At 41.2% G+C, this 61,516-nt stretch overlaps 1 protein-coding gene across 3 annotated transcripts; it reads right to left on the reverse strand.

Moving 5' to 3' along the window:
• Positions 1–7,155: 7,155 nt before the first annotated feature.
• fam110b (family with sequence similarity 110 member B) lies at positions 7,156–46,494 on the reverse strand. Of its 3 annotated transcripts, XM_019277224.2 has the most exons (6): positions 46,352–46,494; positions 17,331–17,444; positions 10,357–10,674; positions 9,998–10,239; positions 9,493–9,899; positions 7,156–8,261 (listed from the first exon to the last, which is right to left on the reverse strand). In XM_019277224.2, the coding sequence occupies exons 4-6, from the start codon at positions 10,118–10,120 to the stop codon at positions 7,358–7,360; spliced, it is 1,434 nt and encodes a 477-aa protein (XP_019132769.1). In that variant the 5' UTR covers positions 10,121–10,239; positions 10,357–10,674; positions 17,331–17,444; positions 46,352–46,494; the 3' UTR covers positions 7,156–7,357. The 3 variants fall into 3 exon arrangements, with proteins under 3 accessions (XP_019132769.1, XP_019132767.1, XP_019132768.1); XM_019277222.2 differs by having other exon boundaries at positions 9,998–10,674; XM_019277223.2 differs by lacking the exon at positions 17,331–17,444 and having other exon boundaries at positions 9,998–10,674.
• Positions 46,495–61,516: the final 15,022 nt, after the last annotated feature.

The following is a 61,516-nucleotide window of genomic DNA, read 5'->3' on the forward strand; positions in this document are numbered from 1 at the left end:
TGGTAAGGAATCTGTGTGTTTTTTTCTGGCAGCAGCCAGGCCACAAGGCTTCTGTGTGTCCCATACAGAAAGCAAAGATCACAGGCACCTACTATGCACCCTGTTCAGAGGAGGGGCCCATTGAGAATAAGAAAGTGTGACTCCAATGTCATAGAACTGTCATGTAAATGTTCAGCAGGTTACTGCTCTCTTCGACACCAACAGTTTGGTGCCAGTAGGCTGTGTGGACTATGGCAGGCAGACATTATGTGTTCATGAGGATAAGCATCCATATTCCAAAGATGACCTGACAGTTAGCATTGATTTCATCCTTGGAGGGGACTTGCATGAACTTTTGCATTGCATGAAAAAAAGCACCAGAGAAAACAGACTTTAGGGAGGAAAAATTTTCATGTCCTGTGATCACACGAGCCCAAGTGAAAACTACCAACCAACAACCACTCCCATTCTTGGACAGTAGGCTGTGTGAAGGTGGCACTAATGGGCCATGGAAACCCTGTTGCCAACAGCACTTTGAGAAGCAGCTAAGGCAAACAGAACCTTATCTTAAAAGTGTGTTGTCTAATGGAATGTGAGAAGTGCTGCATATATTTCTGTGCTGCAGAGGGAAGATGAAACATTGAAACAATTGTTTGGTAAGGTGAGGGAAGGAGCAAATGGAAGTTGTGTGCAAAGGGAAAGGTCCATTGTTGATAATGATGTGTTGTACACGACTGATGATGAACACATACATCTTGTAATCCCTGCTAGCTGTAGACCACTGATCATGCACCTAGCACCCATAGGCCGGACACCTTGACTGCAACAAGACGTATGCACATCAGTTCATGTTTCTATTGGTCCTCCATGTACACAGACATCCAAAAATATTGCACTACATGCCCCACATGTCAGAAAATATGCTCTATTGAACTGTTATATTTCTGGGAGATACAGGGACCACTGGACCAGTTCTGAAAGGGCTGAGATTGTCCTTCCACCATTTAAAGTGACAGAGGGGTGGTGCAGTTTGTGCTGGAGAGATACCAGTAAGGAGGCCAAGGTCAACCTGCAGGAGGCCCAACACACCTGACACCATGAACTCCAGCCTGGCCAAAAAGTTCCTGTTGCTGCTCCCTTCCTACAACTGCAAGCTTTTGTCAAAATGGCAAGAGCCATCCCTCATCATCCCTAGATGGGTCCAGTAACTCAGAAGGTACATCACTCTGGCAAAACAAAACAGACCTATCATGTCAAAAAGAGTGGAAGGAGCTTGCTATCCAGGCTCCAGAAAACAGCGAGCTGCACAGCTCATTCAGATCTTCCAGGAGGTTCCTTCCCTCTCTTTGACAGTCGTATCAACAGTCGTTCATCTTCTTACCTTCTGGTGATGTACGCTGCTATTTGATTTTTCTTTAGTCCTGAATGATGTTAAGTTTAGTTACGCAATAAAGAACATGGTCACAATCATACGCACACAAACACAAATGAATAAATGTGCATATTAATAGGCTACATACATGAGCTGCCATATTATGTGCTAGAAATGGAATATAATATGTTTAATTGTTTTTATTAGTGTTTAATCATCTGAAAATAATAATGATATGATTGTGGTACCCAAGAATGAGTCTTTTATTACTGCAGTCTGATAGCGCCTTTCATGACCACCGTAGTTTCTACTAAATCCTACACACTGGCTTTTTTAGGCAATACAAGTGAAAGTAGTTTCTTATCTTTTTTTTTTTTTTTTTTTTTTTAAACTGATTCCAAGATATGGCAGATGCCATACTCTTTGGAAATAAAGCTAAATTAAATGTGCCATCATTCTGTGACTCTCACCTAAAGAAATGAAAACACATCTTTGGCAAGAGATGGCAAAAGAAGCCATTTATTGAAATAATCAAAAAAAAAAAAAAAACTAAACATGAACATGTTTTTCTTTTCAATCAAGCAAAATATAACAGTTTCCACGTCGAAAAACAGTCAACACTAAGTCTCTGAAACAATCCTGCCCGTTTTGATCAGGCAGTTCTGTACCGAGGGCAGAGAACGAAACAGCAGTTTTTTGTTCAGAATCTTTTGTAACACATAAACCTGCAGACAGAGAGAAACTGAAATCCAACACATTGCTTTTTTTTTTAAATCAAATATAGGCCTATACATTTTTCTTACAGCATTTACACATAGAAGAAATAAAAGAAAACAAAGCAATTACCACAGAAGAACTCTATCTGTCAATTCAAAGATTAAAACAAACAGAAAAAAAACACACCATGTAGACAGAAGTGAAACTGAAGCATGATGATGCTGCCTGAACAGTACAATATTGTCTTTGTTAATGCTGACAGTAAGAAGCAATGGGGTTTCCTGGGTTCCAAAGGGGAGATCACTGGGAAGACAACATGGGAATGATGGATCAGGGATTGGACAGGAACATGCTAAGCACAGCCCTGAGCACAGAGCAAGGAGATGGGCAAGGGTGTTTCTCCCAACTGGGTTCACTTCACTTCCACTAGTCAAATTTAGAAAGAAGGAAAGCATCAAAACATGAAATCATGCACGTTTGCTCTCATTTAAGCTAGCCAGCTTCATGAGCAGGTCAGTGATCACTGTGTTTTTATTACATGTCAAGGCCCGATGGAAACCATCCTGAGACTTTTTCAAAAGTGGAATAATGACTGAATGTGAATCTCATGAATGTTCCAATAGGAAATGATTTTAAAGGAGATCTTTGGATGCCTTCACATCCATCTTGATACAGTTATCACTTATTATTCCTCCTGTCAGTACTGGCAATGAGATGATAAAAATGACACTGAACAAAATACAATCCACAATCCTCTCTTAGTTAAAAGGAAACTTTGGTGATCTGGTGGTCAGAGCAGGTAACACAATCTGATTGGTCATGAAATATGGTATAACACCAGCTCAAGAAACTCAGATCAAACCATCGACCCAGGTGTCTAAACATTACCAATATAAATGTGAAGAAAATCCATATTTGAGCTGCATTCCCTGCAGTGCATAAAAATGATGGTAAATGTTGTTGTGCCTTTCCAATGACGTGCACCTGAAATGTTATGGTTTGTAAAACATAGTGGAAAACGAGGTAGAGCCTGGAACCTAGAACTGACAGGTTCTTAAAGGTTCATGTCATGCGAAGCTCCGGGTTACAGGTCAGTAACTTCCCATAGTGGAAAAGAAAAAGGCCTGATGGGATAACGGTGCACACTTTCAGACAGTCTCTCCTCAAAGGCATTCATTGGTTGTGCAGATAAAAAGTCATCATGTGATGAATGAAACTAGTTTAAAGAGAAGTTCTAAGCCTTCCTGCTTTCAGAAGTCCAAACAACTGACCAATCACTGTGGCTTGACAGTTGGATTGTCTGTTATGGGGGAGTTAAAAAAGAAAAACTGTTCAACTGTTTGAATTGGTGGCAGACACTGCTAGAGGACTTTGTTTGAAGCATACTGAGGTCTTAACTAACCTATCCTCTAATCTCTTTTTAAAGAGGTCTAGTATTGCAGGCCCACAATGACATTTCAAAGAGTTTGATCACTTTTGGTTTCGTGGTGAGTTTTGACTTGCATCAAACTAATACAGTTTCCGGCTAAATGGAAACAATAAGCCTATATCTACAGACTCTGGCAAGATTTGGCTCATCAATCTGTCCTAATTAAAGAAACTACAGTTGCCTCACACATTGATGCTTCCATACCAATATCACCAAAGTTGCATTTTGTCTGATTCAGCATATTGTGTGAGGAAATGAAGCAAGTCCAGAAGGGCTGTTGCTGTTGTTGGACATGCTGAAGCAGACCTGCAGCACAAATTTAAAGTCGAGGTGAAGGGAAGGGTTGCAGGGCAGACAGACACACTGACAGTTGGTTGACACTGACTGAGGCGCTGCATTCACACCGATATGGCTTCAGGCCTTGAGACATGTCAGCAGTGTGCAGACATGTAGACAGATGACAAGGATAAGGGTGGAGGTGAGCTCGGTAATGAATCCCCCTTCATTATCAGATAACACACGAGGGTAAAGCAACAGCTTCCTCCCTGTGCCTGGTTTCGAGGACAGACAGGGCAGTGGAGAGAGAAAGCAGAGATGAGGGCATTAACAAGGTGTTCATCATTTACACAGCCTAAATCTTCTGTGTGTGGTTGTAGGGTGCGATCTGCAGTACAAGCAACTCCAAACACCCTAAATCTTAAGTGGCATTTGGAGAGAACACTGACACACAATGACCACGATCTCCCTCCTGTATTCCTATATACTGTTCTTCTATATGTGCTGTGATAGTGAAGATAGCTTCATTAGTATTGCTTTTAGTGTAGGTTTATAGTGCCTGGTGGTCTATATGATCACAGAATTTTAATCAATTGATTTTAAAGAAGAGTTTTGGTGTCCTGTAATGTTTCCGCTGGAAGATTCTTGAGGCGTTGTACATTTGAATCCCAGATTTCCAGAGATCGAAGCCCACTTTTATGCTTGTCAAACTCGCGACTCGTGACGTACTCAGGGATTTTCTGGCTCTTTAACCTTTGAAGTGTTGCACAGATTTGTATGTGGATGAGGATTTCACTGAGTAACAAGTGAAGAAGTGATGGTAATGTGTGTATTTGTTTGTAGTTTAGGTTCCTTCGTTGCAAAAGATGTAGTTTAGGTAATTTGGTTCACATGAAATCATGTTGACTGATTGTTGCTGTTTTTCTGATTTTATCATCATCAGCATGGACCGAGGAAAATAAAATTTCAATTGACATCAGATCATGCTGCATTTACTGAACATGGTGCATGTATTTATTTCATAATATGCACCATTAGTTGAGGCTGCAACTGAACCTTAATATTATGATATTCCTGTTTTGAACAGGAAGAGACACATATCCACAAATATTTATATATATTCCAATAATTTGAATTATTTGTCTGGTAAAAAATTATGTCCGATTCACTTTTTCATCTGCAGCCACCTTGGCCCACATTCCATACCTTTTTCAGTATGATAGCTTCTATTGTGTCTGAGCAAAAGCCATCGGCTCACAGAAGCGCCCTCCTTCCTGTGTTTAATGGGATCATATCTCCAGTCACCACTTCTGATATGAGCCGGCTGATATTCTCTGCTCTGGTAGCATCACAACAACATTTGCCAACAATGCTAATGTTGCAAACGAGGTGATGAGAGTTTACCATTTTCTACTTGTGCTTAATGTCAATTACTAAACTGGTTCTACAGTTTAATGTTTCATAGGATGCCATTCTGTAATGTTGTGAAGCCCTTAAATGATACAGATGGCTGTACATGCAGAGCCAGATATGAGTATTTGATACATTAAATGAAATACTAATGCCCTAATGAATACTTGAGTAAGAAAATAGACTTTAAGTTGAGAGTTTTGCAAAGTTTCAGTTCACGAGCTTAAAAAAAGACTGGATTGAACAGTTCAACTGAACTCTAAAGGTGTAAAGGCATCCTAAGACACTGTTGTTGAATATTTAGTGCATTACTAATATTATTAGTACATTAGGTTACATTTAACCTCTAAATCTCTGACCAAAAAATCCCCTGAATTACAAGCAGTCAAGATTTGAATATTAAATGTTGGTTGTCGTCAGCGTGGAACAGCCTGTCAATCATCATATCACATTACAGGACACTAAAACTTTCCAGTGAAATGTTTTGCTGGCTAACATGAAAAGGTTGATGACAAATTTGTTAATCAGCATAATGATATGATAGCGTAGCTTTAAAAGATATCATATTTTATATCATATGTGTAACTGTCCATGTCACTGTGTCAATGTCCTGTTCCCTTCATCATTTCAGGCCTTTACAATATCTAGCTTAACAAGTTCCTCAACATTTCGCAATGTCATAGTTAACACCTTGATGCAATAATAACCTCATCTTTGCGACCCATAAAGTTAGTGCGGCAATTGATCTTCTATCCTTCGGCGGTCAACTATAACAAATATCAAAAAGCTTCACTGAGCTGACCTTGATGTGGTCGCACAGCGTTAGCATCACTGACTCTCCAAAGTGATTTCTAATATTTGACAGACAGAGTTCAGTATCTGTTTTGCAAAGATGTCAGGACCTTGTTCAAAGTTTGTTTTAAACTCAAACATCAACACTGTGACAAAGGCCTTTTTCAAAGTTCTACATTTTGACTTGCCGTTGCTGGAACCAACAATGGTTCAATGGTGCCTTTTAGCCAACATGAACTGCGGCAAAAGCCTGGAGCTAGCACACCTAAACACTGTATGACTGATAATTACACTCAAGTGAACACTTTGGGGACGAGAATGGAGGATTACTTTGTTTTGTTTAGCCCTGACAGATCAGCGAGTTTCAGTTTACAGAAATGGTATCAGTCACTGTGAGGAGTTAATATTATCAGTTGGGGAAGTCATTTTTTATTTGAAATTCAAAGTACTGCTCAATCATGGGAATCAATCATTTGATCTGTAATCAATTGAAAATGTACAAAGTGCAACAGGCTGTGTCTTATAGTCCAGCAGGCAAATTTGTTCATTACACCCTGATCTGTCAGTAAACTTGTTGCTCTCTTTGCCAACACAAGCAACCTGCTGACAGGACAGCTGCTTCTGAGGACAGAGATAGCAGAGCAGAGGTTGGTGACTGTGTGAAGTGAACACAAGTAATATTGAAGTGTTCTGTTTGTTCACATCTCACTTTCATTGAAGATTCCTAGTCAGTTATTATTTCTCTAAGTAATATGCAAATATTTGTACAGATGTAGCGAGGTAGCTAGCAAGCTATACAGGAACACTGCAGAAACACCTGTGAATGAGCGTATTGGGGGTGATGATTCAGAGGTCTGCACCTAAATGGAATGTGAGTCAAACCTGTTGGACAAGTCAAAATGTTCTCTGTGAGAAAGGCCTATAAACCTTTGTAATGAGGTGGTCACTTTATGGGTCCTTGGACAATCGTAGTGCATTTCGCTCTTGTTGCTCAAGCAGACTGACAGACTGTGTCGGTCAGAAGAATACAGTGTCCATAGAGAAACATTTAATTAATGAGTTCATGTCCCATGTTTGTTTGTTTGTCTCCGTTTTGTTCAGACGACCGTCCAGCTTTTATTCCTTTATGTTCTCAGTGTTCATGTTGAACTAAACCAGAATCCTTTTTCTCATTTCTTCATTATTAAACATTTCTGCTGTTTTCTTACCTAGTTTGTGTTACACTTATCAGAATTTCTCTTCCATCCATTCATTCATCCATTTCTACATTTTAACAAACTTTAAGTTCAGCCCCAACATCACAGTATCTAAACCCGGGAGCCAATTCTCGAACATGGGGCAGTTTGTAGATAGATTACAGCATTACATCCAATCCACTTGTCCTAAACATGTGAGACTTTCTGTGTCTCTCTCGCCTGTTTGATGCTGTACAGCCACTTAATGACTCTTGCATTTCGTTCCACAGCTGAGATGCCATATGGAACCCGCTCCCCGGCCTCCTCTTCCTCGTCCTCATCTGCGTCTGACAGTCCATCATTGGAGGACCGCCGTGACCGGTCGCAGTCGGAGGAGATCATAGAAGCTGATCGGAAGTTGAGGCTGACGATGTCCGAGTTGGCCCGTGCAAAGTTTTCTGGACCAACTGCCTCCAGCTCTTCAGGGTCAAGGCCGCAGTAGTTAAAAAAGCGTTCAACATCAGCTCCAGCCCGGGCATACCGGTCTGACAGGTCTGATTTAGATCTATGTAGGGAGGAGCGACGTGCCACGGATGAACCAAGCTCAAGCTCCAGGTTGGGGTCGGCTGAAGTATTGGAAGAGTCCCCGAAATCACAAGGTAGTGACTGAGGGGTGGTGTTGTTGCAGGGCGACGGGGATGGAGTTGGACGAGGGGGAGGCAGTGACAAGGAAAGTGCGGGAGGAGGGAGGGAGGCTGGGTTGGGTTTTGGAGGAAGGGGTGGAGCTGAGGAGCTGCTGGATCGGGCTGCACGGAGTGGCTTGCCATTACACAGTCGCAGGAGGTCGGACGAGGAGTGGGATGTGAGCAGAGGCGGTAGCGGGGAGCGAGATCGTTCCATAACTAATCCTTCACCTCCTCTCTCATCCAGGACTCGTCTGCTGAGATTGAGGTTTCCTCCCTGTTGAGGACTGCGGCGTCCCCCGCTGTTGATTGGAGGGACCTTCAGGGAATGGGAGAAGGATCGGAGGGAGTGTGAGGTGCTAGGACTGGGAGCCGAGTCTGCTGGTTGCTCATTGAGTGTCATTGTAGATCGGTAGGTTAACGGCATCCTGAGTGCAAAAAACAGAAAGAAAGCATAAAACAATCCTTCATTGTTCCCCTAGAGGAGATATTCAGGTGTTACAGCAGCACAAGCACAGAATAAGTACAGATAAATAATGAAACTTAAAGAGAATAAATAATTAAATGGGTTTAAAATAGGAAAACAATTAAATAGTAACTATAGAAGAACATTTAGTGCATCACTGCAATGCAGTAAAATATGGCAGGTAGACACAATGATCAAAGTGTGTGGTGATGATGATGATCCAGAGAATGTGGACAAAAAGCCAGCTGAATTTGCATACTTGTGGACACGAAGAGGACCTACACTCCCATCTGGGCTTTCGTGACTACCCCACAACCACTGCTACCGCCCTCATAGCTCTGCTGGACTGTGTGTTGGACAATGTTTAAATAGCTTGGTAACACACATCCAGGGTCATTCGAAACCTTTGAGTGTCCACCGATGGTCCAGATGGTGGTTCAGAGACATACTTTAAACAACCACTACCTTACCCTGAAACCCCACGGGGCACATCACGCCGCGGCTGCGACGCTGTTTTGGTTCATCCTGCACGCAACTTCAAACCCACCGGGAGTGTTTAGTCGGCCAGACTCTGTTTACTTGCTCAGATTTGGTAATTTTCCTGGTTTATGTGCTTCTAAATATGCTTCTACATGTGTAAATATGCTATGCAGTTAATTAGTTTGTCTTTTGTCTGTTTTTACGACTGGCAGTTTGCATGGGGTATTTTATTTTGAAAATCCACTGGGTTCTCTATGCTGTTTCTGTGTCTGGCTTCCTGTCAGCTCGAGATACTCTGCGTAAATTGACGCAGGCGTCTGTCAAAAATAGATCAGCTGCGTATTTCACACGGAGCCAAGCGGAGGCCTGCTTCTGGGATGCTTCTCAACCGGACTGCGGCGGGGTTTGATACATTGACTACAGTACAACGGCTGTACATAAAACTCATAAATGTGGATATGTATTAAATTGCTATATTACATCACACGGCCCAAATCTACAATTCATCACATCTTGATGTGATGTCATAACCATTTTTAGGTTATGACTAGAAATCCAATTCTATTGTGATAATGTGTTAATTATCTTAAAGGCTCACCTGTAAATTACCCTGTAACTATATAGTTAGTGATTAACTAGCATGAATGATACATAACAAGCAAATCATGTTCAAACTGCATAACCCCTGTATCAGAGGAGATGTATTCATTTACCCCGATGGTGTCCAACTTCTGGGCATTCCTCCTGATGACCTCATCAGCACAGCACTCTTAGCTCCACCTCCCAGTCCTTCTGCCCCTGGAGAGGACGATGAGTTCAGCAGATTTTTTAGGATCTCCAGGTTTAAGTTCTCTCGTTTGCTGCCACCGCTGCTCGTCGCACACGTGTCTGACTTGGCATTGTTATTGGATGCTTTGAAAGGCATCCCTCCTCCATTTCCTCCTCCGCCGACCCCGGAGCCTCTCTTAGACAGGAGGGCGTGGCCGACGGGGGGCTTAGCCAGCACGGGTGGTTTGATTGGCTCTTGTTTGGCGTTGATAACTTCCTGACTCTTGACATACTTGGCCTTGTCCGCTTCTAGTCTCTCGACAGCACTGAGACGCTTCGGGTTAGGTTCCACCTGAGACACAGAGGAATGAAAACAATGCAAGTTAATGATCTAGTCTTACTTAAACCTGCAAGTCTTTGGACAATGGACATTGAATCATGTAACAGTACCTGTCTCCTGAAGTAGTCAGGGCCCTTGTTGAGGATGCGGAGGGGCACGGTAGAACTGAAGGGTGTCGCGGGTCCGGCGGCCTTGCTATCTGGCAGGGCAGGAGCCAGTGTCTCTGTCGGCATGGCAACAAGGCGACTGGGGTGGCCGGCCGTGGTGGCAGCGGGTGCGGGGGGGTTGACAGAGGGCGGGGGCACCACAGGACCCCCAAAACATGAAGACACAAGGTGGAAGGAGAGAAAGTCTAGAAAGAGAGAAACCCACGGGCCCTCATCATTGCCTGTGGGAGCCTGTGGGACTGAGCCAGATGACGTGCTGACGTGCTGCTGAAGGGCTCTATTCAAACACACTGCTGCATCACCTGAGCCGGACGAGCTCTGTGGGCAACTCCACAGCCAAAACTGATTTCACTGTTTCTTTACTGCGAGGTCTGCACTGGTTTGTGGCGTCTAGGTTCCACTGACCTATTCATCAAGCAAGATGGACAGATAGATGGATAGAAAGAGAGAGAATGAGTGCAGTGCCAGAATGGAAAGAGGGTGATGAGTGTATTTCAGTGCAGTGGTGTGGATGAGTGCTTCCACAGGGCCCAAGGAAAAGCAAACGATGTTGGGAAAGGAAAGCCCCAGCGCCTCTCCTCCACTCTCACTTCAGCTCTCCCTTCAGCCTGCGACACGATCTGAAACAGGCAAAAAAAGAGACAGAGAGAGAGAGAGAAACAGCCAATGCAGTCAGAGATGAGCTGTGACATCACGCACCTAGCAACAATAGCAAGAATAGCTAGGACATCCAAATACAGAGATCACAGTGTGTATGCAGGCAAGGGCACACATAAACACACATTACACACTCACACACACAAAGTGTACACTGTACAGCCCATATCATTCATGACGTGTGTCTGTGTAAAGAAAGCTGTACTGGACACAAAGTACCTGATAATTAAAAAAATGAAAGAATAATTCCTGATGAAATAAACTTTTCATTGACATGTTTGCATGCAGGAGAAATCACAGAACACTGCACTGTGTTCCAGAATCAGCCCACATTCCCACTGGGAGCTTCCCACTTAACCACTCTGTGGTCACTGAGCAGTCCACTGGAGCAGACGGGGCTTCAGTGCTTTGCTCAAGGGCACCTTAGTGTAGTTATTTATTGAGGACAGCAGACTGGACATGAACCAGTACGGAGCAGTTATCTTATATTAGTTAGCTTAAATTAGCTAACGTGACAAGCTGTGCAACCCTGTGTCTTGTATCAAATATGATAACTTTATATGTCAGAGTTTGTGTATTTTTTAACCCCCCTCTGCCTTTATTAAAAACTGAACACACACAAACTTCCTGGAAGAATGGGATTGGGAGTCAGTGATTCCAGTTGAGAAGCCAGATATTATGATGGAGCGCAAAATGGTGACGGAGCTGGACCGAGGTACCAGTCAGAGTGCGGGTCTAACAAAGGTAACATTTTAGTTCTCAGTCAGCCCTACAAAGGTCCTGTGTCTTTTAGTACATGGTCCCTTAACGCCCACTGACAACCAGGTATTTCACAAAGCACCAACAGGCAACAGGTAGAACCAAACACACCAAGTCCAAACCATTTGTGCTACTTCCATTGTCAGTTTCTATAATGTCCTGATGGTGTAAAATGGTTATATGCCAACTATAAAAAAAACAATACAACAATCTAAGCTCAGAGGTCCATTGATTTGCTTTTAGTTGATTGGAGGGTCTTCTATTCATTGAGGGTGGGTCTTGTATTCAGGATGTGCCACAGGTGCTGACTGTGTGTGACTTAGGGTTAGATGTTGACTCCTCGCTGAGTCTGCAGTCTGTCAATATTTTTGTCTATCGTTTCGACTCTGAAGCCTTCATGGTCTTTTGTTCTGACTCTAGCTTCTTACTTTGTGTGAGGAAATTCAGATGTGTCCTTTTGTCCTCTGAGAGTTTGATCAGTATTAATAAATGTTGTGCACAGCATTATTCAACGTTATTAAACCAGATAAGCTCACAGCAGTTCCCCTACACACACACACACACACACACACACACACACACACACACACACACACACACACACAGTGTGGATTATGTAGTTTTTTCTAATCTGCGAATATAAAGCTGTCAATATTGGATTGAGAAACCTGTATGGAATATTAATTATGAATATGTAAACGGCTGGTGATTTGTGTAGGTATGTGTGTGTTTTCTTCTAAAACAATGTGCGTGTGTGTGTTGGACTGATTAGGATCTTCTAATCTGCCATCCAAAACCATCCCTTCTGGAGACAGACCGCACACACACACACACACACACACACACACACACACACGAGGCAGTATTTCATTATCAACAGCTGTGTGTATTACTGAAGGGATCATTACATACTGTCCATAATGGAGGTGCATGAGGTTTTGTTTTAGATACATATATAGATACATATAGTGGGCTTATGGAGACTGACTCTTTTTGGAGCCAGCCTCAACTGGTCGTTTGAGGAACTGCAGTTTTTGGCACTCCTGTGTTGGCTTCATTTCACAGTCACAGCACTGTACAGGCCAAAGGCACTGAAATGAAACAGACTGTGGAGTTATTTTCCTTACCTGACCAGAGCTGACTGAAGGTTTACAAAGAGTGTGTGTTGGTGTGGTGTTGAGTTCTGTGCTTAGTCACAGTGATGGCGTGCACAGATTTCACAAATTATTTCACCTTCTATTGCAAAGCTGATTATTAAACATACTACAAGTTCTGAGTAACGAAACAGTGTCAATTTAACATTTAATGTAATTTAAGATTCTTACTACAAAATCAGATTGAAAGTTGGTGTGTCACTAAACAATGACAGTAGCTGCTTGAGGTTTTGTCTGTACTGAAGATTGTGCACTGTGTGCATGCTGGTTTGGTGCTGCACTGTGCTCTCCCTTAGCTCTGCCTTTTTTGTTTCTTCTAACATCATTACAAAAATTAATATTTGCCATTTGTGAACTAATTCAGGATGATAGAAGATGAGAAATAGGAATTTTTTTTACCCTCTTCTCTGCTGTAAGCACACTTTGTTGTTTTTTAGGCCTGAAGCATGTGGTGTGCAGCATTGGAGAACATTTTAAGGATCTGTGAGAGTAATGTATTATGTGATTACTCTGTGGTTCCAGTACTGAACAGGGCCATATGTTTCTGTTTTACCATGAACACACACAAACACACACACACACACACAGACTAAGGACTGAAGCACTGATTTCATTTGGATTAGGAACATGTGTCCTGCTCATTTCCTGCAGAACACAGTATCAGACAAAGAAAAGAGAGAAAGGCGGAGAGAATGTGGACAAACAAAATATCCTGCAGACATTTTCTATCTCTTCTTCCTTCTCTGTACTCTGTAACCTGGACTTTCACAAACTGAGCTGAACCCACTTTGAGTGTGCCGTGCCCAAGCAGACACGAAAAAAACACTGCCCAGGATTAGTCTGCGTTTCTCCTGCTTTAAAAATCAAAGCAAGAAATCAGCTGACACACACACACACACACACACACACACACACACACACATAAACACATGATAGTCATGAGAAAGAGAGACAGTGGGTTCCAGTGCAAGATGCCTGCAGGCCTATTCTCTCCCAGAGAACACTTGGCTCTTGTTCATTTCTGGCTTTATGAATTGTTATGTCTTATTATTCTGTTTACCAGAAATCAGATGTGGGCTGCAGGAGAGCTGAGACGGGGTCACAAAGTACACACACTGGGGGTATTTGGATTGTTTTAATCCTTAAAGCCTCCTTGTGTCCTCTAGGTGTTTCTGTGTGTGTAGAACTCAGAGAAAATTGAAAGAATCTGGGTTGTATGTGTTGTTTGTTTGTGATCCGTTCACTGAGTGTTGTCAGGTCAGATCCTGGGAGGGTAGTGCATGGATCTAGCCACCATGGGGGTTGTGGAGATTTCCTGCAGGCCATGGCGGTTCTTTCCATGCATCTCTCATGCATATTTACTGGTTGTCTTCCTCGACCACTTCTCGCCTTCGAGTGGCGGTCAGTGAAACTCAACTGACCGCATCGTGTAGTGTTTCACCGTTTACAGACGTCTGTAACACACTGTGTGTTGAATCAAATCTCAGTGTATCAAAATAACACAATTTTTCCAGAGTCAGCATCTAGAAATTGTGTACGATGTCATTTCAGTGTCCCTTCCTCCTTGTTTTAGGTCTCTCTCCTATGTATCACCTCTAGGCAGAAAGCCAAGACACAAGAAAACACACACACACACACACACACACACACACACACACACACACACTAACCCTCTAGCTCTTTCTATTTCCTGTATTGGCAGCATGTTGAGCGGAGCCAGCAGAGTACTGCTAGGAAACCAACCACACACTGAGCAGCAGGAGCCAGTGCACCGGCATTCACTCAGTGTTCCTTTTAAAGGTTTGCATTGATAATGACCTGAGCAAGAGCTAATACTGATTTACACCAGTCTGAACCAGATGCTGTTATATTAGACAGTTGCACTGATACAGACATCAGTGTTGTAGTTCTTGGAATTGACTGCACTTTTGACCTTGTCTTGGTCTCAGACATAGAGAGTTCCATTTCCTGTCAACACCCCAACTGTAATATTACTAAATTGTCTATGAATTGTGTGATTTATTTAACATCATTACTGTTATTGGATCTGAAACTTCAAATGCAACAAATGACTTCTATTTTGAAATCTTTGTTACATCTAACGGCTGTCACCCCCTCACACTCCAAATAAGCCTTTGTGGGAGACAGAAGAAGCAGCTGTGGCTTTCTGGGAGATGTCAGACAAATCATTTGTACTGAAAAATGTCTTCCTACACGGCAGCATGAAAATCCTGCTGAGACGGCTGGGACCACGTTATACTTCTGCACTTAGAGAGGAAGCACAAAGACAAACAGGCTAACGCTGTGTCTCAGTTCAGATACTTCAATGTCTGTGACATATACTGTGCATACAGTGAGGGCAGGGCAGGCTGTGGCTAAGGAGATAGAGCGGGTCAGTAGGTTGTTCACTAATCAGATGATCAGTAGTTCGATTCCCGGCTCCTCCTCCAGTCTGCACGTCCAAGTGTCCTTAGGCACCATCTAAGGGTAGGGTTGCAAAGGGTTGCAAAGGGTCTTCGTCAGTGGCAACACCAATTTTACTTAAAAAACAAACGTCGTTGTTTCAAACTAACTTGTACAAATACATTGCAGTTTATAAAAATAATAATAAAAAAAAAGGCCGCAGTATTGCGATAATACCCGGAACCGCGATACTTTGTCTGGTACAGTATCGTGGTTACTCATTTTAGTATCGTGACAACTCTAATTGTATATAGATATATATAGATATATATGTTACATAAGTACAGTCCATTTACCATTTACAGAGTTGTCTCGATTCAAATCCAGCTGTGCACTTATTAAAAACATTGTAACGGTGTCACTGGGCTGCGTCATGTGGTCTCTTCACGTTAACAGTACTGGTCGAAGCCTTCTTCACAGCAGACGTTTTGCGTGTAAAGCACACATGTTACTAATAACATTAACGAGACTCTGTTCCATTTAAGTGTACCAGGAGACTGGAACTGGCTCACCTAAACAGAATGCAACCATTAGTGATGTTATTAGTGACACCTGTTGTTTTTGTGCTGTGAAGAAGGTCTCAGGATAAATATTTCAGCTTCAGCTGATGAAACAGAGTTTCCATTACACTGTTGATCCACTGCCAAGTTGAATTGTCTATATATTGATCACAAGTCAGACTGATGATAATCTGATCTGTTTTAAGTGTTGTATCAGGAAGGAAAAGTTCATATACTGTAAACGGTGCCACCTCCCCATCACACATCAGTTCATGCCTGGAGACACTGAACAGTTCATGACAGACTGCAGCAATCTGAACCAGAATTCATTTTTCTGCTAAAACCTTTGAATAAGATGTTATCATTAATAAAATGCACATTAATGCAAATTTTTTTATTTTTAATTTTTTTTAAATTATGAATGCAAGGAAACAAAGCCAGTCATTTGAGGGAGAAAATGACTCATTATAGATGATCAGATGCTGCACCACATACAAGTCAAATAGTTTAAAAACTGAAAGGTCAAAAACAGGCTGCATCTGTTGTGCAGCAGTCGTTCACACAGTAGGGAAGCACAGTTTTCATCAATATCAATATTAACAAAAATTTAATTTTCAAATTTTGAATGCTTGTTTGTTAACATTAGAATGTTCAGGCAGATATTGATTTGGGAGAATGTCTGACGTCGACAGTTATTTTAACTGTTTTTAAATTACCTATATTTCTTGTTATCCTGTTAAATTTTAGATTTTATATGTTATATGTTGCTTTTTATTTTCTCTTACTGTAACAAAATAATTCTGAATCTTAATCTGATCCTGGATGAGTTGGGCTCTCACACACCTATAACTGAACAAAGTCCATCACCTCAAAGGACCCACAAACAGGATTGTGTTAATACAATATATAAGTTTTGAATACACATAACAAAAATAACAATAAAGTCCACAGAGGGAGCACTGTTGTCTGGTGTTACAGTGAACCTTGACTTCAGACGATGCATGTTCATCATCTCTTGCTTCAAACTCTACAGAGGTCAGTCTCACTGGGTCAGTGGGTATTTACATGAAAACAATGAAACTAGAGGCAGCCACCAAGAACGGTGATTGGTCAGCTCTGCCTGCTTTTTCTTCTGTGGGTGTGAGCGGATGTCACTGACAGTAAAGACGACATGAAAGGTGTTGAAGAATCAGTAATCCGCAGACTGCAGACCTTCTGCTCAGTGCCATCAGTGAACTAAACAGGTGAACACAAGATGAAGCCTCTCTCTGCCACGTCAAACCCTTGAGTGGGGAGGGTGAGCTTTGGAGAGATCTAGACATCTAGACTTCATGTGGTTTTCTGTTGGAACAGTCATTCAAACAGCACAGTCACTCCAAAGACCAGCCTGCACCTGGAACATGCTAATTTTGTTCTCCTATTTACCGACTGTCACAGGTCTTTACTGTAGGTGTGGTGATGTGCTGACAGTATCTGATTCAGTTTATGGAAATGGATGAAATTAAAAACAGACATATTTAGATTGGCACTATATGTAACAGTTACATTCATCCTACCCTATTAATTACTAGAGGACTCACTGAGGTTACAAATCGAAAAGTCAAAAGAAATATTTAATCTTCCTCTTATTCCACTAATTTTATGTAACACTGTAATCTTAATCGGTATTTTAATGGATTTCAGTCTGTTAATACACCGAAACAGGGGAAGCATCTCCACTTTTGTAATTTAAAAAAGTTTTACCAGTTTGGAGTGCTCCTATTGGCCGCTCCTGTGCTTCAAGCTACTGGCCGTTGAAACTGGGCACCTCCCCCTTCTCCTCCAGGTGCTGCAGGTTATCGCTGGGTCTCACAGTTGCTGAGAAACACAAAACACCAAGACAAGACATGAAGAATGAATCATCCGAAGCAAGTGCCAGAATGTCTGTGTAATAATTAGTCAAATTATTGACAGCGTGGAGGCGGCAGCACTTCCTGCACATCAGTGCATCACTGGTGCTGCCTTGAATAAAGAAATGAGAGACAAAGTTTCCAAAGTAGAGAAAATGTTTACGTCTCATCCATGCTGTCTGATATTTAACTATATATTTAACTGACTTCTTTATTTTTGTGTCCAGTGCTGAATCCCTGACATCAGGACTACTGTCAGAGTTGGCGTATAAACCATCTTTTCCCCGGTCTGTGATTAGTGTGCATAACTACACGTGTTCACTGACAGAAACTGATTTCCAGTTTGCAGCTTGCAGGATAAATAATACGAATAATGTACAGGCAGGTGGAGCCACATGAAAGTGGACCACAGCTCAATTGGATTGGCTGATCTCAGGTGAGATTTTATGGTCCAGGTCAACACAAAGAATTCAAATAAAAAAGACTAAAGTGTGTGTGAAGTTGCAAACCTTCCTTCAGCCCTTCACCTGCTCACTCACTACTCTTACTGACTTATTTAATGTCTAGATTTCCTGTTTACCGTGAAGCTTCTCCTGCTTCTAATCCTCATCAAATCCGCTTCTTTCACTTGCTGACATCATCACTTAGCCCTACACTGATTGGTTTTACAGTAATGACTCACTGTACTCACTGTAGTGCATGTGTATGCGAGAGCTCAGTGGTCCAGATGGTCACTCAGTGGGAGCTGGAGTCCTACCAAATGACCTGATACTACAGCCACACACACACACACACACACACACACACACACACACACAGAGCAGTACTTCTGCTTACTGTACATTTGTACAGGAGAGAAAATAAACTACGCACTTTTAACGTCAGCAGCACTGCTTCACATTCTTCTTCCAAAAATATCTATTGATTGTGCAGTTGGTCGCACACACACACAGTAGTTTGGTTTTCCCACTGTTCAAATGTTGACTGCTGTTCCCATGATGTGTGATGATGTCATAAAGCGTGGAGTTTAAGAAAGGTGAGAGAAAACAAAAGAGAGGCGTGTACATCATGGATATACCATTACATATGACTGCTGTGCTTTACCACACACTACTTCACAGACCTGCAACACGTGACATCACTGGAACTAAGCTGTATTCTCCTATAACACGATGACGTTGCTGAAAGTGGGTAAACAAACAGGAGCAGACATATTGGAAACAAGCCAACAGTTGATTGATGATTTAAACCATTTTCTGTTTGGAGGTCAGACAAACAGAAACTGTGACGCATGTTCCAAAGAACTTTACATTCACTTTTATTTTCTCTTCCACCGAGGCTTTTTCCCAACCCGTCTGTCTGCTCATGTTTGTTGACCCATCGGACTTATTTTTAGCCCGGTCGTGTTTCAAGATCTCAAGAATGAGCTTGGTGAGTACATCTGGTGATTATTACTGATTGAAAAAAAAAACAAAAAAAAAAACAGGATGTATCCTTTTAAAGTAAACCACATTCAGCACAGTCACTGTTAGAAAATGTGCCGTGGGAGACAAATTATTCTCCAGCTTTCATACAGACTCAACATGACTGATGTTTTGGACATAAAGATCTGCACTACAATCATAAGGTTTAAAAATTCACTATTATTATTATTATCAGCAGCCACTATCCGGCACTATTCCTGATTAGCTAAAGGTTTGAAAAATTCTTGTCTTGATCAGATGAAAAGGAGCGAGGAGCAGCTACTCTGACATCAGGGTCCTGCACAGTAAAATGTGAAGGATGAAGGGAAGATGAGGAGGCCCAATACACTCCAATGAGCAATTGGGGTTGCAAAATCCCGGGAAGCTGGAAACTTTCCATGGGAATTAACAGGAATTTATGGGAATTAACAGGAGTAAACCAGGAATTTATAAAGTTTAAGGTTGGCTCTTAACAGGGAACTTAAATATAGTTTGGGAAAATATATTTTATCATAATCTTGACTAAAACAACCAGATTCCATGCAGGTCCACTTGAATATCTGCTGTTCCTCAATCACATGCACACAGCACACTGCTTACTGCAGGGCTACTGAGGCCACGCCCCCTACCTGCACAGGTGATTTCTGTACCTGGACCACACTTTAGAGCCCAGAGCACACAGAGCCTGTTAAAGACTCACATGTGAGCTGGTGGACTACATAATATTGTTCAAAAAAATAATTTAAACTTGATAAAGTTCTACTTACAAATAAATCTGTTGAAATGTTAATAATTGTTTGAATTGTTTTATTTTGCATGGCTGCTTATGACAAAACAAAATGTTTAGATTTATGTTTGGATATGATACAGTTTGTTTAAATTACCCACTTATAGTTAATTCACATAATGTGTATAATTCCCATGGAGTTTCTGATTTTTATATTTCCAGCTTAACTTCCTATGGAAAGTTTCCAGAAATGTTCTGCCCCTTTGCAACCCTTTGAGCAACCCTATGAGTTTCACACATTTGTCATTGGTCCAAATCACAGAACAAAGTCAAAACCATTGTGTTGTGCTCCTTATTTGAAACGCTTTGCTTCGATTTGCTGCTGAATTTAAACTTGAAGTCAAATGAACTGTTGAAGAAGGTCAGCAGGATGATCCCTGTTCACTCCTTCTGTGTGCATGTATTAATAGAGAGACTGATCTGAGTCCACAGTGACTGTTTTACAAGCTGTCACCAAAACATGAGAGAAAAGCAGCTGTGTGCGTGAGTGTGTGTGTGATGGGGCTTTTCCACCTCACTGAGTAATGGAGGTCTAGCTCCTCCAGCCTGACTCAGCAGTATTAAACACACGTCATATCACTCCTATAGAACACAGTGTTCTGTTCTGTTATTCAACTTCCTGGACTTCTTTTGTTTTTCAGCTTCATGTTCATTGGCCGAGTCGTGTGCAGAGGACACAAGTGGACCGAGCACAGATAATGTGCCGTCTGCTGATCACCACAGGCTTCACAAAGCACATGTGCAATAGCTTATAAGTCCTTTATGGTCTATAGAGACGAAACAGCAAGGTTGTCATTGCCTCCCCTCTCTCCCTCCGTCCTTCCTCCCTCTCTCCATCATTTCTTACCCTCCCCATCAACTCACCTGAGTCTGTTTTCACTGCGAATCTGTCCCTCCTCTCCTTCTCCTCCCACACATTCTCAGCAGGCACTGAAACAGACAGTCTGTTGCAGAGCAGGGGTTCGACCCATGTGACACGCCAAATACTGAGACTTCTGCCAGATTCTTCTGATGGAGCTGAACGTGCAGTTCATCATGAGGTACCTGACTGTGCTACAGGTTTCAACACACAGCACATGCTACCATGTTCTTGTCCATTCAATCACACTGAACACGAGCCACAGTGGTCCAACTTTACTCCTGCTTTAAAAATATACACAGCCCTCATGGGGCTGGAAGGGTGAGTATGTGTGTGATGCCATGGCCACCTAGTGTAGCAGAGTGAAGGTTGGAGCTACTAATTATAAACTCACAGATGCCAACGAAAAGGCAGAGGAGATTTATGTTTGCAGCCATTTACAGATTCTACTCTGTCTGTCCTCTAAAACACCACTGTAGCTTTTCCTCCATGAACTAACAGATTTCAAACCATGTTGATGCTTCACTGACTCAGAATCAGGTGACTGTTGTCTTTGTCATTTGTACGTCTGTTCTTACACTATGTCATTTTGTGAAGAAGAATTACACAACAGTAATACTTTATGCTCACACACAGGAACTATTTTGGTGAAACTGGATCATATTTTATGGAGAAAATGTTTTCTGTTTTTTCCCTCTGATGTCCTCCCCTAACCCTGAATTGCTGCCAGATATAGCTGCTGTTATCTCAGTCTGTTAGCCAAACACCAGGGAAGAGAAGGTTTTTCCGTGGAATGCTGAGGGGGGTGGAGCAGAGCCAGTGTTGCGCTAGAACCGGAGCTGGACAAGCAATGTACCTGGGCTCAGCAAGATCAATGAGAATGTTATGGAGGAAGCTATGAAGAGAAAAGAAGAGAGTGACTTGCATGAACAACATGTCTGCTCAGGCAGCTGACAGCTGTGTAATTAAACAGGTGGCTGTTTGTATTAAAATGTACATAAAGATGGTCCAAAGCTGGATTAGTGAGTATCTATTCTGACTCCATCAGCCTATGTCCCACTCATCATTATTTTGGTTGGTTATTCTCTGAATGTACTCCTGTGCAGCTCCTGAGTTAGAATCAGATGTCTAATGATCACACATTGAGAGAGGCATACACTCACATACTGAAACACTATAATACTGAGCCACTCAGTACTAGGGATGGGCATTCGAATAAATTTCTTTGATCGATCATCGGGAAAATTAACGATCAATTATCGATTAATCATTATTTTTTTTATATTAAAAGTGCAATAAAAATACAAATACATGTTTTTTCCTCAATTAAATCTTTATTACAAGAAGAACAGTCAACTCTTATGGCAGTTAAGCCCGACGTTCAATGGTTAAACTTAATATGCGGTGCGGCGATCATATTAAACAATAACTTAAACATAATAATACTTTGGTCAAAATGTACTTAAGTTAAAACCGAGTCGAGAAAGACTGGGGAAAGTAAGGGAGAGATTACGTAACAATTAATTACTTAACAAAGCATATAAAAACTAACTAGTAACTCTACATTGGTGATGGACGCCTAACAGTAACTTCAATACAAGCCTACTGATTTTTGTTGATAAAGATAAGCATGTTAACGTGCTCTGGGGTCAGACGTGAATGCAGCCTGGTGACCGTCCGTCCAGCAGCTGAACACACCCGCTCTGAGAGGATTGACGTTGCCGGGATGCACGGATACCTCCGCGCTAACTTGGCCAGCCTGGGGTGCACTGACGTTAACCAGGGTCGGATGCACGTTGTTCAAGTGGTACATCATTGTGTCATCATTGAGTCGTGGACGTGTTGTACTTATACACGGCATCGCAGTGTTTGCAGTGAACTTTGTTATTATTTTATTCAAAATGGTCCAACGCCACACTTCGCCGTGACTTTTTTATGATTAATTTTGAAATCTACGGAAACTCGCAGGTAGCGGAGTATATAGTTTTTCTAAGTCAAATATCACCCCCGGTTGGTAAAATGTTTCATTGCTGCCACACAGTGAAACTCATTGCATTGCTTTAAGACTCACACTATACAGCACCTTTTATTTAATACCAACGTTTGATCGATAAAAAAAATAACGTGATCAACACAATTCTTAACGATCAATTATCGATTATCGATTAATCATGCCCATCCCTACTCAGTACCACAATGCAAAAGAAGCCCTCTGTTTTCTGGGTGTGAACCATAAAGTGCATGAGCTGTGGCCGCATTAAAAAGCCCACTTTTCACCACAACTGTTCAGTCTGAACAGTGAATGCACTGCACTATGGGACCTGCTTGGAGACCACATCAGTCAAAAAAAGAAATCAGCTCAGCCCTTTACTATAGATTTAAGTCTGCAAACGTTCACTTATATAATTTAATCGCAGTTAGACATTCTGACACATCCTGATAACACCGTGAATTAGGTTTAAAAGGTTACAAATTTTTAGTCTTAGTTATTTATCAGCTTCATTTACAACCAATTATTGTTTAATGAGTTTACACTTCTGCTGCCAAAGGAAACTACTTAGTTGTTGTTTCCTTGAGAAGATTTGATTTTGCATGTCTAGTTTTTTGCTCTCTGGTCCCCCTTAAAAGGGCTGCTGTGAACACCATTTGAATCAATCACCAATTTCATTGGTTAGTGAACTAGTAGCATCTAGCGTCAGAATATCTTCCTCAGAATGCCTACATTATTACACTGTTCAGTAGTAACACCCACTGAAGAGCCTTCCATAAGAACTGGCTGCTGACAAAACAGTTGATTACTCATGCAGCTACTTTTGTTCCAGGACTAAATGCAAAATGCTGTTACTAAGTTACTGCTAATGCAAACCAAACATTTCCAACTGCTGCAGCTTCACATGAACACGCTTAACTTGTGATAGACTAGCTGACTTTAACTATTAAGTAGTCACAAGAAATCCAATATGTTTGTCAATGAGATTAGCACTGACCACCAGTTACCAACAAGACGGAGCAGCCACTGTTAGATAAAGAGCCACAGGTGACAAACTGAGGTAACCAACCACTTCCACAGTCTGCAGACTTATGCTTTGTGCAGCAATAAATCAGATCACGGCTGTTCACAGAATGATGGGAAAAGGCTGATTATTGCTGTACGCTGTAGTTTGTTTTGCTGTCCCCAGAATTATGTGACATTACATTAGATGAATACACATTTACCACCAGTAACTACAGGTAATTGTGCAATATGCATCACCTCCAACTCCTGCCAATCATGACTGTGTTCTGCACTTACATTTCCACAGTTCCTCAGTGAGCCCAACAATTACAATTTCTGGACCATTCGAGTTTTGCCTTTGTGAATGCAAATTAGACCAACTGGAAAATTAAAACAATATATCATCCTTGCTTGTGGTTCCATCCAGGAGCTTGACCCTGAGGTGTGAACCCACCCCTTACAATCAGCACCCGTGGTGCCATAAATACAGGGCACTTTAGGACTGTGTAAGCAAAGAGGGTTGAGTCACACATTTACACCACCTACAAATGCACTCTCAAGCAGTGCAAGGGCGTGTGATGGAGCACAATTTAGTGAGTTGCTTGTCTCTGCATCAAATCAAACTGTGTCAAATCTGGATGTGTTCTGATGAATTGTTCAATAAATCTGGTTTAAATGTATTACTCTTTTCAATGTCCTCAAAACATGCACCAAACTATACTCCCTACAAGAAATCTATAACCCGCTAGATAGTGTGTGTGTGTTATCCAGACTGCAGCATAACCATTAGCAGTGGTGGTTGTCTTACTACATGTACTATTTTCACTGGAAGTATTTTTAGGGTCATATGAAGAGCCATCTCTGACGTATTTCTGCAGAAAAGTTGGATTCTTGTCTTGTCTGACCATCCTACATTCTCCCATCAATGTGCAGCTTGCTCCAAATGTTGTGTTCCAAACTTTCAACATGCCTTTTTTCAGTAATAGAGTCTTCTGGGGTGATTGGACCCGGAGGTGGTGGAGGTGACCTGCATTGTCTATTGTTGTCCTTCTGACTACAGTAGTCAGTAGGCAAAGGAAAGGAGACTTTCAGGGAACTTTTCATGGGAAGTTAAGATTGGAAGTTTTGGTAATATTCCAAATCGGAAACACCATGGGAATTATGGAATTTATTTATTATTTATTTATTATGATTTATTTGTAAGTAGAACTTTATCAATTTTATTTATTTATTTTATCAAATTTGAATTTATTTTATATAACATTATTATGTAGTCCACAAGCTCAAATGTGTCTTTAATAGTCTCTGTGTGCTCTGGGCTCTAAAGTGTGGTCCAGGTACAGAAATCACCTGTGCAGGTAGGGGGCGTGGCCTCAGTAACCCTGCAGTAAGCAGTGTGCTGTGTGCATCTGACTGAGCAACAGCAGATATTCAAGTAGATCTGCATGATATCTGGTTGTTTTAGTCAAGATTGTGCTAAAATATATTTTCCCCAACTATATTTAAGTTCCCTGTTAAGGGCCAATATTCAACTTTGTAAATTCACGGTTTATTCCTGTTTATTCCCATAAATTCCTGTTAATTCATTCTCCTGTTAAAATTAATTCTTGTAAAAAGTTCTAACTTTGAACTTAGAGATTAAATTGAGATCTTATGAGGTCCACTACATGGCCAGTTGATGATGGAGTGATTTCCTTTGACTTGTGGATAACTAGTGGCATTACCATGTAGCTCAACACTGTTGTTGCTTAGATCTGGGGAAAACTCACTGCCCTACCAATCATGAGGTGTTTATAGTGTGACAGCTGGGTAATAAATGATTTTCCTTTCTCCAACAGTGGAGGTACTGACCTACCAACATGCAGTAACCCAGCTGATTTTAACAGGAAGGCACAGAGAGGAGAGTTGATCAGTCTGAGGTCAGCGGGTTTAGTGCTTTTTTTCTTTACTTCTTTCAATACTTGTTCTCCTGTCATTCATCTCTATCACATTAATACCAATGCTCTAAGTGTTGTGTGAAAAGCTGCACTGGAAATATGTTTAATTAAATGTGTGAATATCTACTTATGAAAGTGAATGGGACTTCTATCTAAGTCTCTTGCCCAGTTCGTTATCATCTCTAAACTTATTAAAGGCTTTCAGCTCCTCTTGTCTGTGTGTGTGCGTGTTATCAGCATTATTATTACATTTTCATAGAAGTGAAATCCCCACTGCGGCAGAGTGGAACAAGTCAGTCTTTTAATAACAGAGAGAGGCAGAGAATACATGCAGGGAAACATGCAGTAACAGTGAATAAAGAAATAATAAGTATTAGCACTAATGGTAAAAGGTTCAATGGCTGCATTTATATGTAGCTTTTTGTCGACCGACCATTTACACACTCACAGAGCAATGCCAGCGAGCTACTAACGCCGGTCTGACCATCAGGTGCAATTTGGAGTTCATTGTCATTACCGAGGACACTTGGACATGTGGCCAGGAGGAGCTGGGGATCAAATCACCAACCGTGCGATTAGTGGATGACCCTCTCTGCCTCCTGAGCCAGATGACTTGGGTCAAAGTATCAGAATCACTATCAGGTGAGAAAAGGTCAGTTCAGTGCATCTCTGAAGCTGCACCTCGAGCTGCAGAACCAAAAAGAACTGAACTACCCAGTGCTATTCCAATGACAGTGACAGTGAGTCAGCCATGGACACGCTCATTCATTCATTCATTCATTCATTCATTTATTTATTTAATGGGACCATGTACAGTATAAAACATAAACAATTACGATGATAAACAATGTTTATAGCTGGTGTAGCATAAAATAATTGAAATGTATCAATTTAGACCTGAAGTCCATCAACCATCACTGCAATAAAACAGTATGTACAACATGAGTTTTTAATGAAGAAATAGAGGTTATTAAAAAGTTGGGTAAGGTGCTCTTACCCTTTCTGTTTAGTTCTTGAGGGTAACAAGAGTCTCCATCTGCTGAGGTTTATTGGATTGGCTGACAATAACGTGGCTCAACTTTCTCTAAGACCATTAGCCAATAGAAAACTCTAGAAAGCTTTCTCTCTACCTGGAATTCCAAACAGGAAAGTCATATCGCATAACTGAAAAAGACAATCAGCATTGATAACATGTAACATGTCACACCTTTGAAAACACCTTGTGAAAACAATAAATTATATAAACTCTCTTAGCTGTTACAAACAACAGAGTGTGTTACCAATTTAAGTTTTCAAAATCCAGAACTTCATCAATGACAAATCATACAATGAATGGGACTGAACATTAGGGATGATTTTTGCAGAGGTCAGCGCCACTCTGGCTCACTCAGTTAATGGGAAAGTTAATAGGAATTTTCCAATGAATAAAGGTTTATGATACTTAGACTAATCTTCACAAATGAACACTATGTTGATGACTTCAAGTGGAAAGATGATTGCCACAAGGAAACAGATCATTTTCTAAACAACCACTGCAAAATGTCCAACTTTTAATTCAATTGTGAAATGAAAATCTACAGGTTTGTGTTTAGAAAAACTTGACAAAGCTGTGAAGGCAGACTGTTGAGTCAATTTGTTTCATGTGCTCGACAACCTCTGTAGTCTCATTTAGCCATTTGTTAGCAACCACATTTTTTGACAACAGCTTCAAAACTCCTGGTTGGGATATTTACTGACATTTTATGCCACAAAACAAAACAAACATCTCAACAGCTTGTGTTTACCACAGACATTATTTCAGGCATCTTGTCAAAAAACCCATTCACAAAGCCCAACTGAGTCCGTAACAAGGGGGCTGGAGGTGCAAAAATACTGACTCATTTTCATGTTCTAGCACTGGTCATTAAAACGTGAAAGTTGCTCAGACCAGTTTAATTACATAATACAATGACATCGACTAATATTGTCAAATTAGCAGTGCAGTTAAATCACTGTATGGCTTGGCAGCATTATCATCTCTTCATGGTGCATTCTAACCTTGGACCATGACTCTGTCATTGTGTTTTTACTTCATTTCACTCATTCAGGGTCATATAAAAACGTAACATTCTATACTACATACAAATCTGTGGACTTACCACAAGAGCAGTTCCGGGAATTCCACACTTCTATCAAGCATTTGACAATTTGGCGAATGAGGAAGCACAGAATCACGGTACACATCGTTGCCCATGGCAACAGTAGCTCCCCCCCCTTGCCTCACAATGAGCTAAAAGTTAGCCCCCTATTAATGTCTTAACACACCCAACAAGTAAAGTTGGATCTCAGAAATGTTTAGAAATCCGAGATCGCTAAGTCTAAAATACTCCAGACACCAACCCCTGAGCAGCCGTCATGGAGCACTGAAGAAGCACCAGAGCAAAGCCGATGTCTGCCCAGGCTAAGTTTAGCACAGAGCTACAGATCACATCTTCCTGATAGATTTACCCTACTGCCTTAATCACCGCACGAGTCAAGGACAGCTTTTTATTCGCCAGCCTTGAAACTATTTTCAACATACTTTGATAACATTATCTTTTCCATGTTTCTTGTTTGGGATTAGCTTCTGGTCTGAAATTGTCATTGCTTCCTATTTTGAACCAAGAAAGCTGTAGACTGACACCTCCAGAGCAAAGCATGAGGAGGAAAGAGGAGTGGCTCTAAACAAGCATCTTAGTATTTAGACCCGTGGTGAGCCTCAGGGCAGCTTTATGTTAGCTGGAATGCCAGAGAAAGTAGTGCTGAGATGAGTTCAGGGACTAATCTCTAGAAGACAACAATGAAACAAGGAAGAGACAATGCTGCAAAAAAGGCATTATGCAAAAAAAAAACATCTTTCACACTGATGAGTAGGTGAACATAGTATAGATCTGACCAACAGTTTTATAACGCTTGTGAATTAGCGCTGGGCTAGCCAAGCCTATAGCAGGCTGCACATTGCCTTATTGGATAAGATTTTGGTTTAAGGTTGTTTTTTTTCTCATCACAATGAGTAGTCAGTATCTGAAATACTGTGTAATAATAAATGGATCTTTTTTATTTTTTATTCATTTATGAATGCAAATATTGCAGTCATTCTCTGGTTTCAACTTCTTGAAAGTGGGGATTTGCTGTTTTTCTATGTTTGTTGTTAGATGAATCTCTTTGGGTTCTGGACTGTTGGTATTTCCAAATATTGTATAGACTAAATTATTCATGTTAAATAAAAAATAATACTCATATCAACAATAAAGTAATCTTTACTGGATGGCCCACTTTGAGCGCAGCCTAATAATGGAGCCAGGGCAGGGCAAGGTTGCATTAATCCTCAGTCAACCATGACTGGTTGCTTTCCAGACCCCTGCATACCAGCCTAACCATGTTTGGCAAAAAATGAATGGGAAAATTCACCATGTTTATGTGGATGTCAAATTGATGTTGATGGTGGATGTAGTCAACTGGAGCAATGCATTGCACAGTGCATTGAAAGCTCAGTTCTGCTAATGTTCCAGCACTGGTGCTGCTATTTGATGTGTACGGTGAAGAACTACAGGCTACTTCTACTCTCCACCTGTGGGTAGGCTTGGGAGGGGTTCACGTTGATGAACATGTTCTTTTTGCTTGTTACAGTGTTTTTGTCCAAGAAATTTTGAGGTTGCAGGTGGACATGGCCGATGGGGACAATCAGAACCTGAGGTCCTAAGACCAAACAGTGACTGGTGACTGGCCCTTCCATAACAATGGAAATAATTTCAGCTTGGGCACTTTTTGTTGGATGCTGTCGCTAACCCCGCTAGCCTTTGCGAATGTTACTGAGCATTAAAGTGTTAGTCACTTATACAGAGGTGTTCCGGATCCCAAAGATAAACTAGAAAAGACAACCAAGAGCAGCTGGGGCAAGAGAGCAGGTGACCAATGAGTATTTTTGTCACCGAATGCCAACAAAGTAAAAACGATGGGCTAGGATGGCTGTTGGAATAATGCAATATTGAGAAAGTTAAGAGACACTGTGTTGTGCAACACAGTGTCTCTTAACTTTCTCAAGTTAGCCTCGTTGAAGCAAACTAAATAATGAGATTAGTAGACTGGATAACGGTGAAACCAAAACCGGTGTGTGTGTGTGTGTGTGTGTGTGTGTGTGTGTGTGTGTGCGTGTGTGTATGTTACATGTAAAAAGATATGCAAGAAGTTATTTGCTAGCAGTGCTGTCTTTGAATAGCTCCCAGCAGCTAGCTTTCAGAAGTTTGTGCACAGTGCACCCTGGAGTATGTAGGCACTGCTAGCATGGCTCGACGTTCTCAGTCAATATAGTTTACACTGAGGAATTTGTACCCTGAAATTGGAAAAATACATACATGCTGACGAGCTACAAGTGGTTTATTTTGTCACTTTGAGTCATACATTAAGAACTTTGAAGTTACTTTGTCATCGAATCAGCAAAACCATCACCAAGAACAGCAAGATCAAGGTCATTTAAAGGATCAGTGTGTAGAATTCAGTGGCATCTAGCAGTGTGGTCACTGACTGCAACCCCTTCCACCCACCCTCCCATTCCAAGTGTGAAGGAGAAGCTACGGTGACCCATTCTAAACTAACAAAAACACAATGATCCTTATTTTCAAGTGGTTATACACAGATAAAATATGCAGATTCATCTATTTCTCTCATATTGTGTAAATAGAGCTTTCTAAATCTGACAGACTGTCGCCAAGGTTAAAGACAACCGATGATGACTCTTTGAAGACACAATGTAAACCACGGTCTTCTGTGTCAAATTGAATAAATTAGTACTGTAAATAATAAACCTGGTTGAATAAAGGTTTCCTCATGTTTGCTGTCTTGTCCTGAGGCGTGCACTGCGACATAAGTACTAGCTAACCAGATCAGAGGCGCCACAAAGGTTAATCCAGGCAGAGTTTGGAGAAGCAGCAGAACTCTGTGGCTCACACCCCGCCCCCCACCCACAAACACACACACAGACAGACACACACACACACACCCACAAACACACACACACACACACCCACACACCCACAAACACACACGGACACAAGGACTTTCTATCAACTAGACTAAAACAGTCAACAACACTGTGGAACAGGGACGCAGGAATTGGGCTACTTTTGGGGATGGACAGATAATCCAAATGAGCATCTTCAATGTCACGGAGAGCTGTTTCATCTGACAGACGTCATCTTTTTTCAGGCCTGCATGGTGCTGCAGGTAAGTCCAATTCAGCAGAGACACAATTCAAACATCGGCTAACTCTGGCACATTGACAGGCAAACACATGAACTGAACATTCATCAATTGAAGGAGAACTCCGGCATGTTTCTTTCCATCTGTTCAGCTGACAATGGTTCTCAATTTGCATCAGAGAAAGTCAGTGTGCTGCTAATTAGGCTAAGTACAGTAAATAAGTAATTAATTAAAGTGGCTCTCATCGGAGGTGGATAATACTAATGAGGCAGACAGAGAAAGGGTCAGTGGAAATACAGTAGCAGCAGACACTGCACACTAATCTGACTGAAACACACACACACACACACACACACACACACACTGTACCACCACAGACATTACATCACCGCTTGCCGCGTTTTCATGTGGGAGCAACAGTTGGTGGCAGTAATGTGCCTCTAAGCTGGCTTGCTTTCCACCACAGAAGAAGACAAGGAGGAGGAGGAGGAGGAGAGTGAAACTGTGAATACTGAAAGTTGCTTTTACTGTATGAGTAAGCAGTGTGTGGTCTCACTTTCGTTTGTTTTGGGGTAAAAAAGTAATAAATGAATGAAATGTGTGATGAAGTATGATCAGTGTTAACTGTAATACTGTAACAGTGATGTGCTCACGTTAAATATGGATTTAAGTGTGTTATGGTGTTAATGATGTTGGTGATTAAGTTTTCTTACCACGCACAGTTTCTGCCTCACCATCGACAACACCCCGTCTCCATCCCCTTACAGTCGCAACCTCAGAGTCATCTTGGCATCCCCAGCAGAACTGCCTTTTTCACCTAAAGAACATTCCCCGACTCCACCCATCACTCTCCTTCTCTGCTGCAGAAACCCTCATTCACGCCTTCAACACCTCCAGAATCCATTACTGCAACAGCATCCTCTACAGCACACCATCCAAAACTTTAAATAAACTACAGTACATCCAAAACTCTGCTGCACGTCTGCTCACCCACACTCACACCCATGATCACATCACTCCTGTCCTCCAGAACCTTCACTGGCTCCTGGTTCCACAGCAGGTTCGGTTCAAAATCCTCCTCCTCACACACAAAGCCCTCCATAACCACCATGAGCTTCCTTCCTCACTGACCATCGCCACAATCCATCCCGCAGTCTCCGTTCATCTGATGCTGACCTCCTGACTGGACAGAGCCCCCCCCCCAGAATGTTTAGCTCAGTCTATTGTGTTTGTGTTGCACTGTTTCATGTTGATTTGCTGCTATGATGTTTTTAAGTAAAGTGTCTTTGAGTATTCAGAAAAGTGCTTATAAATAAAATGTATTATTATTATTATCATTGTTATTATTATTGTTGTTGTTAGTTCACCTGAACTTTGACATTAATAACGGCAAGTTATTTATCATGGAATGTTAAATGCAACCTTATATTGGTAGTAGGGATGCACCGAAATGAAAATTTTTGGCCGAAACCGAAGCCGAATAAAAATTTAATGGTTGGCCGAATACCGAAACCGAATATAAAAATGCGGTTGTTAAATTTTTCACTATTTTGTACTATTGCATAAATAGCCTAGAATAAATTTGTAGACATGTTTTTTTCAAAGAAAGTAAATGTTTATTTAATATCCTTCAAATATTCCAGTAGAATTTCCAGTTAGTATAATTATTATTTCATTTATATTGTTAGAAATCACTGTTAATTTGTTCTTGAAAGAAATACTATTTAGTTTTATTATATTTCCAGTGAGTTTCCCTTTTTCCCACGTTCATGAACGCATCATAGTCATTCCGACGGTCAATGAACGCACCTCGCATGTGTGAGACGCCGTAATGTAGAGAGAGGTATATAGCTCCGCTAAAGAGCAGTGTATGATGTATTTCTTGCCTGTGTTTTTCCTATATCCTGCATTGTGGGTTTATTGTGTGTGAATGAGAAAAGAATCAGCAACCGTGGCCAGGTCACCGCGCACGTTGTTTCATTGCGTCAATTGCATCACGCCACTATTTGGCCTTACTATTCGGCCACTTCACCGAAAGCTGAAATGCACTTTTGGGCCATTTTCGGCCGAAAATTTTCGGTGGTCGAATTTTCGGTGCATCCCTAATTGGTAGATGATTTATGTTATCATGAGATACAGAACATCAATATATTCTGTGGAGAACAAATAACCACCAAATGTAGTATTTTTTCTCTCATGCCTAAAAAAGTACATCATCACACTGATGCAAAAATCCAATAAAGTAATAAAGGCGTCTTGTTTACTGATTTGTAACAGCCCACAACAAGATATCTCATCACATGAAGCTGAGCAGCGGTATGTAATTCAAAATGTAGCCCCATACAGTAACAGTTATGATTTTAAGAGTAATCTAAAGTAGATTAGATAGATAGTACCCAAAGAACATGACGCAATTACAGTAACGCAAACACAAATTTGTTCAAAAAAAAAAAAAAAACATTCAATCCTACAATAACATTTATTTTTAAACAAGAACTTTATACATACTAGTATAAATAATAATAATCTCTACAGTCTGTCACACATCAGATCAGTTTATTTAGTCTGATTTATAATTTCAAATGAAGAACTGGCACCAACTGTAATCCCTGAAAAAATCGGCTGCATACCATTGTCCTCACAGTTCCCTGAAAGCCCAACAGCATCATACGGAGCTTAAACCAAGACCTGAACATAATAAGCAGTGTGAGCACCAGTTCAGTGCCGATTAGAAGAAGGTGTTATACAACAGTCCATTCCTCCTGAAATCCAATCTCCTGGAAACATCCATGACTAAGCAGCTGCTTGAATAAACTATGGCAGATAGTGATGTTCTCTGCAGCCTCGGTACAGTACAGCAGATGTTACTGAAGAAAAGTCGCTCTTATGTAATGTTATTAAGTCACCACATGAATGGTACTAACATGCTGTGGTGAACGCATGCATTTCAGTCATCTCTGTCTATAGGTCCCAGCATGAGGATGATCCAGCAGCATGCGTCTCCACTGAGATCAGGCTCAGATTTTCTCCGCCATGTTCAGGTGGATCAGAACATAAGAGGTGCAAACACAAGAAGATAAGAATACAAGCCATACAGCTGTACGTATCCATGAAGTCAAACTTGATATTGAAGTGGTTTTCTCACAAACGTCATTTATACTCTAGTATCTGGACCACCAATGACAGAACTAACCATCTGCTAAAGTATCCGACTGCTAATAAACTGCTGAAACTGAACAGAACCTGGCTCAGCGGCCAGATTGGACTTGGTACGAGCACAGCCAATAGGGAATAACGTTACACTTCCGAGGTGATTTATGGATTTTCCTGTAGAAAGATTGCTAAATAGGGAACGACTAACTGTCATTAGCCCGGTCAGTCATGTAGCTCATGGAACTGACTCTGGCCCGGGATGCCTGGAGCCAAACCCGGCAAGAAAACCACCTCAGTAGGCTACTCACAGCACACATCAGTAGGTTCTGTTTGGTTCTGAATCTGGCCGTGTGCTTGAAAGTAGATGCTGACACTAGCTCATAGTGCTCGCTGCAATGCTTAGCACTGGAGGTATAACACACACTTGCCAATCAATATCTGAAACAAGTCCCTCCCTCTCTGACAGGAAACACGTAAAAGCGAGGAAGTAAACAGAACTCTATTTCCTGTTTCATGGAGACTTTAAATCAACTGTCCCATTGAAATTCACGACCAACAGCAGGAGCCAAGTGACGTTCCCCTGAGGATTCAGAGAATGAATGTGACTGTGAAAATTGTGCGCTAGAATGTAACCAGGGAAGGAAAATAGACTGTCAGACAGCATCTAAGTGCCCCGTTAACAACAAGCGCCGCAGATTTGTCCTTCTTAAACCACTTTTAGGATCAACACATCAATATGGTCATTACAGAGTCCTGCATCGTCCCTGCTATGCAGCCAGCATCCTTCGTTATTGTCAACACATGCAGACCAGAAACAACAGAGGTTGGCTTCTCTCAGCTGATTTAACCTCTAAACCTGATGTCAGAGGAAAGGCTTCCTCCTGCCTTCACCTTAAAATGCATTTATTGTGAAGAATACAGTAGTATTAATGATAGCTTTGTGGGTGTTGTAACAGTTCATCTCTACACATAAGGACTACATCCAAGTAAGGCTGTCACGATACCAGAATTGAAAATGTATCACATCACAGACACAGAATGAATGTGCACACAAATCAGTTGTTGTGAGATTGGACTTCACTTGACTGCCTGAAGGCCGGACTTGATTTAAGGTTTGATGTATCTTAAGGACTCAAATTTAAACATGCTCGACTAAATCTAGTCATGCCTTTTGGAGCTCTGCTAACTGCCATGAATAATTGAACTTGTGCATCATGTCTCCATAACATAATGCACACCTTCATTTGCAGCTGCTTGCACCAGAATAACATAAAACAATCTTGATCAGTCTATGCTCATTTACACAGTATTACATGAGCGTGTGTTTAAACCACATTATTGGCATGTCACTGATGCAGTCAGGACCGTGGTGCTTGCACTGAGGTTCATAAGCATCACTGAAGATATCTGCTGATTTTTTTCTCTCCCATGAACACATTCAGCTCTTAAATCCATGAACTTCACATTTATTTTTAAGCTAATAGAGCTGTATTTAAGCTGTATACTTATTAAAGTTGACTTCCAGTGTCTTTATTCAGATTTATTTAGATGTTTTATATTTACAGTACGTGAAGAATGTGGAGTAATATATTCAGTGATGAGTCAGCTGTGCTGTCATGCTGATTTGTGCACATTCTAAATGTCTACTTGACCAATCAGATTGCACTGTCTCAACTATTTGTTGTATAATAATGCATAATAATGTTTATTTTCCTCTCTGCAACATGGAAATGATTCTGACACTCTGATCACTTGTTAATGTGCTTTTAGTTATGAAAGGATCAGCCTGTCCTTGTTAAATATTTGATACATTCCCTAACCTCAACCCTGAATACATTTTCATGAATATTTTCTATTAATTATTAGAAATAACTGGTTTTAAACTGTGAGGAATCTGTGATAGAAATAAACATGTTTGACTGTTTTATTTAGAAGAATTCAATGTTTTATCTGCAAGAGGAACATTTCTTTTTGCAATGTTACACAGCAACACTTGAGTCACAGCTCAGTGCCACAGCCGTCACATGAGCAGAGCTGCTGTTGACCTGATGTAATGTAGGCCATTCTGAGGGGGTGCAGCTTCTCTTACCCTTCAACAATAACTAGTTTTGCAGCATTTGTTCATTAATGAATCTGAAAACAGAAGTACTGTAAACATTTGGTGTTCCACGTCTTTGTTTTCCAGGGTGGCAAAGTAGAAAGGTTTAACATCTCTAATCTGATTGGGGCAGCCATCTGGAAGACCCCCCCACCCCTACCCCACCCCACCCCACACACACTCTATCCCTGCATTTGTCCTCACTCGTTCACCCTAATGTGACCCATCATCTGACCACCTCCCCTTACATCATTTGGAGAAGCACTCCAACAAAACAACAAAGAGCATTTTCAAACCCTACAGTGATACTACAGATACAACATGGTGCAGGGACAGCGTGACGAGTGTGACCACGAACCTACAACCACCAGCTGGACACACTGTAGGCCTACATATGATAATATAACTATGACGATAATGAATCATGGAACAAAAACACAGTACAAAGTACTTTACAGTGAGAAAAATCGAAACAACATTAAAATACAGCTACTCTAACAAAGCTCTGTCATCTTTGTGTTTGACACCAGACACTGGAACAACAAGAAGAGATGCATCTCAGTGAACATAACAGTCAGACATAGACCCTGGGGTGAGTCCTGTGTATGACATACAAGGTATTTTTATATTGATCTTAGTGTAATTACACACAATATTTAAGAAGAAGTGTTTTTCTTATACAGTATGAGACTGCTAACAATAACAACAACAACATGAAGATACCATGAAATGACTGACAGTTGTGATTTGATGTCTCCAAGCTCGACTCGACATACCCTGATGACATCAGTCCTGGCGTGGGCCGCTGCACTGAGTGAACACGACGAACACGAGTCACGTAACCAACGCCACTTTCATCGAATTAGAATGAAATGTAGGTCAAGTTGAAACAAACGAATAATTCAACGACAACTGAGTGGAAATGACGGCAGAGAGTTCACAACCCAACTCAGCCACAGAGAGAATCATTTATACTGTGAGCAATGGAAGGATCTCTGTTTGGAAATAATTCAGCAGCACCAAATCATAAACTATCAAATCAAAACTACATAAACAAACAACATCTACCATTGTCACTAAAGGAGGACACAGAACATAACGACAACCACAAAGGACATAATACACTTACTGGGTCACGTCTTGGCATAACTGACAGTGTGAACTAGGGTTGCAAAATTCTGAATTCCCTGAATTTTCAAAGTTGGAAACTTTCTATGGGAATTAACAGGAATAAACTGTGAATTTACAAAACTAAAGATTGGCCCTTAACAGGGAACTTAAATATAGTTGTGGAAAATATATTTTATCATAATCTTGACTAAAACAACCAGATTCCATGCAGGTTCACTTGAATATCTGCTATTCCTCAATCACATGCACACAGCACACTGCTTACTGCAAGACTACTGAGGCCACGCCCCCTACCTGCACAGGTGATTTCTGTACCTGGACCACAGTCGTATAAGAAACAGCTATATATTTCTAACAGAGAAGAAAGAGAGAAAAAGACTGGCCCAGATTATATTTTTAAATAAGACAAAAATATCTTCATGATGCGAGAAACTAAGGATGGACGTGGAGGAGGAAGACATGGAAGGGGGCATGAAGGCGAGCTCACTCTGACCTGGCACGTTAAATGTAGTGGGTAGTGTTCTTCTTTCTTCCCGGTCCACCTCAGTTTGAACACTCAGAGCTCAATAAAACCCCGTCCAACTGAAACCAGTCCAACTGGTCTCAAATCAGCACCATACCTCACAAGTAGACCGTTTCTTTGTTTCAGACTGGATCACAGCAAAAACCTGACCAATATAAATTGAATATTTTTTTTACTATTCATTGAAATTCACAGGGTTGACCTGAGTTTTTTGTGACAGCCAACACTAACAAAGTGGTAACCTGCCAGAAGCACTGCCCACCTTGTATGGTGCTCCCTCCCTCACCTGGACCAAGGATTTCACCATGTTCATCCCATTTCAACTAGAAGCCTGCTGTTCTAATTCTACATTTTTCTTATCATCAATACATTATAAATATTTGTTTCCGTTGTCACAGAGGATCAGGCTTTGAAACACACTCAACACTTGCTTTGTTACACTTATTCAGTCTTTGTTAAATATTTTATATATTCCCTAACCTCAACCCTGAATACATTTTCATGAATATTTTCTATTAATTATTAGAAATAACTGGTTTTAAACTGTAAAGAATCTGTGATAGAAATACACATGTTTCTGCAAGAGGAACATTTCTTTTAGCAATGTTACACAGCAACACTTCAGTCACAGCTCAGTGCGACAGCCGTCACATGAGCAGAGCTGCTGTTACACTGGTCACAATGACAAAGTCGACCAATCACTGCAGTGTTTGCAGTATCGCCTCATGAAAATAATTCAGAACCATTTTTAGGAGCAAATGTCAAATACAATTCAGTCTGTGAACATTGTTTTTTTTCCCACTTTAAAAAGTCATCATGGTGTGTGTTACCTAACTGCACCCATGACGACAGGAGACAGTACAGCTGAATAGAGTTACATTTCAACTAACAGACATCACAGTCAATCTGCCTCAGTCTATTACTGACACGAAGACATCAGTTTTTGGATTTGTCATTTCATTTTGTAATTTGCATGTTTCCATAAGAGAACCCTGAACATTAGATAAAATCAAGCCATGTACTCTGGGTGTTTTTTTTCCAGAGAGAAGATGTTATAGAAGTGTGTGTGTGTGTGGATGTTTGTGGTGAAGGTGGTTTGAGGTACTGATATTAATCCTGCACCAAAACATAACCTCTGTGGCTGTGAAGTGAAACCAATATGCCAAAAACGTCCACTTGAGGCTGGCTACAGACAGCGTCAGTCTCCATAAGTCCCCATGTTAAGATGTCTAACTTCACAGCAGAAACAAACATGGACGCATAAAACTGAGGCGACAGAGGCAGGACAGCCAAGTTGTCCAATGTTTTTATTACTCAGTTCATATAAAAATCCAAACTATCAAATATCAAACATCAAAACAAGTTTCGTTAATATGCAAATATTCTATTCAAACATAATCCTGAAAAAGAGCCACACATTAAAATAATGTTAGAATTGGCATAATAATAATAATAATAATAATAATAATAATAAAAAGAAGAAGAAGAAGAAGAAGAAGACCAACAACTACAGAAATAGATATATGTCACCTGACTGACTAAAACTGAACCTGTAGCACGGACTGACTCCATCATTGAAGTGATGTGCAGTTCATCACAGGAAAATGGATTTTTGTGTCAGCAGGAAAATAAATGAAATGACTGAAGCCTTCTTGTTCTTCCACGGTCATCAAAGTAAACAGAAAATACAAAAACAATGTAAGATGACGTATGGTGGAACGTCATGTTACCATGACAGCAACGGTGCAGAGAATACGTTTGACACGGGGCTGATGAACATTTTAAAAAACCTATTTTAATTACAACGAGCAGAAACACACTGCACATGTTGATAATACTGTATCATCGTGCTCCGCTGGGGACAAAATATAAACAAGACTTTAGGTCGTGCTGCTGCTTGCTGCTTCTGCTGTCATGAGTGCTCCAGATACTCACCGGGTACGCACACAGAGGTTGTATTGCTGTGATAAGCCATTTCTGATTTGCAGAGCTTGCAGAGCGCCACGTTGGTGGCTCTCTCTCTGAAATACTGCCGCGCTTTTAAGATAATCGTGGGCGAGGTTCTCTGAGTGACTCCATGCTTTGACCCAACAGCGAAGATCTGATGCGCGTTACGTAAAATCCACGCGTTTATGTAATTGATGACATCGACTGGGGTCAGTCGCTTCGATGGAGCTCTGCTGGAAGAGCAGACAGCATCAACAGCACAGAGAGGGCAGAGGCTGACGGACTAGCACTTTCTCACCTACGCTATGCAGGGCCACAGTTTATCCATCCATCATCTATAATCACATATTCTCAGAATGTCATACTAGTTTTACTAATGTACAACACCAGTTAACTGTTGCAACTAAGATGTTACACACACCCTGCGGATTTCTAATCTCACACACAGCAGATAGAGGTGCAACTATGATGGGAGTGACATTGAAAGACAAATACCCAGAGTATGTTAAGTAACAGTGACAGTAAGAAGCAATCACCTTATAAAATACCTGTCACCCCCATCTGATGCAGACTAGACATGGCTAGCTGATGTAGCATTAGCCTACCTACTGTCTAAAAGCTGGAACATCATCCTTTGTACCTTCAAATCATTGCAGATGCCATGTCTCCTGTTCAGTCGTCATGTGGAGTAGTCGATTGGTACATTGCTACTTTAACCAGCGTGTCTTTGGACTGAGCGGCAACCTATGTAGCTGTGAAGTGAAGCCAACACAGAAGTGCCAAGAACTGCAGTTCCTTAAACGTTCACTTGAGGCTGGCTACAGAACAAGTCAGTCTCCATAAGCCCCCACGAATGTGCCGTTTGAGCACCCGGGCTTCATTCAGTCCGTCTCAGGTCCACCAACGATGCACACTTTGCTGTTTTTTATATAAGCCAGGACGTGGAAGTCAGGACTACCAACATGGCAGCAGCCAGCGCTGCATATTTTGGCTCTTCAGAACTCTACCGGTGACATCGCCTGTGTGCTTTCCGTTCTTTATATTGTCAGTGGTTTGGACCGTGGGAAAACCTGGGGGGACTTGGAAAAAAGCCATCCAGGCACAAGAAGAACAAGAAAAGTCACACAGAAGGGCCCGTGGTTCTGATCCAAGCCCAAAGCTTGTGAGGCGACAATGTTAAACACTGCACCACCGTACAAAGTATCAACTGTGTACAAACATGTTGAAAAGAATGAACCTGACAAGATGAAATCTTTGAACCCATTCACTGATAATGGGGTGATGACTTGAGCTGCAGTCCTCGGTGTGATTTCACCATAAATGTGCAGTCTGCCTTGTTTTCTGAAAATATCTTTCGATTTGTGCCTTCTAACAGGACAGAGAAACAAATCATTGCCCTGGAAAATGACTTGATTACAGAGAATTCCTGACTTAAGTTGCAAACCAAGAAAGATTTGTAAGATTTGTCTGTGGTGACTGTGCAGACATTGTTGGTCTGTAATTTCACCTGTTTCCACACAGACCTCAATCGGGTGGGTGAAAATCTATTTCAGTGGACCACCCAAACAATCTATACATAAAGAAACAGTGTGGTGTGCTTTATGAAACAGTCTCCCCAAACATTACACTGATGTGATCAAATCCCTCTCAACTGTTCCTGAACACCGCAGCCCTGGGCCTAATGCTGGAGCTCCGGAGAGAGCCAGGAAAAAGCCTGACTGTTTGTGTTTGCATAGACTAAATTATCCAGCATTACTCATCAAGACTGCAGACAGAAGCAGTGCACTGTCAGCAAGGTTCTCACTGTGGCCCTGATGTAAAATTCCATGACTTTTCCTCGACGCTAGAACTAGGTCGAAGGGCTTCAATAACCAAAAAGACTGTAAGAGTGTATACAACATGGAAAACACTGATACATTCGTGGTGTGTGATCGACTGCACAGACTGATTAAAAAAGAATGTTGACTGCAAAAGACTGAAGAGGAAGGAGGCAACCAGACGTGAGCGTTAAACCTGTCTTTATGTAAGAAGTAATGCGTTTTGATTGATTTTAATCAAGTTCAATAAATCCTGCTTTAAAACATACCACTTCATTTTACTTCTTCGCTGCCTGTTGCAGTGCGTCAGCCCAAAGGTAGTATTAGTTTGAACATAGTGTGAGAGTTACGGCGAAATTCTACTAAACACAGCTCCAATGCATTGCTGGTGATCACCAGATGATTCCACCCTTTCTATCACAGTGCATTTCAGAAGCGTCATTCTGCTCTGATCTGTGGAGAATACACGGCTAGTCTATTTTTGAGGAATGACCACTTTGGTCAGCACAGAGCAGATCGACCTGGCAGGAAGTCCAGTCAGTTTTCAAAATAAAACACCCTCTGCAGGCTCCAGATGACAACAGAAACTATTCAACTACATAGCTACTTACTCTTGGTAGAAGCACATAAACCAAGAAAAAAAAGAAAAAAAAGACCAAATCTGAGTAATTTACTGAAATCTGATCATCGAAGCACTCCTGTTGAGGTATGAAGCCACATGGAGTAACTGAGTAAACCTGTGTCGCATCAGAGTTCCATAGAACTTGAGATTTAAACCTCCACGAGCAGGTGTGTCATTCATTAAGTTATTAATGTTGCAAAGACCAGATCGCTTTCAGTTTTCCTCAGAGCTCAGCACTATAAAGAAATGATCAGCACCACAAGAGAGCAGTGTTCACTCAAGAGGTAAACTGCAACCACCACAATTTGATATTAAATTTGGCAACACAGGAAATCCATTGTAACGATGTGCATTGTATAGCAGGGATGGTCATTCTAGCAAAAATACTATTTGATATTCTCTGTGAACCATTCAACCATATACTATGAGTTGCCAGTTTTATCATTATTTTTATGAACTGCAATGTATTTGTACAAGTTATAAATACTTATTAATGACTTATTTAATAACATAATGTCTTAGAATGTGAGTTTGGTTTTGTGAGAAAAATTTGTGTTCACTGACGACAACGACGACGACGCAGCAGACTCACCGCTCGGGCCTGGTGCTTCTGCCATGGTGAGTGTGTTGTCTCATGTTTGTGACTGTAAGCCGTGCGCGCATCTGAGCGAGACAGAACTTTAGCTTGTTGTTTGTTTTGAAGCGAGTTTCTATCGAAGAGGAGCTGTCTTCATGAAGTTCGTACTTGCTGGCAGAAACACACAAATAGCCAATCAGCTAACAGACGGGCGGACCTAGCGTGCGGAAACAGCCTATCATATCCCTGGACGTCACCAGTAACAGGCAAACAGCCAATCATTCAGCAGCTGTGTAGTTCGGTTGCAGTACTTGCCATGTTGGTTTGTTTACAAGGGAGTGGCATGCAGTGAGAAGCTGGGAGGAGCGTAGAGGCCGCTGCTATGTAGCGGAAACTGGCACCGGTAGTATAGTAATCCACGGTAGTACCATCGTGTAGAATTTCTAGTATAGTAGAAACCGTTACGATTTGGCGCCACAGGGTACCGTAGGTATCGTGCAACTCTATATACTACTACTCAGCATGTACTACTTTACTATAAAATACATGAGCAACATAAGTGATCACAGCTGTGTGTCTAGAATTCAAGTCTTAATGGACGAATGGATCTCAGGCATTAGTATGGGAGCAGTCTTTCAAATATAGTCGTTAATCAGCCACTTTAATTAAGTTATTCTGGGAAAAGCTAATATGAAGAACGCTTGGATCTATCTTTTTTGACAAGGTGCCATGGAAGGATTACCAACTGGGCGAAGCAGTCGACAAAACTCCAGCGGCTCTGAGAGCTCTAGTCTGACTGTACATATCGACTGGTTTGTGCTGATTTCATCCAACGTTTGTTTGGAAGCATGCACCGTCACAGCACAATGATAAGGCGGGCAAGGCCTCGATTATATAAGGGCTTACTGTATGTGATGAGGCCTTGAGGTGGGTCTTTGATAATTTTTTTCTGTTTTGTGCTTATGCTGAATATTTAATACGTTTAAATACTTTGCTATGCAGCAAAATCTGGGAAGAGGTGGTTTTCCAGAACAGAAAAAGTGTCCACGCTGCACAGAGAGCAGAAGGAGCGAGGCTAACACAACCCCAGCAGCTCAGTTTTCACAAGGTTAATCCAGTCACACACAGCACCTGTAAAAGTTCACCAACTGGAAAGATACATCACAAAATGACGTATGTGAAGCCTGCAATGTGAAAAAAATGAGTTTGGCATGTTTCATAAATAATAAAAGTGTTGAATCGTCCTGAACCATTTAAAACGTGATCAACATTTTGTTCAGTACGTACACGTTCAAAACCAAAACGCCACCTGGAAAGCTTTGAAAGCATGACTGGTGTTATGTGTCAGCTACACCATGCTTGTTGGGTCAGCTCACACAAATTCAGGGAAATTTCAAAGTTGGAAACTTTCCATGGGAATTAACAGGAATTTATGGGAATTAACCCAGAATTATCCAGGAATTTACAAAAATGAAGATTGGCCCTTAACAGGTAACAACCAAATTTCAAGCAGCTCCACTTGAATATCTGCAGTTCCTCAATCACATGCACACTGCACACTGCTTACTGCAGGGCTACTGAGGCCACGCCCCCTACCTGCACAGGTGATTTTTGTACCTGGACCACACTTTAGAGCCCAGAGCACACAGAGCCTGTTAAAGACTCACATGTGAGCTGGTGGACTACATAATATTGTTCAATCAAATAATTAAAACTTGATAAAGTTCTACTTACAAATAAATCTGTTAAAATGTTTTTTAATTGTTTTATTTTGCATGTCTGCTTATGACAAAACAAAATGTTTAGATTTATGTTTGGATATCATACACTTTATTTAAATTACCTCCAACTTACAGTTAATTCCCATAAATTTCCATAATTCCCATGGAGTTTACAATTTGGAATATTTCCCAAATTTCTCAGCTTAACTTCCCATGGAAAGTTTCTGGCAATTTATTGGAAATTTCCCACCCTTTTGCAATTCTAGTGAATATCGTCAGTATGACAAATGCACATGGGGAGATCCTCTAAATTCATTTCGATCTATTGAGTGCCAATACTGCTTAGGCCTATGTCTCTGGAAAACAATGAAGCATGCTATAACATCACTTGAATGTATACATTATAGGCCACGATTATCTACTTCATGTGGGCACTGAGTCAGTGTATTGTGCACAAAGTCATCCAGAGTTTATCCATTGCCCTGGATAAATGATCACAAGCCGTCCAGCAATTATTCACTGACCCAGGAGCCACTCTCACCAAAGAACCACTGAACTGTGTAATACTTTACTGAGTGTGAGCATTTGCTGCTGTTGTAGAGGAAATTAACTTAAACTGAACGTAAAGTCGCATGACGTCATCGACAACTTTTCATAGTTTATCAGGAAATGACAAACTGTAAAATACCATACAGAATACCCTACCTGAACCTACTGAAAACATGACTTGTCAGTGTTGGAGTATAACACTGTGTCTAGACATATCTCATTTCTCATATTTTCAGAAAAGGCAGACATGGAATACATTATTCATATAATTTAATGCATGTACACTCACCTGAAAATAAGAATCTTTTTATTTTTGTTAGTTAAAAATGATTATTTTATATCTACAGTGGGAGCGGGTCCTCTTTCATGGAGGAGGCCATATTGAAACGCTGTGTTTCTACAGTAGCCCAGAACAGACAAACTTAACAGTGACTCTAAACAGGGCCCCTAATGGGTTTCTCTGTACACTAAGAAAGTGAGGGTGATGTGAGGAGACTGCAATACAGCGATTACACCACTACATGCAACTAAATTCTACACACTGGACCTTTAAATATCAACTTTGACTTCAATGACTTTAATCTGCACTGCTGGCTCTAATAGTCAATTCAAGTTTATCATATTAACACTACAGCTGTCTCTTTAGACAAGTATTACTAGGTAGTAATAAGAGGAAAAGCATTACTGACATTAAAGAATTTTTATGAGTCAGTGTTCAGATCAGACCTAGCAAACGGTGAACCCTAAACTGAGGGGTGTACCAAAGCATTAATAACAGATATCACTGTGGTATGGACACCGGGATATCACATCAGGACCAACACTGACACAGCCAAACAGAAAAATGACCTGAGCAGAGACTGGAGACAAAAGTCAACACACCATCCCTCACACAATAGAAACAGCCACAGTGTGTTGTTTCTGCACAGCCCAAACAGACAGTCCGGTCGGTGCAGACTGGACATGTGTCAGGAGCTGACACAAAACTAACTACACCTGCGTGCGTGTGTGCGTGCATGCATGTATGCGCGCGCTGGTGCTGGTGCTGTTGGTGCAATGCAATGCCAAACCCCCACCGACACAGCTCGGCTCGGCTCGGCTCAGCTCAGCCATGGATGCATTACAGCACGGAATGTCTGTGTCCATGAGCTGGAAGCAGGCTGTGTTCACGCCACAGCACAGCTCCCGCCGCGGACATTACCTCCACCTCCGCGGGCATTACCTCCACCTCCGCGGACATTACCTCCACCTCCGCGGACATTACCTCCACCTCCGCGGGCGAAACGCTGCGTTCAATGAATTAGCAGCTGCCTGTGTGACAGCACGCCGAACAATAGCCATATTTTCGACATGACCGGGAATGAAGGGGGAAAAAACAGGTCGTGCGTGTCGTCAGCTGCTTCAATAACGTTTCAGTCATTCCAGGTGTGGCGGGAAAGCCAGGTTAGCGTCACAGCTATGCTAGTCAGCCGTACTTACCTGGATATCCAGCTCCAGAAAACAAAGGATGCTGCTGCGGTTTCTGTCCGTTAGGTCGGTGCGTCTGTTCGGCCTGACAGCATCCTGTTCCCAGCCAGCAGCACCGCTGTCACAGCCGACGGCAACACAACGCGCGCTTCCGGTCACCATTTTCACAATAAAAGTCGAAATCTGTCCAGATTTAACTCCAGTTACAATAAGTTCACTGACGTTTGTTTATATTTATATTGACATTTAGTCTTTTAGCTGACACTTTTATCCAAAGAGACTCACAAAAAAGGGAAACAATCATGGTACAGGTACATGATAGTGCAGCAAAAAGTAATGTGACAATACTAGAGGGATAGATTTATCATGTCCAGTTGTTGGTGGAGAGGCGGTCCTCTCTGAAGAGCTGGTCTTCATGAGGTTTTTGAAGTTAGAGAGGGACGCCCCTGATCTGGTAGGAACTGGTAGTGCGTTCGGGGAACAACAGACGAGAAAAGTCTGGATTGCTTGATAAGGGAGATTGAAGTAGGTGGGTGCAGAAGCGGAGACTACTTTGTAGTCAGCATTAGTGATTTTAGCGGTGAGCAGCGCAGTAAAATGTGACCTTTTGGGCTGATTGAAAACCAGGCGTGCTGTGGTGTTCTGGATCATCTGAGAAGGTTTCTCTGTGTTTGTCTAGGGATAACTGTAAAGATTTGACTAATGCACCAGAAAGAAAGTCTGACATTGTAAAAAGGGGAAAGATATGATGTTCAAATGGTAATTAAAAGAGGATAATCTGTCTGTGTTTGTTCTTTCAGCACAAGAATCTACAGAATTTGTACTGTGTGCATCTCTAATGAATGCTATGTAACAGTCAGTACAGTCAGAATAGACTGTATGTATACATCTGCCATGACAATTTTCTATTTTAACCTTCAAGTTCCAAATTTGCAAAGAAAAAACATATATTTTAAAAATATATTCAGTGCCTCTGTCTGCATAAGAGTATTAGAGTGAAACTGAAGAGAGGCACCAGACAAGAATCGACTCTAGTGAATAAAATACAGAAAATTTTTGAGCTTCTAATGCTTTTGTTTTGAAGGTTAAAATCAGATCTTTTCCGGTGATTACTGTCCTAAGGTTGGCCGCCTTGACGCCGCTGCCAGCAGCTCGGTCCTCAGTCTCTGCAATGAGACAGTAGATGCAGCTGAACGGGAGAGCGGGCCGGGCCCGGCTGCTCCTTCACTGCGTTTTATATGGAATGGAAGCCTGTCACCCTCATATCTGTCTCTTCAGTATGATTCACAGTATAATACATCCCCATGTCTCCATGTACTTTTGTATTATTTGAGTCCGTCTAACTGTAGGCCAGCCAGTTCTCCCCTATGAATATGAATGGAGCGGTCCACTCTTTAAAGGGCCAGTGCATGTCTTGTTTTTTTCAAGTGGACAGATCACACTGACAGTTTTGTGTTTGTCACAGCAAACAAAAGATTATCTTCACATTCTGATTATAAAACCTTTTTGACCTTTAACATTTTCAACAAAGAACACCAAGCTGAGTTTGTCTGTTCATGTCATGATGTGGGTGTGATAAGAACCAAGAAAGAAGTGTGACAGAAAATGATGGTCAAGGTTTATGATCAGAGTTTAAGTGTTTATGTGCTTTTTATGTTCGCCTCTGGTTTGTAGCAAGGCCCTGATACACCAATTAAAGGTACTCCAGGTGCAGCTAGAAGAGGAATCATCCAAACCTGATGCACACGAGACAGAAATATGTCAATTTTTAGTCCCCAGTGCAGGTCAAACTCATTTTAAAACTCAGCTGTATTTAAATTTCAGTTTTAAGGGTGGTTCTTAAACTTGCTTCCTTTTTTTCTGATTGGCTTGCATTTGTATCATTATATCATTGAATGGACACATTTTATTATGCATTATCTATTTTTGCAAAATTCTACTAATTGTTTCTGTTTTTAGTGTTCTTTACTCTGTGAATCACTTTGGGTGCATGTTTGCATGAAATGTGCAATATGTACATAAATAAAGTTTAACTGTAATTATGTAATAATTGCAGCCTTTCTTTGCTTCAATAACACCTAAATAAAGCAGATGGACTGTATTCATGTGAAATGTGTGACTATTACTATGTGTGTTTTGCTGCAAAGTCATGGGTATTAAAGGATCAGTACTAAGTGTGAGCTGAAATAGCTTAGCTTAATTTAGCTTAGCTTAGCTTAGCTTAGCTTAGCATAAAGGCTGGAAGCAGGGGGAAACAGCTAGCTGGGCTCTCCCCCAGGTTTAACACCTGCTGCCTGGCTGACATATTTTCGGCCACGTAAAGTTACATTATAACTCAGTCACTTCCTCTTTCGAAAAGGCACACACAGGCCTCTGCCCCTGTTACTTTTGACCCAAAGCTGAAGTCATTTCCTTTGAATTGACCAATTATGGCTTCTCCATCATGGAACAGCCCTGACCAACAGTTAAGGCTGATAATCTGAATCATTGGCTCATATTTATTTTTTTCCAACGACACACATAATTGTTCCTCATCCTTTCTAAAATTATGTGATACTACTGAAATAGAGGTCATTGTTTAACCATAAACCTTCCTATTAACAATAATTATCAATTCATTCATCAGATTGGCCTGTATTGCAACTTACTCACCATCTGTGGGTGTGTATACATGTATACTTGTACTCTTTGTAAGAGATCATACCTGTCACATACAAAGTCAATCTTCATTAAGAGAAATGAGAAAAGAGTTACAGCGGATGGTTCTCCGGCCATGACAGGTGAGCACAATGAAATGGCATCTCTGGTATGCAGTGGAGTTAGGCAGTCTAGAGTAGATGACGTAAACTTGTACTGTATCATGCATCATGAAGCACCAGAGCTGAGTTCAGTACTTTCCTGTTAGAAACTGAGGCAGACCATGGGGACGTAGTCTATCACTCAGATGTGTGCTGCCTTAGTCGTGCATGATTTCTGGAACAGTTGTAGTCCCTGAAATCAGTTTTTTTTTTTTTTTATCCCTGAATTGTTGGCAGACATTAAGCACATTTGAAATCATTTGTCATGACGCATTTTGAGTGGGAAATCAGTGACGGCACACGTCCTAACACTGTGAGAAATCAAACAAATGTCAACATCTTTGAGTAAATGGTGCTCACATCACCGATCACAGACTTTCAAGATTTTGCTGCTGTTGTAGAGGAAATTAACCCTGTCCCCAACATCTCCTCTGCTGATGTAGTACAGGACAACGTTGGAGCCTAATGAACAACTCCCACTGTCAGAGTCCAGATTTACTCCGGTGAGGCTGGTGAGCAAGCCAGGTACACCTCTCTACATGTTACATTTTCAAATCAAATCAAATCAAATCAGATTTTATTTGTATAGCCCAAATCTGTACAGGGAGTGACACCCTCTGTCCTTAGACCCTCGGTTCCAGTGAGGAAAAACTTGCCCACAAAAACCCTTTTACTGCACTAAGTCACTCACCACCAACTATTTGACTGATTTTGGTGAAACTGGATCATATTTTATGGAGAAAATGTTTTCTGGTTTTCCTTCTGATGTCCTCCACCTGCTCCACCTCAACTCTCTGTGATTTACAGAGTTTCCTGACAGACAACCTGAAGCCAACTGTAGCTGCTGTTATGTGGGTAGCTGTTAGCTGTACAGCCCAGACTGAGTGCTCAGAGCACCAAAGGAGTATTGGTGTTTACAGCATCCGACCAGTGGCAGAAGTAGATCTGGGAAAGCAGGCCATGTAACCGGGCATAGCAGCCTCTATAGACATAATGGCAGAGGAGAGACTGAAGAGGACGTTGACGGAGGAAGCTAAGAAGAGAAAAGTATAGAGTGAGCAAGAAAAAAGCCACAGACGAGTAAATCATGGACTGACTTTTAGTGGTTGGTGAGAGCTTGGTGAAATAAAAGGCTGAAAGACAGACGCCGAGCTGGGCTGACTGCTGTTGGACTAGTCAGTAATATTAGCTGGCTGCTATATGATGTTCTAAGCATGCACCAACATCCATTAGATTCTGCAGCAAAGTTCCATTTGGTTATTTAAACTGAGCATCAATAATTCTGTCTGTGCTTGGAGAATTTCAACAAATATATTTGATAATGTTATTTGTTGGAGGTCCTTCAGCTCCATGTTGGTTTCTTTAAGAAAAAGGTGCCCTTAAAAATCTTAAACACCTAAACTGGTTTGGTAGTTTGCACAGATGGAGAGGAGGAAAGAGAGGAGGAAACGTGTCGAGAGTCAGTAAGTGTGTGCCTGCTTCACTGAAAGACAGTGCTGTTTCTCTGCCATGGCGCACACACTCATAGACACATACACACCCTTACACAGCTTCTGAGGCTCTGTGTTATCATGTGGGTAAACCCCCACACTGTTACCTAGCAACAGTGGAAAACCAGGCTACAGAGACAGCATCCTTGTCATCACAGACTCTCTCAAAATGAGGCCGTGAGGACGGTTGTTGTGGAAACAAAGTGTAAAAGCCATGTGAGGCCATGGTGGATGTTGATCCAGACAGACTTACCTGCTGCTGCTGCTGCTACTACTACGGGCCACATCAGAAAAAGAGAACAGGGATTTATTTTTATAGAATCACCGTATCACATGCCCACACACAGCATTTTCCTCCATCTACAGCTCTGCTGTCAATCCTACAGCACCGCCACCCACCCACAAAGCATGCAGGAGACAAAAGACAGGGCCTGCATGAGCTTTTTTTGGTCCCAAGCAGAATTTGATTTGTGCTTTGTGCTAAGTGCATAAACTACTGTATATCATCTGTAAACACAGACATACTAACTGTGACTGTAAGTTATTTGATCTGCTATTATTATTATCATTATTATAGGTCATACTGAAAACCATGATGTGGTGCACCAATCAGTACTTCAACAGAGTTGATGAATATATCTAAGTTTTCACCTCTGATCAGTCAAAATGGCTGCTGTGCAATCAGTCCATGAGTTTAACTTTGAGTTAACTTTGGTAAATAAATTGCAGTGAAGATGAAGTTTGTTCAGTTGTCATGGAGATGGCTTATCACATGACTTAAACATATAGAACATCAGTCAATAATTACAGGTGGTAAACTGAGGGGTGGGGAGTGTGCTCTTTGTGCGCGGTAAATGATAAATGGACTGTGCTTAGCTGTATGTAGCGCCTTTTTCCGACCACTTAAAGCACTTTTACAGCACATAAGAGGCAGGACTGCCAAGATGTCGACGGCCAGAGCTACAGATTCTAACTTTCATTACCGCTCTTCAGAAACCGACAGGTGACGTCAAACTTAGGATGTCCATTCATTTTACTGTGAGTGTTTTCACGGTGCCCACGGCTGTCACATAGGATGGCATTATGATGTCATAAACTACCCTAGTCTTCCTCTCATGCAGATGTTGGTCAAGGTGCTGACAGCTCATCACCTGAAGACTTGTAAGCTTGTCCTGGTCTTAATTCTCATCGTCCCTGTGTGATCTCTGGAACTGTTGCACAACAGCTGATCAGGAAACAGTTACACTTCTGTTAAAACAACTATTTAGATTTTTTGGAATAAGGCAATGTGTCTAAGTTGTTAAAAATTGTAGAACTATAGAATAGAATAGAATAGAATAGAATAGAATAGAATAGATTTTACATACATTTTACCTGAAATGCAACCACACATACACACACACACAAAGGGCTCATAGACATGCAGATGTGGAGAGAGATTGTGGAGTGATGGGCAGGAGCAGGCCCTGGGAGCAGTTGGGGGTTGGGTACCTTGCTTAAGGGCATCTCGGCAGTGCCCAGGTCAATGATAAATGGTAAATGGACTGTACTTATAGATCACCTTTCTAGTCTTCCGACCATTCAAAGCGCTTTTACAGGATATATCTCATTCACCCATTCACATACACATTCACACACTGATGGCACTGGCTGCCATGCAATGCGCCAACTGCTCATCAGTTTGAGAAGCTAACCATTCATACACCGATTGCACAGCCTTCGGGAGCAGTTTGGGGTTCAGTATCTTGGCCAAGGACACTTCGACATGCAGACTGGAGGGGATTGAACCACAGAACAACCCGCTCTACCTCCGAGCCGACCAGTTCAGGTCTCTCCAGCTATCAGTTCATCCTCTATGCTTTGCTGCAAGAAATCTGTCTGTTTGTTGTGCTATTGTTGCTATAAATAGTAATGAACTACTTTTGTGATCAACAGTTTTAATCAAGATATAGACATATTTATTCAAGATTTTCAAGACAAATGGATGTAATTCATATAAGACACTGGAATCCTCTTAATACATTCTATTCAAACGCTCTAATCAAACGTTATTGTTCCCAATAATGAGGAATACAATACTGTACTAGCTGCTAATACTAGCGACATGGATATATTATATATTTCTTAATCACAAGCATGAACTATAGCAAGTAAAATAGGAGGTATACCATTGTGATTAAGCAACAGTCAACAAACACTGTAAAGGACTGTAAAACATTCAGGCCCAAATCATTACTTCCATCAGAAAACTGCAAGGCAGTTTAATCTCTCAGTGTTGCCATAGCCAGTTTCGACCAGTTAAGAAGTTCTGCTGCACAAAACCCAAAAGAAGTTTGACTGCAAAATGTCATGACATGAACACACCATGTCCGTGAGGTAGTTGTGGATTTGTCTGCAAGTACAGCAGTGTTCTGCATGCATGTCTTTTGTTTTCTTCATCTTCACAGAACATTGTTTGGAAATGTAAGAATATGCCGAAAACATGGCAGTATCCTGAAACATTACATAAACCATGTTTCAATCACAAAGGACTGTTGGTTCTAACAAAATGAGTCAGGCAAACAAAACAAATCACCCCCATGAAGTCAAATAAGACGTTAAAGTGTGAAATAAAAACGTGTTAAAGAAAATCTCACTAACCAAAACACAAGACATCACTGATAAGTTAATAGCACATATGTTGCCTGTTCCGCATGTCAGTGTATGTAAAAAGGAGATAGGGTCACCAGGGAATCAGGTGGTTTAAAGTTGGCTCAAAATATGGTGTGTGTGTCCCCATTAAAAGGACACAGGAACAGACTTTTCCCAGTTAGACTGCTTTAATCTGGCTGTGGTCTGCAAAACAAGATACAGATAAAGTAAAGTAAGTCACTGTAACAAACTGTTACAGTTTTGAATTTGTTTCTGGGTTTCCTGTTTTATTTTGTAGTTTCACCCTGTCTGTCTTGTCTTATTCTACTTCCTGTCTTGTTCCCTGACTTTTTTGATTCAGCACCTGCCCCTGATTTGTTTAACCTGTCCCTGATTAGTCCTGCATATCTCTTTAGTTCCTGTGTTTCCTTTGTTTCCTGTTCTGTCCGTTTTGTGTTTATATGTACTGTATATGTCCCTAAGTGTTTTTCCTTGTGTTTCCTTGTTTTGTATCTTTTCTGTTTTTCGACCTTGCCTGCATTTGGGTCCATTCCCCTGTGACACAAACACAAATAATTAAATACACATTATGGCTAAATATACAGTTATGCAAATAAGGACTGAGATACCAATGAAACGTGTTAATGGATAATTAACATTGACATTAGCATTGGCATACTGCCCCCATGAGGCGATAAGTAGAAAAATATCCTGCCAGATAAAGATGTTACTAAAATAATCACACTAACATTCAGTTTATAGTTAGTCAACACCGTGCTCACATTTTGGCATTTACACACAGCAGTGAAATGATGAACCTACTGGGACTGAGGAGGAAAAACAACACAGATGCAGAATGAAGAAAGCACCGGCTTGTAACACGGCAACACAGATGATGTCATCAACATGAAACTTATTAGTACTGTACTGTAAAAATGAAACTAGACAACAACCAAATTGCTGACTTCTAATGTGGGCTTTCTAACAGTATACATGAACTGTCCTGTAGACTATGGCAATCTAGCTTTAATCTCAGCAACACATGGACTCTCCTGGACTTGGCCCATATCAATGTTGTAGACAGGTGTCTGTATGAAGATGTACATGCTGTGGAGCATCTGATTGTAGAGAGTCCCAAATACAAAGAGTGCCTTAAAGAGTTCATCAAAAACTCCAGGTGAACTGGTTGACTTGCATGGTATGACCTGCTTGTCGATGGAGAACTTATAGGGTTGAGTGTATCACAATCCACTCCGGTCCCCTGCTTGCTTTTCCCTCTTACCTGCACCCAGTAACTTTCCACTCACCTGTCAGCCCCGCCTCCTCATCAGTCACCATGGTTTCTCCCGCCTCCCACACCTGCTCCTCATCAGTAATCAACCCTGTATTTAAGCACCAACCTCCAGACACTCTTTGCCAGATTGTTCTTCGCGTCATGCAAGTCTTTCCAGCACTTTTGTCCGGACTGCTCTCCCGTTGCCGACCCTGCCTGCCTTTGACCTGCTCGTCTGTCTCTGCCCCGGTAATCACCTCAGCTTTTCGTCCCCGACCACGAGTTCTGCCTCAGTGTTTCTGGTGTCTGTCTGCCTGTTTCCCTGGCTGTTTGGAGGTTTCCTCGGGCAGTCTGTCCCCCTGCTCCAGTTCGTTGCCACAGACTCTCCGATTGAACTCAGGACTTATTCCCTCTCTCTCACCTGCCATATCGCCTGCTGTGAGTTTCTTAATAAGGAACATTACTAAGTATCCCTTGCTGTTGTGCTGCATTTGGGTCCTACACAAGCCCGTTTCAGAGTGGTGTTGTTGATGCAACCAGTATATTCCTGGATGCTTTTTCCACGCTAAAAAAAACCCCAATAAAACATTTAGTTCATTTATTTTATACATGGAGGGACATGATGAGGGGAAAATACTGTGTTTTCTTCCAACTTTACAAGCTGTCTGAAAATATAAAGACACACAACTATAATACAAAGCTTCTTGAACACAAGCAGGTGCTTCTCAGCTTGGGATGGGTTAGGGTTAGGGTTATCCTACCAGGAGTATGTTGAACAGCAATGTTATTCGTTTTCATTTATTTTTCAGCTGAAACATAAAAATGGTTGTTTTGTTTGCGTTTTTAAGAAACTAAAACTGGATCACTTTGATGAAATCTTTATTCGTCATCTTGCCTGTGCATCCACCTGTGCCTGTGCATCCCTGTCCATCACCTTTATATCTTATACTTGCTAACTTGCTATTGTTGTAAGAAGTCTGGAATATATATATATATATATATATATATATATATATATATCTCATTATCTCATTACTATATCTCACTACTTACTATATATATCTCATTACTAGAATAGAACATATTACAGTCTAATATAATGAGCCCATGAGCAAAGTTGTCAGGGTGGAGCATCTTTCTTTCTACCATCAATCAAGTGTAGCCCTCCACCCACCCAGAGTCATGGTTACTGTGGCTTAGCAGTACCAGCTGCCAAACTACTGGTGGTGGGTGGTAGAGTCCTGCTCCCTCTCCCACTGCTTGCATGTTATGGTGTCAGTCTTGTGTAGCTTTTCTACTTTTTGCCACTCTCTTCTTCTTCCTGCCTTTTCCTTTTGTTGCAGTCCTGCGTGGTATACAGCAGCTTCAGACTGGGAGGCAAGCAGGAGAGGTCAGGGTGCAGACAGAGATCAGGGGCACAGACAGGAGAGATGTTGGAGATGGTGGCTCAAGAGCTGCAAGAAATGGCACATTCACACCAGCAGATGGAGCCACTGGCATGTTCCATCACTGCTTTAGCTGGGCATCTCCTGCAGTATTAGGGGACAGACATAGACTTAGACAGACTTTATTGTCATTCAACTACCACTTGCGTAGACCATTTACACAAATATTCCTGAATGCTGCACTAAACCAGTTTCTCGTTCTATGGGTTTTAGTGACCATAATATTACAGCAATTACTAGGAAAACAAAAAATCAGAATAAGACAGAAGACAAGTAAAAACAGTACAAATATAAAGTATATAAAATATAAAAACAGAATACAATCTAAAAAGAAACAGAAACAGAATAAAAAATTGAGACTTATTTACAGAAATGTAACAGCTAACAGAAAATTATTTGTAGCAGCAGGATGTATTATAACAGTGAATAGACAATATGATAGTGCAGATAGTAACAGTTTCTCAGTGCAATAGAGTTCACAGTGTCCATGTAAAGTGATTAGTGTCATATGTATGGGAGGGGGTTACTGGGAGTAAAGGGGGGTTACCTGGAGTGAACAAAGGATAGAGGGATAGAACAAATGTATGGGGGGCTTGTCATGCTGCTGGACATGCAGGGTTTGCTTTTCCTCTCAGTTGCAGGAGGCAGGCTCTCTGGGCTCATGAAGATGATCGTTTGCAGTGCCTAAAAATAATACATTTTTGTATACCATAGTGTATTATAAGAGTACAAAATACTGTATCTACACAGGAAGTAGCACAGATACTACGGTAGGTTATTACCTCAACAGGATAAGTGTTCATTAACTCACCAACTAGCAATGGTTGTTCATCACAGGTAGCTGGATTGATGTCTTTTCCATCACAGTGGCCTGGTGTGAAGGTATGTTTTGTTGACAAGGCGCCAGCGCTCGTACCTGACTCCACCTTTGCGCCAGGGCCCGCTGTATTCTTCAGAGTTTGACAGAAAAGAGCCCCACACACAGATTCTTGAAGACCTGAGGACTCCCTAAAGAGCCAAGGGCACCAGAGAATGTTCATATTTTTAAGAGCAGACTTATCTTTTTAATTTGGCTTTTACTTGAACAATTTATTTCTATACATTTTCTGTATTTTATCAGTTACACCATTTTCACTTTTATTTATTTGGTTGGTATTTATTTGTCCATTTATGTGTGTGTGTGTGTATATATCTATGTATATATAGAGATGTATGTATATATATCCTAACTTTATTTTTAGCTATCTGTGTATATTATATTTTCATTTTGTCATTTTATTTTGATTGATTGATTGATTGATTGCAGTCATGCATCAGTGTCATGTTTGCTCAACCAAACATACATACAGACTGTGTCTTAATGACGTGGAGGGTATATTGTCCGTCCTTTGTCATATTTAGAGAAACACAGGGCTCCTCTCTCGACAGGGCCCTCGACTGTGGTCTTTCAATTTAAATAAATAATCTGGACTGCATGGAAGCCTTTAGTATTGTCAGGTCCAACAGAGTCCTTCGTTAAACAAAATAGAAGGACAAAAATCAAAAATGTATTTTAAATTATGTTATTTGAAATATGACGATCATCTGAAGTTATTGCAGTTGAAGTTATTGTTTAAAACATTATCAAAAATGTAAATGTACATGAAAAATGGTGGAGCCTGATGACGTTGAAGGCTGTTTATCCGGGTTTAACTTGCTGGTGCAGGACCTGAGGTCTCTGTCCAAAAGTGTGCAGTCCTAGCCACTTATGACTCATATGTATATGAACATTTAGAAATGCTCTGACAGAGCCTCACCTAAAGACCAAAAGCAGCATGTCAAAGGAAGCTCAGTTTATTGTTACAGTCCAGCATCAGATACAGTGTTCTAGTTTTGTAATCCATTGTAATTTTCAGTTCACCATCAGCATTAGTTCCTGTCCCAACCCAAGTTCTCTAAGATGCAGAAGAACTCTCCAAAATCCTGAGCCCATATAGAAATCAGGAAGAAACCTCAGTAGAGGCAATTCAAGGAGAGATCTCCTCTACACAGATGACTGGGGGTTCAACAGGAAGTTCAGGTGATACTGCACATATTTAGTCCTTTGTCTTGTAATCCTTCTTGTAGTTTTAGTTTTTTGTCCACGTTCTTCCGGATGATCCACACGAGTGTCCAGCATGTCAAACAGCAGATAGAAGTGAGGTAAAGACCAGAGATGAAAGGTTTCAGAGCAAAGAATGGACTTTACAGAGAAATGTGTCATGCTTAAGGACATAGATAATGTTATAATGAATGTTATAACTCAACACAAGTCGTCATCATCAAGTGTGATGCTGTCCTGACTGTGAGAATGATGCTGATGGAAGGAACCTACCTGAACCCAGAACACCATTTATAGGTAATTATCGTACTGTCTCTGGCTAGAGACATTTGCTTTCAACAAATATACTTTATGGTATGAATCTGTGTGTCTGTGTGTGTGCACGTATGCATATGTGTATCTTACCTGTGGACAGTGCATTGTCCGTTTGAATGCATTTGTGGGTAAAGTCTGTGGTGGTAAAAGGTCGTGTCCACTCAGCGGTGAATAGAAGAGTCCGAGCTGCTGCCAAACTGTATCTAAAAGAATGTTGCAATGCCATGCAAGACCTGGAATACATGGACGAACTGGATGTTACATCTAACTTAAAGCTCAGAGAAAGATGGTGGACTACAGCCTATGAAGCATTTCAAAAAACAAACACAAGCACGATTTAAACATCTTGTGGATTTCATAGAAACACAATGTAACATCTTACTACACCCAGTGTTTGGAAATATCAAAGAGCCAACTCCCACTAAAAAATGAATCTCAAACGTCAAAACACCAAAAAGGGGCAGTAGCTTTGTTACCACTGTAAAAGCAGCTGAACGTAATACCAAACCACAGGCAGTTTGAAGAGCAGCAATAATTTGACATTGTTATTTCAGTCCTATGTAGCTTCAGTCGAGGCGAACTTGTACTAGTGGATTGCTTAAGATTAAAATAGAGACTCGAGCCACAGGAAAAAAAGGTTGATTGTCTAAAGAGGAATGGTTTTTGTTTTGGGTGCTTAAAGAAAGGTCACATGAGCAAAGACTGCAAAAGAAAACTGGACTGCCAAATATGTCAACGAAAACACCCCACACTGTTGCACATTGGTAGGAGTTTATTTGGTTCCTACAGAACCAAATTACTACATTATTGGCAGGTATTACGTTACTGGACTTTATTACATTATCGGTTGCTACACAGCTCTATGTGAGGTCGAATGCATTCTCAATGATAGGCCATTCACAACTGTTTCAATGGACCTTGCCGCCTTGACTATTTTTTAAAGATGACCTCTACTCCAGAAAGAGATCGAAACAAGTGCAATACCCTGTACACCTGTTCTCGCAAAGGTGGACTAAGGAGTATATCACTCATGTAGCAAAGGCAAAAGTGGGTCAAGACAAGAAGGAACTTGGAAGTCAACAATATCGTAATCATAGGTGATACTGCACCCAGGAACTAATGGCCCCTTATGGGTTCATGTGGGGCTTATGAAAATGGAATGATATATTCATCAAATGCATGTTGATGGAAAGATGTGAGGTGTAAAAAGGTCACATAATTTGGCATATTTTGAAATGTTTCATAGATATTTGTACTATGTTTTCTGCCTCCATTTGAATATTATTGCTGTAATTGTTTTGCTATGGCGTCTACAATTAGGGGCCGATATGTTGGAGCTGAGATATAATTAGAAAATATGTAAACTTGTTTTCAGTTTATTATGGAATTTCATTCATAAAAAGAAATTATTAAGAAGGAAATTATCGAGAACTGCAGCCGCCCTAGTTTAAAATGTGTAAAGGTACTTAATGCTTATTCTATTTTAACTGTGATGCGCCTCCCACGGACAGGTGGCTATAATTTTTATGAACGTTGTGGAGTGGTTAGGTTAGTGGAGCGTTATAGTTTTCCGACCACACACACAAATGTTTAGACCTTGCATGTTAAGTTACTTGTTTAATTTTGTTTTATGATTTTGGAAAGTCAACTGGAGATTTCAGTTTAACAAACATCAGACTTGGATGAGCGTCTCCGCGTGTGCTTATTAAAATGTATGTTGGTGGGTTCTGGTGATGCAAGCAGGCAGGAAGCCACGTTTTGTTGGAGCTTCAGTGCACCCGTTTTTTTTTTTTTCGATATTATCCATTTACTTTTAACAACCTAACAAAGTTTATACGGAGTATCGACTCCGTGTAATGTCTCTGAAACACTTTTGGGGAAATTTGACTGTCAAAATGCACCGCGGAGAAGCCACTGCCCTGCCAAGATGGTGACGACACAGGCGACACACCTGAACTAGACCCGGCGATTGTAAAAGTCATGGAGGCAATGACGGCCAACATCACCAAGCTGATTGATAACAAACTGGACCGTATGCTGCACAGTATCAATGACAACATATCGCAGTATCTTAACGAGATCAGTGTCCGGTTCGACGAAGCTGAGAGGAGGATATCAGTGGTGGAAGATACTGCGGCCGAAACGGTGAAGCAGGTCGCTAGCTTAACGAGTCGGCTAAGGAGCTAACAGAGCGCCTTCAGGACCAGGTAAACCGGGGCCGCCGAATGCACATTTATGGAGCCACGCCAGTGGATCCCCCGGATCCGGACCGTCGAGACCAAAGCAGATCGCCGATCAAGCCTGAAGATCGGTGTCCGGTTCGACGAAGCTTCCCCGTGCTATGATCGTTAGATTCCACAACTTCTCTGACCGCCAGAGAGTTATGGAGGCGGCATGGCGTAAAAAGGAGGTTCTCTTCGAGGGAGTCAAAATATATTTCTTCCAAGACTTTTCAACAGAGACGCTGAAACGGAGACGGGAATTTGTGGCTGTTAAAAGAGAGCTGCAGAACATCCCTGTGGCGCGCTACGCCATGCGAGTGTCTGCATTTATTGACTCTAAAGCTGTCATAAATGTGTCCACTGTGGTGAGTGTTGTCATTGTCAGACTTAACTCCTCTAAGTAGGACAGTTTACCTGTTGCATTAATAATGTGAATTTTCTAGGAAAGATGGTCATTTATGCTACTACACTTAACTTGTGCAGGAAGGAGCTTGATATCCTGTCTCACTAGGCAATATTATCTAAGGTTGTTATGTTATTATGATAACTCTTACTCATTCTTTTCATTACTGTTTTCTTTTTTAAAGATAAAGATGTATTTTTGTTTTTATCTCTATGTGTCTAGGGGTGTGCCGCCTCCGAGCTGATATGCTTGCATCTTTCGAAGGATTTAGGGTCCATTTACCCCAGAGATCCACTGTGGGTTTTAGGTTTTTTTTTTTACTTACTTTTCTTTCTCTCAGGACCCAGTAAAGGTAGTTGTATATAGTTTTTACAGGGGCATGGTCATGGCTTCATACTGTTTTGAGTCTGTATTGAATGTTAAAGAATATCACTTATGGAACAGCTTTTACCCCATTTGGGATAATGGCTAAACTGATGAATCAGAGAGACAGTATCCACATAATCCACAGTAATAGATA

Source organism: Larimichthys crocea, chromosome II, assembly GCF_000972845.2.
Source record: "Larimichthys crocea isolate SSNF chromosome II, L_crocea_2.0, whole genome shotgun sequence".
NCBI lineage: Eukaryota > Metazoa > Chordata > Actinopteri > Sciaenidae > Larimichthys > Larimichthys crocea.

Coding starts and splice junctions, on each gene's coding strand:
- fam110b (XM_019277223.2), bottom strand. CDS start 10,120: ATGCCGACAGAGACACTGGCTCCTGCCCTGCCAGATAGCAAGGCCGCC. Junction 9,900..9,997: donor CTGACTACTTCAGGAGACAG/GTACTGTTACAT, acceptor TCTGTGTCTCAG/GTGGAACCTAACCCGAAGCG. Junction 8,262..9,492: donor AGAAGTTGGACACCATCGGG/GTAAATGAATAC, acceptor TTTTGCACTCAG/GATGCCGTTAACCTACCGAT.